Source organism: Cibotium barometz, chromosome 17 (assembly GCF_041138505.1).
Source record: "Cibotium barometz isolate CiBa-2024 chromosome 17, ASM4113850v1, whole genome shotgun sequence".
Taxonomy (NCBI): domain Eukaryota; kingdom Viridiplantae; phylum Streptophyta; class Polypodiopsida; order Cyatheales; family Cibotiaceae; genus Cibotium; species Cibotium barometz.
In genome coordinates, this window is record NC_141062.1 from 18519344 (window position 1) to 18591432 (window position 72089).

At 40.4% G+C, this 72089-nt stretch overlaps 4 protein-coding genes across 4 annotated transcripts; all 4 read left to right on the forward strand.

Annotated features, from left to right (window-relative positions):
* The first annotated feature begins 12668 nt into the window (after positions 1-12668).
* LOC147629732 (pentatricopeptide repeat-containing protein At3g09040, mitochondrial-like) lies at positions 12669-15371 on the forward strand. Its single transcript, XM_086810953.1, has one exon. The coding sequence runs from the start codon at positions 12669-12671 to the stop codon at positions 15369-15371; it is 2703 nt and encodes a 900-aa protein (XP_086667079.1).
* A 5483-nt stretch (positions 15372-20854) lies between these two features.
* On the forward strand, positions 20855-22649 carry LOC147629733 (uncharacterized). Its single transcript, XM_086810954.1, has 3 exons — positions 20855-20988; positions 21116-22367; positions 22500-22649. The coding sequence occupies exons 1-3, from the start codon at positions 20855-20857 to the stop codon at positions 22647-22649; spliced, it is 1536 nt and encodes a 511-aa protein (XP_086667080.1).
* A 4478-nt stretch (positions 22650-27127) lies between these two features.
* On the forward strand, positions 27128-27929 carry LOC147629734 (putative pentatricopeptide repeat-containing protein At5g52630). The gene is made up of 2 exons (XM_086810955.1): positions 27128-27356; positions 27523-27929. The coding sequence occupies exons 1-2, from the start codon at positions 27128-27130 to the stop codon at positions 27927-27929; spliced, it is 636 nt and encodes a 211-aa protein (XP_086667081.1).
* Positions 27930-63435: 35506 nt separating this feature from the next.
* Positions 63436-65758, forward strand: LOC147629735 (membrane protein PM19L-like). The gene is made up of 4 exons (XM_086811953.1): positions 63436-63724; positions 64365-64545; positions 64979-65027; positions 65143-65758. The coding sequence occupies exons 1-4, from the start codon at positions 63595-63597 to the stop codon at positions 65218-65220; spliced, it is 438 nt and encodes a 145-aa protein (XP_086668079.1). The 5' UTR covers positions 63436-63594; the 3' UTR covers positions 65221-65758.
* Positions 65759-72089: the final 6331 nt, after the last annotated feature.

The window sequence follows — 72089 nt, forward strand, 5'->3', positions numbered from 1 at the left end:
TCTGGATGCCCTTCCCATCACCCTTGACACACATGTGCTGCACAAGGCAACTCATATCACACATACAATGTGGAATGAGCTCTACCCACACAAAAAATCTACCTTGATCTCACCTAGATCAAGCATGATACCATTTATACTATGGATTGCTCACAAACCAAATTCAAATACAACCTGGAAGATGTAACCACAAGGTAGAATCTATCTATTATCACGTAAACTAGGGGATGATTATTGGAAGCTTATTATAGCCTTGCATCAATTGTTTAGAATTTAATTATATGAAATTCCCAATAAGACTTCAATTAGTGATATTTTTTACTAATTACAGGCCTTGATTGTTGGAATACTTATCATTGATGTAAGTGGATTGATCTCATTATTATTCAATTTTTGACTCTCCAAGATTAGCATATTGATCCTGTTACTTGTAGTCATGCCACAACTAGCAAGGTTAGTTCATTTATCCCATAATTATAGCTTTGGCGATATAAATGAAGTCAAGATTCTACCTAGATTATTGATATCTTAGCCATCGGAGTACAGACTCTATATAAGGTTATAGTTTGACATCTGTGTCATGGATTGTGCCACCTCCACCTTGATTGTTTGCGATAAATTATCATATATGAGTCGATGTAATGCATCTAGGGGATAAAGATAGCAGGTTTACAGGTCAAAAGGCACAGGAGATGCATGAAAGGCAGTGTACTTGTTGATGTTTCTTAATGTTTTCTTCTTCTCCCCCGTTTGCTTTGCCAGATTGGCAAAGATGTAGTCGAAAAACTGCCTCTGTTTCTTAGATGGAGGCATCCTTACACCCGACTTTGAAGGCAACATAAACAAACACTTAAATGTGGGAAAAGGCCCTACATGTGGTCTCATTTTGGTGTCTAGCAAAAGCCAAATTTGTGAGCTTTGCAACCGCGAAGAGTTGAATTCGGCCCACCGAAATTTCAAGAAATTGTCATGATTGTTGGAAGTTGTTTGGCATCAAAATTAGTCTTGGCCTTGTTCGTGGGCGAAGGCTCTAGTGATTGTCATTTGCAAGCATAGCCACCTATGCATTATATTGTACTTGTAGTGTACTTGCAATATCCGTGCACATATTGAGGTTGCACACGCATATGGTTGAGGTTGCACATGTTTGTATACGCGAATGGTAGAATGCGTATGAAATTCACAAAACAAATGTGCCCAAAACTTATTTTAGGTTTACAGTCCAAATTAATCGAGTCTTTATCAATTATCCACATAGTGCGGCGGGCTGCGCACCTAGTTCTTTATCCAAATTCCACCTCTTATCCACGTAATCTAAGGTGCATGAACTATCCATCAAGTTCTAAGTCTGACTTGATATTTTGTAGTGTCATATTTATTGTAAGTTCTGAGTCTTGACTTGTTATTGCGTGTGCCGTGCTCAGTGTTGTACGAGGGCAAGACTGAGAGGAGAGCATTTTCTTTTAATCATACTAGTAGAGTCTAGAAGGCATTGAGAAGCACAATGGAGAAGCTCACATCTACCCATATCCATATCACATCACATCACATCCATTCACATTGCATTTCATCCATTCATATCTATCCTGATTCACATCACATCCATTCACATTGCATTTCATCCATTCACATCTATCCTGATTCACATCACATTCATTTCACATCACATCTCATCCATTCACATCTATCTCGATTCACATCTCATTCATTCACATCTATCCCGATTCACATCACATCACACCACATCCATTTCACATCACTCACATCCATTCACATCACATCTCATCCATTCACATCTATCCATATCCATATCACATGACATCATATCACATCTTATTCATTCACATTTATCTTGATTCACATCACATCCATTCACATCACATCTCATCCATTCACATCTATTTACATCACATCCATTCACATCTATTTATATCACATGATATGTCATCCATTCACATCTATTTATATCACATCACATTTACATCTATTTACATCACATGACATGTCATCCATTCACATCTCATCGTATCCATTCACATCCATCTCATTCATTACATCCACATCACATCACATACATCCCAACTACATTACATCACGTCCACATCTCATTCTCATCCATTTACATCACATCACTTCCTTTCACATATCATCACATCTCAATCTCATCTCATCACATTCACATTTACATCCACATCCATTTACATCACATCACATCCCATCCACATCACATCCCATCCACATCTCTTCCCATCCATATCCATTTACATCACATCACATCCCATCCACATCACATCACATCCACATCCATTTACATCACATCACATCCCATCCACATCTCATCACATCCACATCCCATCCACATCTCTTCACATCCACATCCATTTACATCACATTCACATCTTATCACATCCACTCACATCTTATCACATCCTATCACATTGCATTCACATCTTATCACATCATATTCTCATCTTATCGTATTCACATCTATTCACATTTAGTAACATTTTCTACTTTCGATACCGATGGAACTTTTTCTAAATTTCTGCCAATTACTTGGCTTAGTTAAAGGTACTTTTTCTTGATGGATATTTTCATATTCTTTCTCAAATTTCTCAAGTGAAATATATTCAATATTTTTCTTTTGAGTAAAAGATTCATAGGATTTACAAAAATCAATTCTACCCATATTTCCCAATAATGCTCACAATTCCACTTTTGATAAATACTCATAATTTAAATTATGCTAAAAAATCCTCTTTTTCCATTTAATTTCTTGGATCTCAAATATCATGGGAATTCCTCTTTTTGCATTTAAATGATTGAATTCCAAATGTCATGGGAATTCCTCTTTTATCATAAAATAAATTTATCTAAAATTCCTCTTTTCTTTAATAAAATTATCCATTATTTCAAATATGCCGAGAATTTCACTTTTACCATTTAAATGATTGAATTCCAATTGTCATGGGAATTCCTCTTTTATCATTTAAATTTTCTCATGCATAAAATAAATTTATCTAAAATTTCTCTTTAAATTAAATATTTATTATTTTAATATACCAAAATTTCTCTTTTTTCATTTAATTACATGGATCTCCATTATCATGTCTTTTTGCATAAAAATAAAAATACCAAAAATTTCTCTTTTCTTTAATCAATTATTTATGCATAAACACTAAAAATTAGTTTTCCATGAATTTGATGAAAATCATTCTTTTAGCATAGGATGTCCAATCCTAGAATATGGTAGAAAGTCCTCTTTTCACATTATGCATCAAAATGAGCTATGCATTAATTTCTAAAAATTTTACCATAGCTTTGCTTTGCTATTACTAATAATTTTCAATATTTGTAGAAAGAATAAGACTTTGTAATAAAATTATGATAGAATACTATCCTTAGACTTAAATCCAATTTATGGAATTAAATCATAAGTTTACCATACTTTTATTAGCATAAAAGCATAAAAAAGCCATTTTCTTAACCTCTAGCTTAACAAGCTTAGAGATTGATTTTGAATTAAGAATTTATCAATGAGAAGCATTCATTTGCTAAAGAATTAGTTATAGGAATGACTATTCTTTTTGGGGAGAGAGAGATATACATAAAAAGCATCCTAATTAAGCATAAAAATTGACTTTTTTATGATTAATCATTAGAATTCTTATAGAAAGCTTGATTTGCATTGAAAACAATAAATTTGAAACTTCTTAAGCTTGAGAGGGGTTGAGAAGTGAAATCTTTTGAGAATATTAATGAAAACCATGAAATTACTTCTTACCTCTAGATTTGGCTTGCTTCTTTATCTCTTAGAAGGAAGCCCCCAACCAATCCATTGGTTTGAGAAGAAAACTCCAAGGATTGTTGAAGAGAGAGAGAAGCTCCAATCTCTCCAAAAGTAGAGGATTTTTAAAGGACAATAGAAAATATCATTATTTTAATGTAATACTGGCATGGTATAACTTGTAATTTTTTTTACAAAATACTAAGGATCTATTTATAGGTGAGGGAGGCCACTAACCAAGTCCAACTGGGTTCTAGAGTTTTTCAGGTTTAGTTTGACTCAATTTGGATAAGATTTGGACAAGTTTGGCTCCCTTTTTTATTTGGTTTGATCCAGGAGAAAGGAAAGATAAAAATATCACATTTTTTTTGAATTAAAAACTCATCCACATGTGTGAATTAGGCACCTACCTCAAGAGTCTTCCCCTCCTTACCAAGGTGTCGAAAATTCATCATTTCTCTAAAATATCTCATTTTTTAGTAATCTCTTAATTTTTAACTAATAAACCTTGTACTCAGTCAACTCTTCATCTTATGTGAGTATTTACTCATTTTTGGGTTATTTTCTTTTATTCTTTGGATTTATCTCATTCCAACACTTGGATTAATCCTATTGGCCCATAGGAACCTTAATTGGACCATAATCCAAAAAAGTCTGAAAATCTAGACCCTTAGACTAAGGTCCCCTATATCATTTTTAATTGATTCCTAATGCACATTGGAAAGTTCTTTTGGAACTTCTGTTTCAGGGAAAAAAACCATTTTAGACACTAGGAGGATTTTTATATCCAAAGATATCTCAATTTTGGATTATCTCTCTCTAGGCCAAAACAGGGTAAAACAAGATCTTTCTTTTATTTCAGGGGGGAATAATTACAAGAACAGAAGGGGAGGTTCTTACACCTTTACACCTCAAAAGCTGGAGGGAGGAACCTTACATCCTACCCCACTTAAAAAAATGCGAGATGTCCTCATCTCACACGTGGAGTATAATCTCTTTCATCTTCTTCTTCTTCAATCACTTCCAGTGTTACTGCCTTGGAAGTGGACAGCTGATTTGGAAGTGGACAGCTGATTTGGCAACATCTCGCTTTGACTTCCCCTATTCGGAGGTCTTGCATTTGGATTGAAAGTGAGGGCTGGTTAGAGGGTCTACCTTTAGGATTTCCCTGATTTTGGTGGAAAGGAACCTAATTACTCTGGAAGGAAGGAGCTGGAGTCTAGAATCTTGGTCCCTGATTTCCCTGTCCCAAAAACCTTGATCCAAAAGAAGTTAGGCAATCCATACTGCAATGTCCAAATCCTTGACAGTTATAGCATTTCATCTCCTTGTTCAAGGGTAGAACTTCTGAAGTTGAATTCGAGGGATTGAGATCCGGGAAAAGGACCTTTCTTCCATTCTGGAACTTTCCATATTCTGAGCTTGACCTTGTTGTCTCTTAGGTGGTGGAAGGTTGGAATCACCTTCTAGAGCTAGAAATCTTTTGAAAGATGATGGTGCTGGCTTCAGTGGGACCTTGACATCAAAGGCCTTGGCGAAATCCTTCGCCATCCGCACTGCTTCGGCCATGGAAACTGGCTTGGCATTCTTCACTAGGATATTCAAAGGTTCGTTCAGTCCCCGAATGAGCCTGGCCATTAGCTATTCTTCATCCAGAGATGGCGGAGGAGAGCGAACGCTTGGTGATACACTTCAATAGTTCTGCTCCCCTCCTGGGTTAACTCTAAGAATTCGTTCATCTTTGTTTCCAAAAAGCCGAGAGGACAGAATCTCTTCCTTATGTAAATCTTGAGATCACTCCATGTGTGGGTGTTCAGATCCAGACGGTTTGTCTCGCAATGGTTTCTCCATGCCACTCTAGCTATTTCTACTATCTTCAGTCTTGCAAGAGCCGTTTTACTCTTCTCATTGTACCCGGTGACATCGCAGTATTCTTCCATTACTTCGATCCACTTCTCCATAGCCTCGCCCAGGTTTTCCCCTTCACCCTTGAAAGGTTGAGGTTGCGATCTATGAAGAGTTTTACGAACGTCCGGGTCGAGCTCTTCCTCATCGAGTTGGGGATTAACATTCCTACCATGATGACCTCGATCCATGATCCTATCAATACGGAAAGTCTTGTTAAGTCCCTATTTTCCCAAATTAACCAATGACACTCAGGTGAAAAGATCACTTTATTTATAATTCAATTCCGACTTTAGATCCAACTGAATTCTGGGGTTCCTTATAGTCTGGTCAACCCACGCAGAATCCTGGGATAAAGATCCCTTCCACAAGAAGAACACACAGAACTCATTATTAGAGAACAATTCATTCAGAACATATCATTTATATCCTTAACACAATAATGGTCCATCATACCGAAAATTTCATCTGAACATTCCTCCACGAGAATTTTAGTTATGCAAGTTCTCAATTTGTCATCCCTTAATTAGATTCATTGGCTCAAAGGTTAATAGTAGCAATCTTGTCAGCACAATCCACTAATCTCATAGTGATTTGCTGAAGTCATAATCGTCATTCCAGTTACAAATATCATCACTGGGATTTGTCCCATTCATCCTCATTGTGGCTTTATTCAACTTATCTTCTTTCAACTAGAATTCAGGAATCATTCTCTTTCAATCAGAATCCAAATCAACTCATTAATTCTCAACCAGAATTCTAAAATCATATCAACCAGCATTCGAATTCATCATCTGGATAGCATTTTTGCTTATAATTTCAAGGTCTTAGATTTACTCGTATATACCCACGGTATATACGGGTAGTCACGGTCCTTGGAGTTATAAGGTAAATACCATCATATCTAGGCCTCAAGCAAGTCAGGGATTCAACATGGTTGCGATACTTCCATCTGAAGACCCAATTACCAATTTATGAATTTTTATTTTGAATATCAATTTGTATGAATTTCATCACACAATTACAATCTTTTACTGGTACTTCATAAATTCTCGACATTTCTTGCTTCTCGGTTGATCCACTTTAGCCAATTTGCTCTGATACAAGCTGAAAGATCCCTGACCCCTCCGCGCAATGAATTCTGGGTGCTAGCAGGCGGAAGTAGCACTTCTTGCGCAGGGCAGAGCCTCTCACTCGGGGCCTCACCCACCACAGATATCCAGACAAGAGACTAATCCCTCGGTTCTTCCAAAACCGAACCCGAAAAAACTTTCCTCGCCCAAAAAGCACGGGCGATTCCTCCAGTATATTTTTATTCTAACATAGTCAAGAGCCTTAACTAACCAAACTGATCCGACCAAACCGAGGTCTTAACCGCTTCCTTGGTCCCTTAGTCGAGATGTCCTCCGTCGACTCTCCGTCAGCTGTTGCAACTTTATCACTTAGATCTCCACGACCTCATTCACAAGATGGTCAAAATGCTTCCCCAGCATTCTTGACATAAAACAGTCATTTAAAAATAGGTCATAAATACAGTTTCTATGAACTCTCATCTTTCCACATTGTTCCACATCATTTCTTGTTATTCCACATTCTTTTACATCAATTCACATTGCTTAATCCACATCCAATCATATGTATTCCCATCATCCTTCATCCATTCTCATCTACTCACATCATATTACATATCACATCTATCCTCAACACATCTCATCCATTCACATCTACCCATATCCATATCACATCACATCACATCCATTCACATTGCATTTCATCCATTCACATCTATCCTGATTCATATCACATCCATTTCACATCACATCTCATCCATTCACATCTATCTCGATTCATGTCACATCACATCTCATTCATTCACATCTATTTCGATTCACATCACATCACATCACATTCATTTCACATCATATCACATCTCATCCATTCACATCTATCCATATCCATATCACATGACATCACATCACATCTCATTCATTCACATCTATCTCGATTCACATCACATCACATCATATCCATTTCACATCACAGCTCATCCATTCACATCACATCTCATCCATTCACATCTATTTACATCACATCCATTCACATCTATTTACATCACATGACATGTCATCCATTCACATCTCATCGCATCCATTCACATCCATCTCATTCATTACATCCACATCACATCACATACATCACGTCCACATCTCATTCTCATCCATTTACATCACATCACTTCCTTTCACATATCATCACATCTCAATCTCATCTCATCACATTCACATTCACATCCACATCCATTTACATCACATAACATCCCATCCACATCACATCACATCCACATCCATTTACATCACATCACATCCCATCCGCATCTCATCACATCCACATCCATTTACATCACATCCACATCCCATCCGCATCTCTTCACATCCACATCACATCCCATCCACATCTCTTCACATCCACATCCATTTACATCACATCATATCCCATCCACATCTCTTCACATCCACATCCATTTACATCACATTCACATCTTATCACATCCACTCACATCTTATCACATCGTATTCTCATCTTATCACATCTTATCACATCGTATTCACATCTATTCACATTTAGTAACATTTTCTACTTTCGATACCGATGGGACTTTTTCTAAATTTATGCCAATTGCTTGGCCTAGTTAAAGGTACTTTTTCTCGATGGATATTTTCATATTCTTTCTCAAATTTTTCAAGTGAAATATATTCAATATTTTTCTTTTGAGTAAAAGATTCATAGGATTTACAAAAATCAATTCTACCCATATTTCCCAATAATGCTCACAATTGCTAAAAATTCTTCTTTTTCCATTTAATTTCTTCGATCTCAAATATCATGGGAATTCCTCTTTTTGTATTTAAATGATTGAATTCCAAATGTCATGGGAATTCCTCTTTTATCATAAAATAAATTTATCTAAAATTCATCTTTTCTTTAATAAAATTATCCATTATTTTAAATATGCTGAGAATTTCACTTTTACCATTTAAATGATTGAATTCCAATTGTCATGGGAATTCCTCTTTTATCATTTAAATTTTCTCATGCATAAAATAAATTTATCTAAAATTTTTCTTTAAATTAAATATTCATTATTTTAATATACCAAAATTTCTCTTTTTCCATTTAATAACATGGATCTCCATTATCATGGGAATTTCTCTTTTTGCATAAAAATAAAAATACCAAAAATTTCTCTTTTCTTTAATTAATTATTTATGCATAAATACTAAAAATTATTTTTCCATGAATTTGATGAAAATCATTTTTTTAGCATAGGATGTCCAATCCTAGAATATGGTAGGAAGTCCTCTTTTCACATTATGCATAAAATTGAGCTATGTATTAATTTTTAAAAATTTTACCATAGCTTTGCTGCTATTACTGATAATTTTTAATATTTCTAGAAAGAATAAGACTTTGTAATACAATTATGATAGAATACTATCCTTAGACTTAAATCCAATTTATGGAATTAAATCATAAATTTACCATACTTTTATTAGCATAAAAGCATAAAAAAGTCATTTTCTTAACCTCTAGCTTAACAAGCTTAGAGATTGATTTTGAATTAAGAATTTATCAATGAGAAGCATTCATTTGCTAAAGAATTAGTCATAAGAATGACTATTCTTTTGAGGAGAGAGAGAGATACATAAAAAGCATCCTAATTAAGCAAAAAAACTAACTTTTTTTGTGATTAATCATTAGAATTCTTATAGAAAGCTTGATTTGCATTGAAAACAATAAATTTGAAACTTCTTAAGCTTGAGAGGGATTGAGAAGTGAAATCTTTTGAGAATATTAATGAAAACCATGAAATTACTTCTTACCTCTAGATTTGGCTTGCTTCTTTATCTCTAAGAAGGAAGCCCCCAACCAATCCATTGGTTTGAGAAGAAAACTCCAAGGATTGTTGAAGAGAGAGAGAAGCTCCAATCTCTCCAAAAGTAGAGGATTTTTAAAGGACAATAGAAAATATCATTATTTTAATGTAATATTGGCATGGTAGAACTTGTAATTTTTTTTACAAAATACTAAGGATCTATTTATAGGTGAGGGAGGCCACTAACCAAGTCCAACTGGGTTCTAGAATTTTCTAGGTTTAGTTTCACTCAATTTGGACAAGTTTGGCTTCCTTTTTTATTTGGTTTGATCCACCAGGAGAGAGGAGAGATAAAAATATCGTAATTTTTTTGAATTAAAAACTCATCCACATGTGTGAATTAGGCGCCTACCTCAAGAGTATCCCCCTCCGTACCAAGGTGTCAAAAATTCATCATTTCTCCAAAATATCTCATTTTTTAAGTAATATCTCTTGATTTTTAACTAATAAACCTTGTACTCAGTCAACTCTTCAATTGGACCATAATCCAAAAATTTCTGAAAATCTAGACCCTTAGGCTAAGGTCCCTTATATCATTTTTAATTGATTCCTAATGCACATTGGAAAGTTCATTTTGAACTTCTATTTTAAGGGAAACCATTTTAGACACTAGGAGGATTTTTATATCCGAAGATATCTCAATTTTGGAGAGGAATCTTACACCACACCTCCAAGAGGGAACTCAATGCATTCACCTAAGGGAAGAGCAATAGAACACAACTGTTGTAGGGCACTTACCAATGCTTCGAACTTGAGTCCCTTGAGGTCTCTAAGCTCACTTGTTAAGCTCCAATCCTCCAAGCTCCACCTCCACACTGTCACCATAGAGTCGCTCGCACCATAACGTAAGGCAATCACTCTCTCTCACTCTTCAACACAAGCATGCAACATACAAGCATAGAAGAGGCACAAGTGCTAGAATGCTCTCTCTCAATCTCTCTCAAGACACAAACAAGAGCTCTCAATAGCACAAAAGGGGATTGTGTCCTTTCATTATGAGAAAATGCCTTATATACAATTGGCCCTTATTCACACTTGGGCGTCCAAAACTTATAGGCCTTGGGTGGCCAATATCTCATAATGTACAACTTTTATAGTGCCTTTGCATGACATTTATTAATGTCATCAATTGGAGAAGCATACTTGTTAATGTACAACTTTTATAGTGCCTTTGCATGACATTTATTAATGTCCTCAATTGGAGAAGCATACTTGTTAATCCAAAATGGGATTAACAGATGACTTAGCATTACTTACTTTTCCCCCATGAGCAGTGATGTTGATGGTCATGTTACATGTAGTTCCACAGATGGTCCAGATTTCTTAGATTCTCTCACCCCATAGATCCGGATTTATCAGTCTTTCAGGATGATACAGATTATGAGGCTTTCCTTGAGCCTATGCATGATATTCTAGATGATCTAGATATCCCAATTTCATATATGGATTCTATATTTCAGCATGTTGATGCTCATGGTTGCATGGTTTCACATGGTAGGGATATATTTATTATTTTGGATATACAAACTCTCATTGAGTCTACACAGGTTACGGATATAGTGATCCAGTTCTAGATTTTGATTTGGGTTTTCTGGGTGTGCCATTGAGACTACATGGGTTACGGATATAGTGATCTGGATGGTCAGCATGTTCTAGATTTTAATTTGGGTTTTCTGGGTGTGCCATCTTTTGATTAGGATTCGGATTCTTCTTCTAATGGGTGTCATTGGTGATGATCTTCATGGTGGTGTTACCAAATGTGATCCGGATATTCATGTGGATGATCATTCCTTTGATGATGATGATGATGTGCCTGAGTTAGAGCATGATGATTCTCTAGATGATGTTCTACTAGAGGAGCTTGTTCTAGTACTTATGGTGGATCATTTTGATTTTTTGATGGTGTTCTCTTTGGAGAATGATCTGACCGTCCATGCTTTCTTGATGCAGTTTGCTTTGATCCTATTTGGCATGGTTTTATGGTGATGATTGTTTACCATGTGCTTCATCGACACATTTCCTTGGTGGCGTGCATTTTTGGTACATGATCATGATGTTGGAGGATCTACATCGACATATCTTTTTGGTGATAGGCTATTTTTAGACTATGATGTAAACACTAGTGCTTCATATAGATTCTTCTATTTCATTCCATGTTCTTAGAGTGTGGACATTATTATTCATGCATAGTTCTACATTTTCATATTGTATGGTATCGTATTTACATGTTATGTGAATAACATTGGAACGAGCCTATTATATTTGTGGGTTTTGAGTCATTGCATTTACTATCCAATCCATTGGGTGTGCCATGTCTAAAATGCAAAGGAAGGTCTAAAATGCAAAGGAAGAGGAAGATACTAAAACATATATATATATATATTTGGATTTCAAAGGTTTAGCGCGTTGCCAAAATTCAGCACCTTTGCCAAAAAACGATGCTTCTGGAAGCGTTTGCCCAAAAGGAATGGCTTGAAGATTGTACAACTCAAACTTTAACCCCATGACTTCAACAAATGGGGTGGCCGAGCCGGGCGGAATGCTGGATGTCGGCCTCCTGAAAGGCAGCTCGGATGGCGAGGAAGCCAAAGGCGACCTCGCCGAGGTCATTGCGTGGACTCAGAACGGCCAGCAGATAGGGTCGGGCCGGCCAGTAGAACCCCAGTCTCTCCACCTTACGGAAGCAGCCGCCGCCGTTCCGGCAGGAGATGCCGTACTCCCGCGTCTTCAGCCAGCTGCCGTAGAAATGGAAGAAACCTACCAGAAGAAACCCGAGGTTATTGATCGCCTCCAAATGTGCATTTGATTGTGGACGGGCGTCTAATCGGGATAGATTGCTAACTTGCGGCGGAAATTCTCTGAGGTGCGCATCACCGTTTCACTTTTACCTCCGGTTTGCAGCCGTCGCAGAATCGTGGGGCACACCACCTCCACGTAAGAGCTGAAGAGCTGCCGTGGACAAAGCGACAAGGCAAGGGGCTTGCAATCTATCCCTACCCTTGAAGGTGGAGATAACTGCGTATAGGCTCACTTTCAAGACAAATGGATGCATTACAACTTCAGAAGAGCATCAACTGGAAGATGCTGAACATTGAGGATGTACTGGTCTCTTTGGAAGGGATGGCAGAGCCGCCTTTAGTCGAAGATTTTATCTGCATCTTGCAGAAAGGTGGGAGGGCAGAGAGTTACATTAAGGCTCAACAGGTGCATGTGCACATATGCAATAATGGACTAGAAGCTCACAAAGCTCTCGGAAAATGCTTAATTCCAATGTTTGTGGAATGCGGCAGCATCCTGGATGCACGGCGGGCTTTCGATAGGTTGGTTCATACAGATGAGTATGCTTGGACTTCTCTGATGCAGGGCTATAACAAGTTTGGGAAATTTCAGCATGCCCTCCACCTGTTTGAGATAATGCGAGGGGATTGTGTGCGACCTAGTGCATACACATATGTGGCATTACTGAAGTCTTGTGCGATGTCAAAGTGGCTGGAAAGAGGCCAAGATTTATATGGTGAGGTTGTGAAGAGGGGTTATGAAGCAAATCTATTTGTTGGCAGCAGTTTGGTAGATATGTATGCCAAGTGCGGTTTGCTTGTAGATGCGCAGGAAGTGCATGATGAGATGCCAAGTAAGAATGTGGTGTCATGGACAGCCCTCATTGCCGGATATTCCGAACAAGGCCTTGATGAGGAAGTACTGAGCTGCTTTAAACAGTTGCAACTGGAGGATGTGTCCCTGGATGCTATCACGTCTGTTTACACCTTGAAATCTTGTGGATCCCTTGGAGCTTTACGAAAAGGTTGTGAAATACATGCGGAGATTGTGAAGGAGGGATTGGAAAAAGACCCCTTCGTTGGCAGCAGTTTAGTTTATATGTATGCCAAAACGGGTTCATTTATGGAAGCACGTGAAGTGCTCGATGAGCTGCAAGTTCGAGATGTAGTTTCATGGACTGCACTAATCACAGGGTATTCTGAAAATGGGCATGGTGAGGAAGCGCTGAATTGTTGGGAAAGAATGCAGTTAGAGGTCATGTCGCTGGATGCTGTGACATATGTTTGTGGTTTGAAAGCATGTGGCAGCATACGGGCCATTGATAAGGGCCAGGAAATTCATGGTATGCTTGCTAAAGAGGGGTTTGAAAAAGATCCCTTTGTTGGCAGCATTTTGGTGGATATGTATGCTAAATGTGGCTTACTGATGGAAGCATGTGATGTGCTCAATGAGTTAACAGTTAGAAATGTTGTCTCATGGAATGCGTTATTGGCCGGGTATGCTGAACATGGGCATGGTGATCTGGTACTCAACTGTCTAGAACAGATGCAACTGGATGGCGTGGTTTTAGATGCTGTCTCATTTGTTTGCGGCTTAAAGGCTTGTGGCATCATACAAGCCACAGAGAGGGGCCAAGAACTATACAGCAAGATCTCTAAAGAAGGGTTTGATTCGGATCCTTTCGTTGGTAGTGCGTTGGTTGATATGTATGCCAAATGTGGCTCACTTGCAGAAGCACAGGAGGTGTTTGATGCAATACCTGTTCAAGACGTGGTCGTGTGGACGGCATTGATCGCAGGGTATGCCGAACATGGATTTGATGAAAAAGTGCTCAAATATTGGGACCAGATGCAGCTGAAAGGTGTGATTCCGGATGCTCTCATGTTTGTTTGCAGCTTGAAAGCTTGTGGCAGCATAGGGGTTGTAGGAAGGGGGCAAGAAATATATAGTGAAGTTGTTAAAAAGGGATTTGAAAGAGATCTTTTCATTGGGAGCACTTTGGTAGACATGTATACCCAATGTGGTTCACTTTCAGAAGCACGGAAAGTGTTTGATGATCTTCAAGTTCGAGATTCAGCCTCATGGACTGCATTGATTGTGGGGTATGCCCAACATGGGCTTGTTGAGAAGTTACAAAACTGTTTGGAACAGATGCGATTTGAGGGGGTTTATCCAGATTTATCCTTGTGGAATGTTGTGATCAGTGGCTATGGCGACCAAGGAGAAAGTGAGAAAGCTTACCAAGTCTTCACACAAATGCAAGAGCAAGGCCTTTCTCCAAATCGGGTAACTTTCTTGAGCATTTTGAAAGCATGTGGCCATACAGCATCTATAGATATGGGAAATAAAATTCACTCCCAAATTTACAGAATTGATGAGGTTGTAGGTATTGAAGTAGTTCTAGCAACTGCTCTTATTGACATGTATGGTAAATGTGGGAGCATGGTGGATGCCCAGCAAGTGTTCAATGCCATGCCAAGTAGAGATGTTTTCTCATGGAATGCGTTGATATTGGGATACTGTCGCCAAGGAAAGACTTACACTATTTTTCATCTCTTTGAGAGGATGGTGCAGGAAGGCATTCAGCCGAACGATGTCACCATACTAAGTGTCCTCACTGTATGCAGCCATGTTGGTTTGGTGGATACCGGCCAGAAATGCTTTGAGGCTATGAGAGGAGAGTATGGCATTACTCCCACTGTTCAGCATCAGAACTGCATGGTTGATCTTCTTTGTCGAGCTGGACTTCTGGATGAGGCGGTGGTGGTGTTAGATAAAATGCCATATGAACCTGACGTTGTGACATTGAGTACTCTGCTAAGTGCCTGTCAAAAATGGGGTTCTGTAGAGCTTGGTAGACGTGCTTTTGAATGTGCCTTGAGTTTGGGTGAAAAACATTCTGCGGCTTTTACCTTGATGTCAAACATTTATATGGATAATCGTATGGGAGCAAACGAGGCAGATTGATGCACAAGCGCTTTTCTAGAATAGGGGATGCTTGAGCATCTTTTATGACAGACTGTACTTGCATTGTACTTTTTTTGGTCTGAGTTCTAGATAGATGCTTTTCTGCCAAGGCTGCAAGCTGATTATCATAGAACTGGTTTACAAAACTGGCAAAGGATGTCATCTTTTGAGGGCATAGGTGGTGAACCCCCCTTGTCTGCCTTGGCTGCAAGCTCATTCTCCCTCATAAAATTGGGTTACTAAGCTGGCAAAGAATCTCATCTTTTGAGGGTCTAGATGGTGAACCCTTCATGTGTCCATAAAACATATTGGTCAGGCTGGCTCCGTGATTGGTGCCTCCTCTGGAGTGTTAGTATACACTCAATAGCCGCCTCTCAGCACGTATCCCAATTTGATGTATATATATATGAGTAGTAGTCATGGTGCGATAGTCACAGGGGACGGAGGGGACGGACCCTTGGAACGGGGGGACGCCGTCCCGGGAACACTGTGGGATGGGGACGAACGGGGACGGACGGACGTCCCCAGCTGGGCGTCCCTCACAAGGGACGGCGTTCCGGGGATGGATCCAGGAGGGGACGGTTGTGGGGGACAGCTGCATGGGAACGCCTGCAGGTTACTGTTTGGGCAATGGTCACATTTTTGACCTTTTTTTTTGGCTGTTTGGGAGGGGCTTTTCATGGGCCTTTAGCCTTGGCCCATAGGCCTTGGCCTCTCTCTTGCCTCCCTCCCTATAAGAAGACACACACACACACTCCCTCTCACATTTCAAGCTTTAGCTTCACACACACACACACTCTCTCTCCCTCAAGCGGCAAGCCTCAAGGGCCAAGGTCTCAAGTTTCAAGCTCTCACACAAGCAAGCTGTAGCCTCTCAAGACACTCTCCCTCACACACTCTCTCTCTCAAGCTTCACACACACACACACACCCCCACCCATCCTCACACTCAAGTTCTCCCTCAACTTTCAAGGCTCAAGCCTCACTCACTCACTCTCTCTCTCTCTCTCTCAAGCTATCAAGTGACAAGGAGGCATCCATCATCCATGGCATCCTCCTTGTGGCAGTGGCTCTTCAAGTTCCAACTACCCGTAGAAGGACGACGGGATGGACATGGTGGGATGAGGTCAATCACACCCCATCCCCTCATGGAGGTGGTGCACAGCCATGGACATGCAAGCTTTGCCTGTGTAGGCGAGTGGGTGGTACTGACAAAGTAATTTTTAAGTGCCGTTCCTATCCCCGTCCCCATTCCCTACATATGGCCGTCCCCCATCCCGTCCCCGTCCCCGTCCCCCGTTACTGTCCCCCGTCCCTTGTGACTATGCATGATGGTGCATGTCTTTAGTGGGAACCCCGGCTTAGACGTCGATGGGGTCATTATTGTGACCATTGATGATGGTTAGGGGTACGAGCGATAGTTGGGGCTAGGGGAATGAGGTATATTCTCTAAAATATTTCTTCGGATACTAGGTCCATCGTTAGTGGGCGGTGGACCGCATTGTTGATATGCGGGCGGTGATCGTGTCTATGTAGTGTAACTGCCCTCGTTGTATACGCGTCTACCATACCATCTACAATACTATATATGGACATTGTTGCCAAGAGCTAAGGCATCCGATGCTTGTGAGTATCCACTCCCTTCTACGTTTAGTCTTTCTTTGCATAGAATCCTAGGAGTGATGGTTTCTATCTCTGCTGATGCTACTGCTGCACAAGTCTTGTGCATTCGTCCACCTGCCTTTACGGAAGGCAAGCTTGATGGGGCGAACTACACTCTTTGGAAATTCAAAATCAATGCCATTCTCTACTCTTATAAGCTCTTAGAAACTGTTCTGGGAATGGACGCATAACCAGTGGGAAGCTCGACCTCAACCACCCTGCAAGCATGCTTCCGTCAGATGTTACACTTCTTCGGACATGGAGAAGACGCAATGCCAACGCACTTTGTGCCATCGTCACTAGCGTAAGTGATTCTGTTTTCACTTTGATTCAACATACTACCAAGGTTGCAGAGGCTTGGATCATATTGAGAAATCAGTATGAGACTTGGAATCAAACTAGGATTTAGGACCTGGAGAATCAGCTTGTTGTTGAAAAGTTTACTGAAGGAGAAGCTACTGAAGCATTCATCTCGCGGATCAAAAATCTATGAGATCAAATGGCTGTTGTAGGGATTAAACACAATAGCGAGGAGTTGGCCCGGAGGTGCATCCGAATTCTTCCATAGAAGTATGATGGCTTGGCTACATTACTAAACACTCAGATTAGAGTACCACCTTTATCATTTGATGAATTTAGTGCTATGTTATCTGAGGAAGAGATACAGCTGAAGACCCGCGATGGTGGTGGTGATGTATTTTTGGCCAATGCTAAAGGCAAAGGCGCGACAACTTTCGATGAGAAGAAGAAGAAGCTAAAGAAGAAGAAGTTTGAAGGGAGCTGCTGTTACTGTGACAAGAAGGGTCACGTTGTCAAAGATTGTAGAAAGTAGCAAGCTGACGAGAAGAACGATACCTTGAAGTCTTCATGGAAGGGAAAGGAGTCAATCAACAATGTCGAGACCGAGCTTGAACTTTGGGTCGCCATTGAAGAGGTATGCTCATCTGCTCAGGCTCCGATTGTTGAAAATTCATAGATTTTGGATAGTGAGCGTAATTCAGTACCTGAGAAGCCAGAATCTTTAGTAGATAGACCACGCAGATCAAGGAGAATAGAGGAGCAGAGAAGAGCATCTGATCTCATTGTCAATATGGCCTTGATGGCTGAGATAATGGGAAGAGTGAAGGAGCCAGCCACCTTGGATGAAGCCTTAGCAAATCCAAAGTGGAAAGCCGCGATGCAGTCTGAGTATGACGGCATCATAAATAACAACACCTGGGAGCTAGTTGACCGACCATCAAATAGAAAGATAATTGGTACCAAATGGGTTTGGAAAGCTAAGTATAAGGCTAATGACTCACTTGAAAAATATAAAGCTAGGTTGGTTGCACAGGGATTTGCACAGGTAGAGGGTTTCGACTTTGATGAAACCTTCGCTCCCACAGCTTGCATGACAACTATCAGGGCGGTACTTGCCTTGGCTGCTCATAGAAAGTGGCTAGTCTTTCACATGGATGTCAAATCAGCATTTCTGAACGGCCATCTCAAGGAGGAGGTATATGTAGCTCAGCCACTAGGTTTTGAGATGTCCGGATTAGAAAACAAAGTTTGCAGGTTGAAGAAGGCATTGTATGGGCTGAAACAGGCTCCAATGGCATGGTATCCCAGGATAGATCAATTTTTCAAAAAGAGTAGGTTTATAAGAAGTGCTTTTGATGCTAACTTGTATATTCTAAAAAGGCATGGCAAGATTATTTTGGTTGTCTTGTATGTAGATGACTTAAACATTTCAAGTGACAATGAAGAGATGATCCAACAGACAATGGATATGCTGAGCCATGAGTTTGAGATGATAGACTTGGGTCTTATGCATTTATGTTTGGGGATTGAGATCTGCAAGAGTCGGGTAAAATCTTCATTTCGCAGCAAAAGTATGCTTGGGAGATTCTCAAAGTATTTGGGATGACAAATGTCTACACCAATGGAAATGAACGTGAAGCTTTCTGTTGAAGATTCTGCATCACTTGTTGACATCAGAAAGTACAGGAAGTTGGTGGGGAGTTTGATTTTTCTCACTAACACTAGACCTAATATCAGCTTCACAGTTGGTGTGTTGAGCAAGTTTTCCAACAAGCCACGAGAGAGTCATTGGAAGAAAGGGATGAGGGTACTTAGGTACATCAGAGGTACTCGAGTATGGCATCACTTACAGCATGGGTGACACTCTGACAGGTTATTGTGACTCAGATTAGGGAGGAGATTGTGATTCTAGGAAATCAGTTTCTGCATATTGTTTTTCGCTTGGTTCTGGTGCTTTCTCTTGGACGAGCAAAAAGCAACCTACAGTGGCACTTTCTTCCATAGAGGCTGAATATAAGACAGCTTGCTTTGTTACATGTGAGGTAGTATGGCTGAGGAGAATCTTGGTTGACATGGGAGTTTAGATCAGGAGGCTATAGTCTTGCGGTGCGACAATCAGAGTTGCGTGGCTATCTCCAAGAACCCTATGTTTCGTGCTTGCACGAAGCACATTGAGATTCAGTATCATTATGTGCGGGAGTTGATAGAGGATGAGATAGTGAAGCTGGAGTATTACTCTACAGCTCAAAACTAGGCTGACCATAGTCACAGGGGATGTGGGGGACGGACCCCTGGGACGGGGGAACGCCGTCCCATAACGTGCGGGAACGGAAACGGTCAGGGGACGGTCAGGGGACGTGTGAGCCCACGTTGTAACAAGGGGACGGCGATTTTGGGACGGCGGGACAGCGATTCGTGTGGGACGGAACGGGACGGGACGGTCAGCTGACCGTTGCGCAGCGTTGACCAGTCTGCCGTTGGGCGCCTAGCCGTTGAGCCCTCCCCGCTTGGCCCATGGCTATAAGAAGAGCCCCCATTGGCACATGCTATAGGAAACTTTCAAGTCTTCAAGACTCACCTCGGGCCTCCTTGGCACTTGAGTCTTGCTCTAGCCTCTTAGCTCTTGCCTCTTGGCACTTGCAACACTCCTCAAGGCTCAAGCAAGGTTCAAGCTCAAGCCTCAACGCTCCTCAACTTTCAAGGCTCAAGTGGAAAGCTCATTGGCTCAACACTCCTCAACTTTCAAGGCTCAAGACTCAAGTGGGCATTGGGCAACCCGGCAAGGCTCTAGCTCTCCTCAAGCCTCAAGGCTCAAGTGGCATTGGGACCTTGGGTAAGTTGTAATTTCAAGTTGTCACTTGTAGTCTTGTTGCTCTCCTACACTCACCTCTTGCTCTAGCCTCTCCATTGGCAAGCCTCTCCTACATCTCTCTCCTACTCTCACCTCCATTGCTCAAGCCTCTCCTACATCTCTCTCCTACACTCACGGTCTCACCTACGCTTGCTTTAGCCTCTCCTACACTCACCTCCATTGCTCAAGCCTCCTTGGCACTTACCTCCATGGCATCTTCATCGCGACCATCCCCCGCACCTCGTTCCGGCGGCGCCAATACGAATAGAGGAAGGAGGACCGAAGGTTGGTCTTGGTGGGAAGAGGTCAACTCCGATCATCCCGGAAGTGGAGGAGGCTCTCGCCCATGGTCCTGCAAACTATGTCCATATAGGCGAACGGGTGGGGCGGATAAAGTGAGAGCTCACCTCTTGCATGAGCCCGGTCATGAGGTCCGATTTTGTGATCAGGTCACACCGGAGACGAGAAGGAGGCTTCTTGAACGTGTTGCCGCACATGAGGCCTTGCTTTCAAGGAGGAGAGTGCCGCATGTGGCCGTGGATCCCGCAACACTAGTGAGGCCATCCCAAGGTTCGGCATCCACATCGGCATCCCCATGTGCATCCACTTCATCGGCACCCATGGGCGCATCACCCGCCCCACAAGAACGGGCCCCAACACCATTCTTCTCCATGCCGACCGCATCCACACACTCACGCCGGCAAAGTACTCTTGAGGGTAGTTGGGACCCCAAGAAGAAGGAAGAGGTGGATACGGCCATAGCCCGCTTCTTCTTTCATGACCACATTGCTTTCCATGCTGCCAGGTAATCAAGAATTAAGTCTAGCTTAAGATCTATCATTTTACAATGTTCCTCTTACAAGTTACTTGAACTTTTCAACTTTGAACTTTGAAGTTGATTGGTTATTAAATTATTCATTTTTTGTGTATAGATCGGACTACTTCAAGGTCATGGTGAAGAAGATAGGGGAGTATGGTCCAAACTATACGCCCCCATCATCGGAGTCCTTGCGCACCACATTGCTAGAGAAGGAGAAGAGGCTTGTGGAGCAAGCAACAGAAAACACGGAGCGACAATGGGCAAGGAATGGAGTGTCCTTGATAGCCGATGGATGGAGTGATACGCGGAAGAGGTCCATCCATGGCCTTGTCGCATATTCCCGCAGTGAGATGTACTTCATCGCCTCACATGATGCTTCTGGGACCGGGAAGAGTGCTGATGTGCTAGCAGCAGAGTGGGCTAGTGGCATAGAGATCATTGGCCTAGACCTAGTTGTGGGCTTTGTTGTTGATGGGGAGCCTTCAAACAGGGCCGCCGGAGCGATCATTGAGAACATGTACCCCAACATCACTGTGTCATTTTGCATGGCACATTGCTTAAATAATCTCTTGAAGGATATTGGGGACTTGCCATGGATCCGGCCTATCATCCAAGTGGGCAGCCAAATAGTGACATTTGTCACAAACCATCAGTTCCTACGCCATGAATTCTCCAAAAAATCTAGCCGTCAGCTCCTCAAATACTCATATACGAGGTTTGCCTACAACTTCTTGATGCTCCACCGATTGAAAGAGTGTAGTGGTGCATTGAGACAGTTGTTCATTAGTGACGAGTTCACTTCTTCACCATTGGCTTCCATTGAGACAGGAGCTCTATGCAAGGAAAAAGCAGAGAGTCCTGATTTTTTGGAAAAAGTGAAGTGCATTGATGCTATGGTTCAACCTATTGTCCACTTGATGAGGCTTGTGGATGGTATGAAGCCATGCATCGGCAAGGTATATGAGGCTATGGACAGCATGATAGAGAAGCCGAGGGATTTGGAGCCAGATGAGGACAGGTATAAGGAGATCCGTGCCCTATGTGTGTGTAGGTGGAACTCCTACTCCTCTCCTTTGCATGCAGCAGTCTATGTGGTGGACCCTGAGTTTCAGGGTAAAGGGCAAGAGAGTGACGCAGAGGTGAGCAAGCTATGGAGACTTGTCTTGACTCGACTTGTTCCTGACCCAAATGTTAGGTGGAAGATCCGTGACCAGTTGTCCAGGTATAGGAGCTTTCAGGGCTCTTATGGAGACATGGATGCACAAGACAATCGCTTCAAAGTTGGGGCTGCTTTGTGGTGGGAAGATTTTGGTTCGGATGGACCTGAGCTTCAGCATCTAGCCATCCGCATTCTCAGCCAAGCAGTGAGTTCCTCTTGCCTAGAGCAACTTTGGAGCTCATACAGTCACATTGCATCGAAGAAGAGGAACCGTCTTGGGGTGGAACGGGCAAATGATCTAGTCTTTGTGAGTGCAAACTTGTGAATGCTTTGCAAGAGTGCAACTGCAAAGGCTGATGCATTTACTGAGTGGGAGATGTCTCAAGATGATGAGGAGTTGGAGGAGCAAGTGGAGGACATCTGTATGGAGCCTGCACGCATTGCAGGGACCCATGATCGTGAGGCCAGCACTTCACATGCCCCTTGAGGCTTTTTGACATATGTACTACTCTAGTGATAGTCTCTTTTTTGTATGCCACTTACGTGGTTAGGGCCTAGGCCTTTGCCCTTGTCTTTTGCTTTAGCCTTTGGCGACTGGGGTCCTGGGTGCTCGATCTCCTTTTTGGTAACACCCATTTTTTTGCTAGTATGACTTAATATTGATGCTTTGGAAGTGTAAAGTGACTTTGTTTTAGTATTGTTAAGTTTCTTAAATGAGTGCTTACTTAAAATTGCATATTTTGTATGCCGTCCCATGCCGTCCCCCGTTCCCCGTCCCGGTTCCTAGGAATCCCCGTCCCCGTTTCCCGTCCCATGTTACTATGGCGCTGACATCTTCCCCAAGGCTCTTGGGAAGGACCAGCTCACTCGGCATTTTCATCGACTTGGCGTTGGGCCAAAAACCTAGTTCATCTTCGAGTGGACATTAAGAGGGGTGTTAGTATATACTCAATGTCCGCTTCTTAGCATGTATCTCACTTTGATGTATAATGCACACTTGTTAGGCTCCCATTATGAGGAGTAGCCATGGTTTCTATGTCTTTAGTGAGAACTCCGCCTGGACGCCGATGGGTCATTATTGTGACCATTGATGATGGTTAGGATATGGTCAGGGGTACGAGCGTTAGTTGGGGCCTAGGGAATGAGGAATACTCCCTAGAATATTCTCTCGGATACCAGGTCCATCATTAGTGGGCGGTGGTTGGTAGGCCGCGTTCTTGATATGCGGACAATGATTGTGTCTATGCACTATAACGGCCCTCATTGTATACGCATCTACCACACCGCCTACAGTACTATATATGGACATGGTTGCCATGAGCTAAGACATCCAATGCTTGTGAGTATCCATCCTCTTTTATACTTCATACATTCTCCATCCAGAGTCTGTCTAGATCGCCATCTAAGCTCTACTTGAGAGCGCACGGGTGAACAGCACCATCACTTGTACCTCTTTGGTATAATCAGAATTTTTTAATTCTCTCCATTGTGTATCTATTGCATTGTCTATTGTGCTTTGTCTTGCTATCTCTTTCCGCTGTGCTATATTCTTTTATGGACTCTCTCTAGGTGGTAGATGAGGTTTCACATATCCTGGGTCTGAGGGATTCTTGAATCTTCAAGGTGTCTCGAGATGAGCCTTTAGTGGGCCTCAAGCCAAGCTGTAACTGGATGACCTAGTGGGCTGGTGTTATTTGTCTCCTGCACTTTGCATTGGCCAAAGTCGGGAAAGGAAGGAGTGCTTTGGTGGTTTCTGCAAGTGTTCTTTTGCAAGAGTCGTTCTCTATGTCTATGAATTGCATGCGAGTAGTGAGCCATACATGTTGTGTCCACATTCTCTACATTTTGCAATCTGGCATTCATTTTATTTGGAATTGACAGATAATTATGGCTCTGGCAGCCAATATAACTTGCAGAAGGGGTTATGTTGTTATCCGTCAGCTGTCAGCTAAGAGCATGATGCATCCTGACAGATGGCATCTCCTCTCTCTCTCTCTCTCTCTCTCTCTTTGTCTCTCTCTCTCTCATGACACACACACAGAGTTTATCAAGATGCCAGGAGCCTTGGAGGTTTACTAATGACATGCATTGGGAATTTCTATAGTGCAGCTCCCATGTAGGGACAGGTTGAAAGGTGGATCTCACAATGGAGTCCAAGGGGCTCCAGATATGCACCGTATGTAACTCACACGAGGTGGAGACAAAGGAACATAAAGTGTATATGTGTGTTTTCAAAGTTATCTGTCGAGCGTTCTTACCTTCTCAAAAGCAGACTCTCTCTCTCTCTCTCTCTCTCTCAGTTCAAGGTAACTTGTGGAACGTTCTTATTTTCTCCAAAGAAGATTAAGAATGCTTACATTTCTTGTATACTTAAATAAATTCATGGGTTCCATATCTTTGATGTCGCGAACCCTCTGTTACAATCCCGTTAGCTCAATCTTTTTTTCGATAATTATAATCGTGTTCAGAAACCCAAAAAATCTTTCCAATTACATAAGACACTTTATAATAGTTTTATCAAGCCAAAAAATAAATATACATAAAAAAATTTATAAAAAAGGGATCAATATCTCGATAGGCTCAAGAATGTAAAAAATCTCTCTTTGAACACGATTATAATTATCGAAAAAAAGATTGAGCTAACGGGATTGTGAGAGAGGGTTTGCGACCTCAAAGCTATGGAGCCCGTGAATTTATTTAAGTACACAAGAAATGTAAACATTCTTGATGTTCTTTGGAGACGATAAGAACGCTCCACAGGTAATCTTGAACTGAGAGAGAGGGATATATATATTAAGCGTCTACTAAAGACCCAATGGGCCTATGAGACCAAAGTGATACAATAATGTCCATGGCATATCTCATCATGGAATGGAAAATAAAACAGAAAACATAAACATAGCTATCTCACTGGGGTGATACAAAACTGTCCATGGAAACTCATCATGGAATACTAAGAACATAAAAACATGGGAGCGACATCAACTCCGAGTAGATGGTAAGAACGCTCGATAGATTAACTTTGGAACACACACACACACACACACACACACACAATTTGTATACATTTTGTAATAGGAGATGTCTACAACATTCCTTCAGTGCTATTGCAACAAAGAAATGAAAATTTAAAACCTAGGAGACGGTAGGAAATCATTGTCAATTATAGCCTAGGATCAGATGCAAGAAAAGCATTGTCAACTGTGGTCATATTCTCGGCTGCAAGTCCACTGTCTCAAAGAAATATGGTTAAAAAGTCGGTGAAGAATTTCATGTTTTGAAGGACGCCTAACTGGTGAGCTCTCCATATATCCACGGAAGATAACCACGATCCTTATCTGCCCTGGCTGGCTACTTGTGGGTGCCTCCTCTCGACTCTTTGTGATTTCCTTTGGTTCAGGGATGTGGCTTCACAAATCCCAGGCCTGTAGGATCCGACGAGTTTTTCAGATATCTTGAGACAAGTTCGCCTCATTCCAAAATTCATTTTCGGGGGTCTTGTGGGTTGGTGTCATCTGTCTTCCTCAATCTACATTGAGCAATCTGTGGAAAGAATTAACATCGGTGTCTTCCTGCCTTTTTATTAAGAGTTTCACTCTATGCCTATGGACCTCTTGCAACTAAAGAGCCACACATTTATTGTACTGACAATCGATGACTCTGCAGAGGACCAAACCCCTCTTTGAATAGACAATGACAGCACCCTTGAATCTCATAATATGTTGATGAACAATGAAGTAAATTGTGTTTCTTTGTCTCCACCTCGTGTGAGTTACATACGTTGCATATCTGGAGCCCCTTGGACTCCATTGTGAGATCCACCTTTCAACCTGTCCCTGCATGGGAGCTGCACTATAGAAATTCTCAATGCATGTCATTAGTGAACCTCCAAGGCTCCTGGAATCTTGATAAACTCTTTGTGTGTGTGCACGCGTGCGTGCTTGTGTGTCATGAGAGAGAGAGAGAGAGAGAGAGAGGAGACGCCATTTGTCAGGATGCATCATGCTCTTAGCTGACAGATAACAACATAACCCCTTTTGTATGTTATATTGGCTTCCAGAGCCATAATTATCTATCAATTCCAAATAAAATGAATGCTAGATTGCAAAAACTAGAAAGGTGTCCTAATGTGCAGCAGCTCAGTGAGTTGGTCTTGGATCTAGGTGTATGGTGGCTGGCCATCACCATTCAGATTTAGGTGCTGAGTGCAAGGGGTGCTTTCAATCTTGAGACAGAAATTTGGTGATTGATAGTCCTTTTTGCATTGGTGTACGAGCAGCATACTTATACCTGATAACTGATGGTTGAAACCCATTGAAGACAATGGATTTTGTGACGCGGCTGAACAGTGCATGCAGTGGTGGCACTGTAGAATGGGCATGATACCGGTTGATCTCCTCAAACCCTACCTTGAAGGTGGAGATAACGGCGTATAGGCTCACTTTCAAGACAAATGGATGCATTACAATTTCAGAAGAGCATCAACTGGAAGATGCTGAACATTGAGGAAGTACTGGTCACTTTGATGGTAGAGCTGCCTTTAGTCGAAGATTTTATCTGCATCTTGCAGAAAGGTGGGAGAGCAAAGAGTTACATTAAGGCTCAACAGGTGCATGTGCACATATGCAATAATGGACTAGAAGCTCACAAAGCTCTTGGAAAATGCCTAATTCCAATGTTTGTGGAATGCGGCAGCATCCTGGATGCACGGCGGGCTTTCGATAGGTTGGTTCATACAGATGAGTATGCTTGGACTTCTCTGATGCAGGGCTATAACAAGTTTGGGAAATTTCAGCATGCCCTCCACCTGTTTGAGATAATGCAAGGGGATTGTGTGCGACCTAGTGCGTACACATCTGTGGCATTACTGAAGTCTTGTGCGATGTCAAAGTGGCTGGAAAGAGGCCGAGCTTTATATGGTGAGGTTGTGAAGCAAATGTATGTGTTGGAAGCAGTTTGGTAGATATGTATGCCAAGTGCAGCTTGCTTGTAGATGTGCAGGAAGTGCATGATGAGATGCCAAGTCAGAATGTGGTGTCATGGACAGCCCTCATTGCCAGATATTCCGAACAAGGCCTTGATGAGGAAGTACTGAGCTGCTTTAAACAGTTGCAACTGGAGGATGTGTCCCTGGATGCTATCATGTCTGTTTACACCTTGAAATCTTGTGGATCCCTTGGAGCTTTACGAGAAGGTTGTGAAATACATGCGGAGATTGTGAAGGAGGGATTGGGAAAAGACCCTTTGGTTGGCAGCAGTTTAGTTTATATGTATGCCAAATTGGGTTCATTTATGGAAGCATGTGAAGTGCTCGATGAGCCAAGTTCGAGATCTAGTTTCATGGACTGCACTAATCACAGGGTATTCTGAAAATGGGCATGGTGAGGAAGCGCTGAATTGTTGGGAAAGAATGCAGTTAGAGGTCATGTTGTTGGATGCTGTGACATATGTTTGTGGTTTAAAAGCATGTGGCAGAATACGAGCCATTGATAAGGGCCAGGAAATTTATGGTATGATTTCTAAAGAGGGGTTTAAAAAAGATCCCTTTGTTGGCAGCATTTTGGTGGATATGTATGCTAAATGTGGCTTACTGATGATGGAAGCATGTGATGTGCTCAATGAGGTAACAGTTAGAAATGTTGTCTCATGGAATGCGTTATTGGCCAGGTATGCTGAACATGGGCATGGTGATCTGGTACTCAACCGTCTAGAACAGATGCAACTGGATTGCGTGGTTTTAGATGCTGTCTCATTTTTTGTGGCTTAAAGGCTTGTGGCATCATAGAAGCCATAGAGAGGGGCCAAGAACTATACAGCAAGATTTCTAAAGAAGGGTTTGATTTGGATCCTTTCGTTGGTTGATATGTATGCCAAATGTGGCTCACTTGCAGAAGCACAGGAGGTGTTTGATGCAATACCTGTTCAAGACGTGATCTTGTGGACGGCATTGATCGCACGGTATGCCGAACATGGATTTGGTGAAAAAGTGCTCAAATATTGGGACCAGATGCAGCTGAAAGGTGTGATTCCAGATGCTATCATGATTGTTTGCAGCTTGAAAGCTTGTGGCAGCATAGGGGTTGTAGGAAGGGGGCAAGAAATATATAGTGAAGTTGTTAAAAGGGATTTGAAAGAGATCTTTTCATTGGGAGCACTTTGGTAGACATGTATACCCAATGTGGTTCACTTTCAGAAGCACGGAAAGTGTTTGATGATCTTCAAGTTCGAGATTCAGCCTCATGGACTGCATTGATTGTGGGGTATGCCCAACATGGGCTTGTTGAGAAGCTACAAAACTGTTTGGAACAGATGCGATTTGAGGGGGTTTATCCAGATTTATCCTTGTGGAATGTTGTGATCAGTGGCTATGGCGACCAAGGAGAAAGTGAGAAAGCTTACCAAGTCTTCACACAAATGCAAGAGCAAGGCCTTTCTCCAAATCGGGTAACTTTCTTGAGCATTTTGAAAGCATGTGGCCATACAGCATCTATAGATATGGGAAATAAAATTCACTCCCAAATTTACAGAATTGATGAGGTTGTAGGTATTGAAGTAGTTCTAGCAACTGCTCTCTTATTGACCTGTATGGTAAATGTGGGAGCATCGTGGATGCCCAGCAAGTGTTCGATGCCATGCCAAGTAGAGATGTTTTCTCATGGAATGCGTTGATATTGGGATACTCTCGCCAAGGAAAGACTTACACTATTTTTCATCTCTTTGAGAGGATGGTGCAGGAAGGCATTCAGCCAAACGATGTCACCATACTAAGTGTCCTCACTGTATGCAGCCATGTTGGTTTGGTGGATACAGGCCAGAAATGTTTTGAGGCTATGAGAGGAGAGTATGGCATTACTCCCACTGTTCGGCATCAGAACTGCATGGTTGATCTTCTTTGTTGAGCTGGACTTCTGGATTAGGCGGTGGTGGTGTTAGATAAAATGCCATATGAACCTGATGTTGTGACATTGAGTACTCTGCTAAGTGCCTGTCAAAAATGGGGTTCTGTAGAGCTTGGTAGACGTGCTTTTGAACGCGCCTTGAGTTTGGGTGAAAAACATTCTGCGGCTCTCACCTCAATGTCAAACATTTATATGGATAATCGTATGGGAGCAAACGAGGCAGATTGATGCACTAGTGCTTTTCTAGAATAGGGGATGCATGAGCCTCTTGTATGACAGACTGTATTTGCATTGTACTTTTTTGGTCTGAGTTCTAGATAGATGCTTTTCTGCCAAGGCTGCTAGGTGATTATCATAGAACTGGTTTACAAAACTGGCAAAGGATCTCATCTTTTGAGGGCGTAGGTGGTGAACACCCCTTCTCTGCCTTGGCTGCAAGCTCCTCCCTCATAAAATTGGGTTACTAAGCTGGCAAAGAATCTCATCTTTGGAGGGTCTAGATGGTGAACCCTTCATGTGTCCATAAAACATATTGGTCAGGCTGGCTCCGTGATTTGTGCCTCCTCTGGACTCCCCCTGGGTGGTAGATGAGGTTTCACATATCCTGGGTATGAGGGATTCTTGAATGTTCAAGGTGTCTCGAGATGAGCCTTTAGTGGGCCTCAAGCCAAGCTGTAACTGGATGGCCAAATTCTGGAAAGGAGTGCCTTGGTTGCTGCAAGTGTTCTTTTGCAAGCCTATGAATTGCATGCGAGTAGCATCTTCCGAATGTGATACTAACTGCGTGTCTAGACCTCTGTGAAGAATTCATTGGCTGATTCCTGGATGACTGATGGCAACTGTGCAGACTGAGCTGCTGGACTTGCTGTCCCCGGGGCAGATGGCGTGCTTCAACGCTAGCTTACTGCAGTTCAGGATAGCTCCTTGATGATCTCATGAAAGCTTGATTGCTGATTGACGATCTAAGCGAAAAACCCGGGTACAGTGTAGTTTGCAGTGGCTCGATAAAATGGTAACTTAGTGTATTTTTACGATAAAATGGTAACTTAGTGTATTTTTACAAGCTAGAATTATGAAAAAACGCCATTCTTTTTTTTAAACGATTTATTTATTATATATTTTCGTTATAAAACCGCATGTAGACAGTAGTAATACATTTTGGGAACCAAAACCGGGTAGATTGAGTTGTCTTTATTTTGATTGGTTGAAAAATATCCCCAAAAATGGGTAGATTGACTTGTTCCCTTAATTTGATTGGTTGAAAAAAGTTCCTAAAATAGGGTAGATTGAGTTATTGTCCTTATTTTGATTGATTGACGATGTACACGAAAAACCTAGGTATAGTGTAGTTTGCAGTGCACCAGTGCTCGATAAAATGGCAACTTAGTGTATTTTTACAAGCTAAAAATGCTTGGATTCATTTATTAAATATTTTAGTTATAAAACTGTATGTAGTAATATATTTTGGGAACCAAAACCGGGTAGATTGAGTTGTCCTTATTTTGATTGGTTGAAAAAAGTTCCCAAATTCGGGTAGATTGAATTGTCCTTATTTTGATTGGTTAAAAAAAAGTTCCCAAAATCGGGTAGATTGAGTTGAAGGTTTTTATTGAGAGTATTGTTAAGTTCAAAAATTCTTCTGAAATAAGGGTTTCTCACCAAAGTATAATAATTCACAAAAATTATCAACTGAAGTTATTTTACCTCTCCAAAATGACCAACATAACATATTTTACCTCTCAAAAACAAAACAAGAGGTTTTAAAACAAGACCTATATATATATATGTATATATATATATGTATATGTATATAAATAAATAAATATATATTTGTCAGCCCTTGTATCCAAGGAGTCCAAGTCCTCATCCAGATCCCTAGTGAAGACTAGGCATTCCCAGATTTATTTTTTTGGTCTCTTTTGTTTTTCCATTCTTAACTGACTTTTTTCTCCTTTGATCCTTCTTCTTCTTAGACTCTGCTATACTGAGACCACAAATCGTTGCTTGAGAACATGTTGGTTTTGGACTTATAGTCGGGTCATTCAAATTTGTGGAAACTAGATTCTTTAAGATTTGTTTTTGGGTTTGATTACTTATCCCAAATATGTTTAGGGGTGTGATGATGGGTCCCTTATGTGGACTTGTCACCACAGTCTTGTTGGGGTAGTTCTTAAACCAATGATCTATGCCACAAAACGGTTACAAGTAGCTAGTGGCATGTTTGAGGGAATAGCTTGGTTGTGTTGAGGAAACTTTTTAGAGCACTTCGAAACTTGATGGAGACCTTGACGGTGGTAACATTGAAGAGGCATTCTCCTTCCCATTGCATTGATATCTCGGCCTCGCGGCAAGTTGGTGAATTGGCTTGATTCCCCCTCTCCCATCCACTACATAATAGTCGGAATGAAGCTCCACAAGGTGTCCTCAAAGAGGTGTGGAATGGGTGTGACACCCACCTCATATTCTTGGTAGTCAGTAGGCTCCTCGAAGCTTACTTGATTATAAGAGGTGTCACCCTTGGTGGAGGTGATTACGATCCTAAGACTGGTGGAGATAATGGCACATTGGGTGCATTATGCATGCCCTTTGATAGGAGTTGTTGTGTGGGATGCTCAACCATTGCTTGATTTGTTTACGGGATCGAGGGTTAGTGTTTGTGGTGATGTCGGCAGCAAGGCTAGTTGTGGTCTCGTTGTGTTGATAATAGCCTGTAGGAATGTTCATTGGCAATCTTAGGCTTCGTGACCATAACACCCAAAAAGCTACAGCTACCATTGTAATAACAAGCTCTTAAAATTGGACATTCATTGGTGGTATGTCCTTGATGGCAAATGGAACACTAATGAAGCTCTCTTCTTGGGTATATGTGCACATTGTCTAGAGCTTTGCTAGTCTTCATTTCCTCTTGGAGAGCGTTTTGAGAAGTTGATCCAAATCATTTCCTCGTCATTTCCGCTAAGGTATTGCCTTTTGCTATAGGTTTCGTTGTGGTGGTGCTATGACTGCTGACTGTTAACGTAACAAACTGAGAATCTGAAGCTCTGACTCCCTTTATCATCAAGTTATCCTCAAGTTGGATGGTATTAGCTGTGATGTCCTCCAAGGTGGTGATACCTCTAATGACCAAACCATTATGGATATCTTCATGTTTAAGCCCGTGGTGGATAAATCGGTCAAGAAGTTGATTATTAGAGAAGCGCTTATGTAGAGCACAAATGAGAGTTCAAATGCTTGAGACGACTTATAAATTTTCTCATTGATTCATCTTCTTCTCTCTCAGCTTTATGTAACTGTGAAGCCACACTCCACAATTGCGCAAACTGCTTTAGGAATAACCGTCGAAGACCAATAAAGTTTAGACGTTCTTTAACTCTCAGGGTCCAATACCACACGATCATGGCCATCTAGTGTAAGGCTAAAGGTGTTGGTCTTTGTTGCAAGCTCATTCCTCTCACCTAAGGCCTCATAAACTTGATCGAAGACCTCGAGATGTCTTCTAGGATCGCCTTCTCCATTGAACTTGTGTGTGATCTTTGCGATTTGTGTAGCCTTTCTAGAGCTACTCCATCTGTCATCTCTCATGACTAGTCCTATAATTTCAGCCACTGCTCTCCCCAATGCTTGTGCAAAGGCTACCGGATCAGTTGGGAGGGTTGTTGTGCTATTGGAAGTATTGGTATAAGAGGGGGAACATGTGGTACGAAGGATGCTACCTACAGGCATAATGGCATGAATCCTGGAGGAGTAACACGAGCCTGATAGGTGGGGGGTCGTACAGAAATTCCCATAGGTGACACTAGGTGTGGCCTTGTAGCTAACCTCAACTCCCTTATCCCCAAATTGATATGCTGCTTGGTTAGGTGCAGAAGTTGCAGTCGAAGCCGAATCCCTGAAAAGCAATTGGTCATGCAGTCTATTAAGCTAGTGGCAGGTCTAGCATTTATTGTTTGAGTGGGATTCCATGGTCCGGTATCCCTTCCATTTGGGTCGACGCAGTTTTCCTAAATCTATCTCTAAATGTGCCCAGATCGTAACTACATATCATTGCAAGCTGTTTTAGGGCTAGGGAGATATTTCACAGTTTTGGTTTCTTTTTTTGGTGTTAGAGAAACTTGTCCAAAATGGGTTGCAGACAGTTTTGAACATTTTGGGAAGGGTTATGCATGCACTTTGAGATGGTTTCCTATAGTTAAGGGTTATGCATGCACTTTGAGATGGTTTGCTATAGTTAAGGTGGGTCCCTTAACAATGAAAAATTATATAAAGTACACCAAAATGACCACAACGACCTAAAATAGGCAAGTTTGTGCATACTCTTTTCAAAACTTTTTTTTTTGCCCACTTGCCTTCTACCTTTTCCCTTTTTCATTTTATCCTTTCTCTTTCTTTTTTGTTTCTTTTTTTAACTTTTTATTTTTATGGTTTACGGTTTATATTTTGCAATTTACGGTTTTTGGTTTCACCACCCACAACTACCTGAAAAGGGGGGGTGAGGTTTTTTGGACTTTACCAAGATTCTCTTTTTGACTTGGAGCCTAAAAGCCTCCAGACATTAAATGCAGCCAACCAAAAGACTTACAACTTGTGGCCTAAATTATAGGTAGATTAAGCTAGGTTAATTTGCATTATTAGGACTAATGCAAAAACACAAAAACCTACTAAACACATAAATTAATATGGTTCGCAAATTCTACCCTAAATCTTTATTTATAATCTAATTTCTCCATGTAAGGAGTCAAAATTGGGATAAACCCTACATTTGAAAATCAGTTTTAAGGTCCATTTCACCTAGTTTGTTAAATTTAAATCCCAATTTACAGTTTTTTATGCGTGAAATTAAAAAACAACAAAAAATAAAAAATGCAAAAATTGACTGAAAAACTTGAATTGTAGAAATCAAAGGATACAAAGTTTTAGGACAACATGAAAAACTGAACACAGAATTCCTACGATAACAAAATAATGCAATGAAAACAAGAATATGTAACAAAATCAAACTTGTTTTGAGATTTCCCATCTACTCTTTTCTTGCAAAAACTAGAAATATGATCAATTTAATCATTCACAAGCTCTCAAAATGCATTATGGCTATGCTGTGCGGCTATTCCTTGGCATGGTGCCATTATGGGAAGCCTTGGTGCCATGGAAAGAATGCAAGGAACAACCCAATGTCGTGGGCTTCGCCCAACCATGCTCAAGAGCATAAACAACTCAAGCAAGAAACTAGTTTACCGTGGCCTAGCACACAAATGCATGGTCGGGGTGTGTCACTCACCTCGTGAAAGATGATTTCTTGCGACTCTCATAGGAGGCGACATTTTCATGCAGCTGCACTAGAAAGCTCCATTCCACTATCGCTAGCATCGGCACCGCACTCCAATGGAGGTTCGACTCTCCTCTCTCACCACTCAATCTTACACACTCACTCTCTCAAACACATGGAAGCAATTACACATAAGAGTTCAAACAAGAAAAAGGTAAGCAAGTGATAGTATAGGAGAGTAGAGAAGAAGAGCACTCTATCATTATGCTTAAAAGAATGAGTGGTGAGAGTTATTTGTGGCTGCTAGGGTTTACACTCGGGCAGCCAAAGTTAAAAATTAGGTCCTAGGGTTGATTCGGCCACTCTAGATTATGCAAACACCTAATCCACAAATAGTACTCTCCCTCTAAGATCCCGTGTAAAACTTTAATTGACAAGAGGCAATCACACACAAAAAATAATACATCATATTCCAATGAAATCCGACATTTCCAGTGACTTCGGCTAAAATTGTTGAAGATGGTAAGGTGGCTGGCATCGATGACATAGAGGTCTCCGGCAAGGGTTAACAACATCATTTGCTGGAAACCTGAGGAGGTGATTAATTATGTTATAGCCATACGGGTTTTCATAATAAAAGACAACGTAAGGATATTGCAAAGTAAAATTAGTTATCAATGTCAAGGTTGCCAAGCATGCACATGGGGTTACAAGCATTTTGCCCTTAAATTTTGGGTATATCTCTTCTTCCACTAACTTGCCTCAATGTTTTCGAATGTGACATGCAGATATGGGAGGAGTGGAGACCTTGAGATGTTGAGGATCCTAGTTTTATAATACCATATGGATGATATAATGTTGATTTAAAGAGATTTAGTTGTTGATGAGTATTATAAAATTCAATCCACCCTTGGCTGATTACCCATTGGTAGCTATGTGCAACAACTTTGTAGTTGGTCAGTATCAATAGTATGTCATATGGTATGAATACGTCGAGTTTATCAACACTGTCATCCAAGATGGCCGATTGTTGCAGCACCCGCCAACTATGAAGGTTGAGCACTATTGGGTGTAATGGGAAGAAGAAAATGTTGGATGGGTTAGTAAGTACTAGATCCCCTCTGAGGATTCCCATTACTAAGGTGGGATCTGCATCTCTTTTTGTATTGTGATGTATAAGTGTTAGGTCTCCTAAACTGATGTCATCGGTTAGATTAATTTTATATTAAAGAAGAGAGAGGGTTAGTGTAGATAAAAACAAAGTGAGAGTTTCAGGAGGGGCATGAGGAGACGAACCTATCTCTGGAGCTTGCTCGATGAGTTGTCATAGTTCATCGGGTTGATCATCCCTTTTGAGGTCATTGTTGGAGTGCGAGCCTTTGATCCAGTTCCTGGATCCTAGAGTCTTTGTCATTAAGGAGTGTTGAGATGGCTACCTCACGGACCTCCCGAGCAGCTAGCTTCGTGTATCGTCTTTCTACTTCATCCTTGGCTATGCTATGGGCTGTGGTTTGAGCTTGAGCCTTGTTGACCTGCTACAAGCTCTCCTGTGCAAAGACTTGGGTGCTGTGGAGTTGTTGGTTCATATGTTCAAGCAATTTTTGGTGACTTACCAACAGTTGATCCATCTCTTGTGTCTTGGTGCTGATAACCTCACTGAGGTCTCTGAGCTTCTCTGCGTGTGCCTTGTTCAGTTGTTCTGTTTCTTTCTGTAGGCTAGTCACCTTTTGTTGCAAGAATATAAGTGCTTCCTTGAACTCGTGGATCTGCTGATGAGTGTACCCTTCTTCTGTAGCCTGGAACATGGCATGTGCTTCCCTTAAAAGTTGTGTGTTATGTACATCTTTCTCCTTGGTGTGCACCACTTCCTTTTGGAGTTGTTCCTTTGCTTGATTTACTTGTGCTTTAAGCTAATTATTTTCTTTGGTTGTTCTTACTATGGTCTGGCCCTTCCATGGTTTGAAGCCTTGCTTCCTATTCTTTGGTTGCCTTTAAACCCTTAATGATTACATCTTATGTGTGGAGTTAGTAGCCAGCTAATTGATCTTGTAGAGATTGCACATGTTCTATTTTTTCTCTGAGCTATTGCCACAATTCTTCGTGTCTGTCATGCAGTAGATGAGTTGTGAGAAGGTGACAACACCACACTCTTTGTTCTTGTAACTAAATAGAGGAGCTGGAAGAGGTCCTGCCATCTGCCTCATGAAATTGAAGTTGGAGAAAACTGTTAAGACCTTCGATGGTTTCTTTGAGAAAAGTGTCAGCATCCTTAGGTATATGTAAACAATTTAGGAAGGAGCATGTGCCTGGAGTGCCTTCAAAGTCCAGTATCCTTTTCTTGCTAGGGCTGGGGCATTCTTCTGTCCTCTTGCGTTTGTCCACTTCTTATTCCTCTTGAGCAGCCTTTGGATGTGCGGATGTGGTTTCTTCATTCTTGTTGCTTACATCTGTTTGTGGCAATGGTTGTTTCTCCTAAGCTTGTATGGCACCTATCTCATCTGAAGTGGGAAGATTTTGTAGTGGCAAGAGGTTTTTGAATACAAGGGTGGCAGGTTGGTAGGTGGCATTTGTAGTCTGGACTCAAGAATTGTGGTCACGGAGGGTAACTTCCCTATTAAGCTCATTGTTAATCCCATTTTGGATTAACAAATATGCTCCTCCTTTTGAGGACATTAATAAGTGTCATGTGCAAAGGTACTATAAAAGTTATACATTATGAGATTTTGGCCACCGAAAGCCTTAGTTAAGTAAGTTTTGGGTTCCCAAGTGTGATTAAGGGCCAATTGTATATAAGGCATTTTCTCATAATGAATGGATACAATTCCCTTTTGTGCTATGAGAGTTCTTACTTTTGTCTTGAGATTGTATGCTTATATGGAGGAGTGAGAGAGAGTGACTGCCTTGTGTGGTGGAGGTGGAGCTTCTCAACAAGTGAGCTTGGAGACCTCAAGCGACATGTGCTCGAAGCATTGATAAGTGCCCTACAATAGTTGTGTTCTATTGCTCTTTCCAAAGGTGAATGCATTGAGTTTCTTCTTGGAGTTGTGGTAGCCCATAACATTTTTAGCACCGCCTGCAGGGGAAACACCTTTGTTTCTTCCATCCTCTTTGAGTTTCAACTCCCATTACATAAGTATTATGATTGCCTTTGCATTGTGGTAGTACATTGTGTATGGAATGAATGGATAAGAGTGGAAGTGAAAAGTTGTGAGAAATTGGTTGTTTTTGTTGCGTGGTTGTGTATTGGAGTGACCTTGGAGGAAAGCTCCATTGTTTTTTCCTTTCAATTTTGATGTTTGTATCACCAGAATCGTGAATGTGAGCGAGCAGGGTGATACTCTATTTTTCTTTCCTTGAAAAAATCTACAAAAATCATAAAAATAAGGAGCCATTGGTTGTGTTTTGAACTTGTATTACATTCTTTATGCGCGTGGCACAATCATTTTGGAAGCATCTAGAGAGGTATTTTGCACCCAAACTCCTCTCTGTCGACGCGGTAATTCTCCACGTGAAACGCAGGAAAATAGTTCACGACGTGAACTACTCCCTACAATCTCACGGCATGAAACGCTCTCGAAATCATCGCCGCAATTAGCACCGCAATTCATGGTATTACCTTGCTAAAAATAGGTCATCGTATCCTGACACCTCTGACAAAATTGTAATCTGTGAACTAGAAGAAAATGCTTCACGACGTGAAACATTAAATAGTTCATGACGTGAATGATTTACATGTCACGGCATGAATTGTTTCAGCTCATCTCACGGCGTGAACCAATTTCAACTATTCACGACATGAACAATTTCCATTTCATGACGTGAACTATTTCTGTAGTTTTACGACTCAACCAGATCTAGCTCACGAACCTGGTATTGTTAGATTAAGGTTAAGGAAATGCTTGAGACTAGTAAAAATTATAACAAGGTATAGAAATTTGTTCGACATGAATGGTTCTCTGACTTTTCATGCCGTGAACTGTTTTCTACATTCTCACGGCCTCAAAAAACAAATCGACAGTATCTTACCAGAATTTAATTGGGGTATCGAATTAGCTTATCAAATCATATTCACATGCACTTGAGGTCTGGAAAGCTCACCGGAGATAACCTCACTCCCGAGGACGACGATAGTGCATCAAGTCACCCAAGATCTTCCAACGGCTCAGACCACTCAGTGAGCACTCACAATTGAGTGTCTTAAGGAATATAACCACCGTCGAGACTAGTAGTGAAGAATCCATGGAAGAAGGGCTGCTGCGATACTCTGGGTTTGGGGAAGAGGAGAAACCACCCTCCCCTACCAGATCCAATGATATCATTGATATAACTTTGGGATTTTTTGGTCTTCAAACCAACAACGATGAGGAGGCGCAATCCGGAGACATAGGTTCTTCAACCAGCATTGGACTTGGTCCAAGGCAAGAATTACCAATCTAACCTTCAAATTCTAGGCTGTCTAACACACTGGAACCCCTCGAATGTATTCTTCCCAACCTCAGAGGAAGTAGAATTAGATCTAAAAAGGATTGAACTAGAACGACAGCTACGAGAATTGAGCTTAATGAAACAAGAGCTCAATACTTGAAGGGCTAGGGCTGAACAAAATAGGTGGGGGAGGGGGGAGTAGCTCCTCAAAGACCAAGGGCGTATCCAAACATTGATCTTAATGCGGCCACAAGGATGGATTTGTTGAATATGGCTGTGGAAATGGGTCGAGGAATGGTCAAGGAACTAGGCACTGATCTAGAATCCAGACCATCCCAAATGAAGCCACACATCATTTCAAAGCTTATACAAAAATTCTCTGGGGATGGGGATCTGATTCAACATGTAGAGATCTTTAAGTCCACATGCGAAACCTGCAGGCCAGTAAGTGATGTAACCATGATTCATGCCTTCTCTCACTGACCCTAGAAGGAAAAGCTCATCAATGGTTTCGAACCCTCAAGCCAGAAGATAAGATTAATTTCACATAGCTCAAGAATGTGTTTGTGCCAAGCTTTGCAAGAAGTGGTGATAGATGGAGTCATGTGTGGCACAGTTACACATCAAACAAAAAGAAATTGAGTCGATGATGCGAGACTATGTGTCTCGGCTAAAGCACTTGAATTCAAGGTGAAAACTATGGGAGAGGCTAATTGATGATCAGTTATTGCCTTGCTTCCAGAGAGGAGTCCGAGACCACAAGATGCATGATTATCTAGTATTAGCTCGACCGGCTACTCTGGATATATGTTGTAAGCTGGCAATTGAATATGAATACAATATGCTAGAATTGCCACAACCAGAAGATGTCAAAATATCTTCGGCAGCATCAATGACTTCGCGAGTTTTGAGTTACCAAGAAGAGATTGGAACTCGGAGCAAGCAAGTTGGGAACATGACTGTGGATGAACTCAGTAATGCCATACTCGAAAAATTGAAGGTGAAGGATGGAAGAGAAACATTTGGGCATGGGCATACCCATCTTTACCCTCGTAGAGATTTGGTGTGGTGTTCTATGTGTAGATTAAATCACACTACCCCTGAACGTGCATAATTAAGAGCAAGGCCATTACTCTATTGTGCGCATTGTGTAAAATTAGGGAATCATGACACCTCCATGTGCAGATATCCAAGGTTCCAAACAGTAACACAGCTCTGCTAACACCTAGAGCCCCACTGGCCTTACCAGCACCACTCATGCAAATCACTGCAGCTCTACAGGATAACCAAATGCTTCCTATTTACCTAGGGGGATGTTTCAAGTACAGTTTCAAGTATAGGACACTTCACCTCTGCCACCACCTGTTCTACCACCACAATCACCACAGGCTAAAATCAACCAAGTATTGATTGAAGAGCCATAAAAAGATATGGATATGGTGCGTGAAGTAGAAATCAGTGGTGAGTACTTTGAGGAAGCTGTGAAGATTGCACCAAAATTTTACGTCTTACAGAATAACACGCCAGCACCTGTGTTTCAAACCACGATATAGTGGAAAGGTAAGGACATAAACGCAAATATGAGGAGAGGACCACTAAAATGTTTTGGTTTGCAGTGGATTGCATCGAATCGCTGAATGTCCTAACAAGAATGTGGTTCATATGCATCAACCTCAATGTTTTGGTTGCAGTGGACCAAATCACTGAATGTCCTAATAACAAGAATGTGGTTCATATGCATCAATCTCAACAATTGACCGCACCACCCAATGACATGCCAGTACTTACTTGTACTAAATGTGGGATTGATCATTTGATCAAATATTGTCCATACCGCGCAAGTGGTTCGACTTCCACCAGGCCACCGTCCGAACCATAAGTGTGCAACCTCGAAACATCATGCCACTCAATGTCTGACACAAGCCCAAGCCCAATTAGGGGAGAGAGGGAAGAACCTAGCAAATGCAACCACTTCTAGAACTGACAAGAGAAGGAGGGTGAAAAAAGTGGGTAAGGGTGACACCAGAGTCACAATTCAAGATGGATCTAAAGAAGATACGATTGACACTGGATCCAATCGATCAAGAGAAGAGAGGGATCAATCGCTCAAACCAAATGAGCTTGACCAAGAAATGCAAGGGGAATGACGATTAACTCCTAAAGGAGTCGGTGAATACCCAAATGCTGAAGAGGAGATAAGGAAGCTTGAAGAAGCCAGAGCCCTAGTAGAAGAGTGTCAACGACTTCATGAAGCCAAGTTACGGGTTAAATGGGTCAGGGATACAATGTATCCAAGAAACGAACCAACAAGGAAAAGGGAATTGGACGTACCTATCCAATTCCAGAAGAGCCAGAAGAGGGATCTCAAAGAAACATGATGTCAAGAATGTTTGAGGAGGTTGCATCGGATGAGTCCATCCATTCATTCCCTAGGGATGGTGGATAGAAGACGCATACATGGAAGGAACTCTCAATTTCCAGAGGACCTAGAGACATATACAATCTCACTGTTGTACTGTCCACTTCTATGCCATGCAATGGCTATCCTGGATGGTGGGGCGGGGGGGTTAGCATCATCACAAAACAATGTTGGAAAAATTGTGGAGAACCCGTTTTGAAAAGAGAAGATCTTATCGTTAAAATGGCAGATGGAACATCTTCAAGACCCATTGGGTGGGCTTTTAGAGAATGTACGACTCAAACTCTTTACGTTTCACTACTGTGACACAAAGTTGGGGTTTTCACTTCGGTCACTTCTTAGAATCAAAACACACTTGTATGAAACCTCACAGCCTCCTCACCTCCCTTTCTCTCCTTAGGTTAAGATAAAGATAAACACATCAAAGGTGAGATCATAATTCATGGAAGGAAAGAAGAAAGGCTCAGGAGAAGCAAGAATTTCTGCCAGTCTTGCAGCTCCAAACAAGAGGGAAATTCTTTGTTGGAAGAAAATCTTCCGACTCAGGATTATGTGAACCGAAACATACGAGGAATGTTGGTAAGGTTCATCCGTTCTTGAATCGGACGATTTGGACAAAACGTCTTAAAGTAAAAGAATATAGCAATCACTTACAAGAGGATAAGATACATGGGATTTACTTTTTGATAAAAGATTAAGAGAAATTAATCATTATTAAGAAGAATTAATGGCCAAAAGCTATAAAAATATAGATACGCAGAGAATTGTAGTTTTAAATCCATATAGAGTGTACAAAAGATTATTACATAGGTACGTAGAGCTTGAAGAGAGCTTCGCGCCTATATAAAAAATTTTGAAAACGGGCAACCGAGCGAAAAGTTATGACCATTTTACTACAAGACTATAAAATTGCCAAAATTCGCCTAAAAGTTAGCAACTTTGGTAGAAATTCTGATCATCAATGAAGTAAAGGATTAAGAAATTAGTTACATGAGTGGAAAGATTATATGAAGAGCTTCCTAGCCATATGATCAATTTTAGAAACCAATACCCGAGTGATGAGTAATTACCGCGGTTGAAATTTGGGTATTAGACCACAACAATTGTACTTCCCTCTCTTTGCATGAAACCTCAATTTTCACATAGCCTCTTGCCTTTCACATTCTTCATGATTCAAACTAGAGGGTAAGGGTTCACATTGCTCAACGATGAACAATCTTAAAGATTTACCTATGGTCCCCAAAGTCTTTCCACATGCTCATTACCGCTAAAAACCATTGGTACCTCCAAAGGAGGGCAGCAAGAAGGCAAGGGCTACCTCGAGAAGCCACAGGCCCACCAAGATAATAACTCCTTATCCTACTTATCATGAATCATCAAAGAGGTCCAAAATTGGATTAAGCATGAGGAGTTAATGCTAAATGAGACATTCACATGTAAAGAGAGTGTTTGAATAAGGGTTTGAAGATAAGAGAATGGCAATGACACAAAATGCTCAATTGAGGAGGCTTCATTCATTGATTTGAAAGGGAGAGGAGGGCTCCTTTTATAGGTGGAGAATCACCCTCTCTTCCATTGTTACAAATTACAACATAAAAATCTTCAACCCTTGAGTGAGATAAGGGTAGATGTCACCATCAATTGTCCTCTTAGGCTAAGTCTTCTATTGATTATTAAATTGAAGACTTTTGTGTGATGAGATAATAGCCCTTTTTGCCATCAATGGCATCAATGTTTCCTCTTCTTCTTCTGAGCATGTTTCCTCTAAAAGTGCTAAACTTTTATCCTCTCTTTTTCTCAATTTTGGACACTCAGTGCGACAGTGTCCCTTCTCTTGACATTCATAGCATGTGACACTACTTCTATCCCTAGGTTTATCCTTAACTTTTGGAACCCTACATGACCTTGCATTGACTAAGTGTAACTTCAAATCAACAAATTCTGCCATAAGTTGTGCAATGTTATGATCCAAGGATGGAGCTTGTACTTGAGATGTTGAGGCTATCTCTACTCGTGGTGGGGTCGGCACACTCCTCGGAGAATATTGGAATGTGGACTCAATATGAAGAGTGGCCTCCTTCTTCAAAGCAATACAAAGAGCCTCTTTAAAATTAGTGGGATCTTTGCTAAGAACTTTTCCATGCAAGCGGAAATCCAAAGCCATGATAAACTTGCTCATCTTAAGGTGTTCCATTGCTAAGGAACTCTTTGAATCTCCCATAGAAGGTGAAAAAGAAGAAGTAACAACATGTAAAGCAGCTTGTTGATATTTGATGAACAAGGCTTCATACCTCATTGAAAAGGCAGAAATTGACTCTCCTTCCTTTTGAAAAATCTGATCCAATTGCAATAGTAAAGTATTTGGTGACTCCACTGTCCCAAATCTCTCCTTCATTGCTTTGGTCAACCTTTCCCAATCATTCTTAGACTCCTCTGCTGGCAAAGCCTCATGCCAAGTTAAGGCCACACCCTCCAAGAAATCTGGAAGTATTTCTGTCCTCTCCTTCATAGACCAACCTAGCAAGCGGCATGCTTGGTTAAACTCTCGGAGATAACTCCCCGGGTCTTCTCTTTCCGATCCTTGGAACACCGGAATGTTGAACATCTTGCACCAAAAGATGAGTAGCAACAAGGGAAATTTACTTATTTCAAAATAACTTTTCTTTAATCATGTGGGACTTTGAGGTTAAAATAGAATAATTCTAAGTAAAACCTGCCCGTCAACTCCACCAAAAGATGTGACACAAAGTTGGGGTTTTGACTTCGGTCACTTCTTAGAATCAAAACACACTTGTATGAAATCTCACAGCCTCCTCACCTCCCTTTCTCTCCCTAGGTTAAGATAAAGATAAACACATCAAAGGTGAGATCATAATTCATGGAAGGAAAGAAGAAAGGCTCAAGAGAAGCAAGAATTTTTGCCAGTCTTGCAGCTCCAAACAAGAGGGCAATTCTTTGTTGGAAGAAAATCTTCCGACTCAGGATTATGTGAACGAAAACATACGGGGAATGTTGGTAATGTTGAAATATACAAGTGAATAGGGTGTGTGTGGGAACAAGCTCTTGGATAGAGGCTGTAAAAGAGGAGATGTAATTGTGAAAGAACCTGTGAAAAGGTTAGAAGAATCTACTGGGAGAGAATAATGGGTAGCATGAGGGAATTTAGGAGTGTGGAGTTATTCTGGGAGATAATCAGGGAAAAGAGAAGAGGTGGAGAGAATCAGGCAAGAGGTGGAGATATTCAGGGAGTGAATCATGGAGAAATCAATGGGATTAGATGCTTGATGTAAACTCTATAAATTGAGGCATAGCCCTAATGAGAATTTGCTGGTTTTTGAGTATCCATGCCTACATTAATCTATTTGTTAATTACCCACTAATTACGTCTTAATTATTTACTAATCACTTTGTTAATGATGTTGATTCTAGTGTTTGATCCACCATAGCTCATCATTATGCTCAAATTTCAACATGGTATCAGAGCCATGCCTAGAATCAACCAGATTTATGAGCCCATTAGTGAATTAATTAGGATTAGTAGAAGATTAGCAAAAAATCAAATTTTTAGTGAGTTTTCACTTCTCCCCTTCACCCCCAGCCAGTGGAGGATCTCTAGCATCTTGCACACATAAAATTAGGCCAAACCCTTCTAGCACATGATAGATATCTTAGTGCTCTTTAAGCTCATCAAAAAAGAAGCACAAACCGTACGGAGCTGGGAGAAATCGCTATTTTAGCAGGCTACGTTTTTCTGCAGAAAATCACTAATTCCCACTTCATCAAATCAAATTGCTCTAATTCCTCTTATCCCCGGGGGTTTTCAAGCATGCTCTACAAGCTGGTGAAGACAGAATTTAGTTTCATCAAGTCTACAGTGAGATCCAAGCTCTTCATCAAATCTGCAGGTGACTTTGGTAAAACAGAGATTAAGCTTTCAATATTTGGTCAAATCTTGTGTTTCTTGGCTTAATCCTCTACTAGACTTATTGCTATTGATGCCTTTGAAAGCATTTGAGCTCATTTGAAGTGGAAGGCACCAGATCTGGACTCCCTGCATACTCTGTTTTCTGCACACAAAACAGAGCATTAATTTGCTAATCAGTGATTAATCAGTGCTAATCACTGTACTTTGGTGCAATTGAGGGTTCAAATTAACCATTAGGTATCTGATACAGATCCCTATAACTTCAAATTTCAAATCGGAGTTGGTTTGATACTCCAACCATCCCGTACAAATTGGTTACCCTTGATTTAATGTAATTTCTGGGAAAATTGTGCTGATAAATTTGTGAAAATCATCATTTTGCATTTAACCCTTGGTTAATGCCTGTAAATCTCACTCAAATTCAAGATTATTCACAGCCAGAGTTGCATTTGGGAATGTGCATGAGAATGAATGCTATACGCATTATGTATTGGGCACATTTTATCAGTGTAAAAATGGGAACAGACACTGCCCTTGTCCAGATTAAGGCAAGAGGTAAGACCTCCCGCATAAATTTGGGTTTGCATTGCATAATGACAAAAGATAAACATAAAAAGCCCAAAGGAACTGTCAGCAAAACATTGAAACATGTTGCTCACATAGAGCAAAATGACCTGACGGACGAGCTCATGGCCCCAGCCATGAAAGAAGAAGAATATCTCTTCCCAAGAAGAGGATCCACACCGAGAAGAAGATCTGAAGGAAGACATGGACACGAGAAGAGAAGCTGCCCACAAGAAGAGAAGCTGCCCCAAGAAGACTGAAAGAAGAGACGGACGCGTGGAGAGAAGCTGCCACGACAAGAAGACTGAAGACAAGAGAAGATGTGAGGCTCCAAAGAGTGAGGAGCCATGTGAAAATCTCTGAGAGAGAGAGAGAGAGAGAGCCCACAACCCAATGTAACCTGCCCCAATAAAGTAAAACCACCTCTGAGCCACCGATGATGTAGGCCACGTGGTAGATGTATGTGTGAGCACTTTAGTCAAGGTCGCAGGCACTTATAGTAGCTTTGGACACATAGAGAGAGAGAGTGTCAAGGACTATGGAGTTTAGGGACTTGAGGCACTGGTCGCGGACTGTCAAGTAAGAGAGAAACTTGATACAGGGTCCAGGTGTGCTGAGATAACTTGAGGGGAGGAGTAGACACTGGTCGCGGACTACCAAGTAAGGGGAGGCAAACTTGGTATAGGGTCTAGGTGTACTAGGAGTATTCACTTGAGGGGAGGTGTTGAAATATACAAGTGAATAGGGTGTGTGTGGGAACAAGCTCTTGGATAGAGGCTGTAAAAGAGGAGATGTAATTGTGAAAGAACCTGTGAAAAGGTTAGAAGAATCTACTGGGAGAGAATAATGGGTAGCATGAGGGAATTTAGGAGTGTGGAGTTATTCTGGGAGATAATCAGGGAAAAGAGAAGAGGTGGAGAGAATCAGGCAAGAGGTGGAGATATTCAGGGAGTGAATCATGGAGAAATCAATGGGATTAGATGCTTGATGTAAACTCTATAAATTGAGGCATAGCCCTAATGAGAATTTGCTGGTTTTTGAGTATCCATGCCTACATTAATCTATTTGTTAATTATCCACTAATTACATCTTAATTATTTGCTAATCACTTTGTTAATGATGTTGATTCTAGTGTTTGATCCACCATAGCTCATCATTATGCTCAAATTTCAACAGGTAAGGTTCATCCGTTCTCGAATTGGGCGATTTAGATAGAACATCTTAAAGTAAAAGAATATAGCAATCACTTACAAGAGGATAAGATACATGGGATTTGCTTTTTGATAAGAGATTAAGAGGAATTAATCATTATTAAGAAGAAATAATGGCCAAAAGTCTATAAAAATATAGATACGTAGAGAATTATAGTTTTAAATCCATATAGAGTGTACAAAAGATTATTACATAGGTACGTAGAGCTTGAAGAGAGCTTCGTGCCTATATAAATTTTTTTGAAAACGGGCAATCGAGCGAAAAGTTATGACCATTTTACTACAAGACTATAAAATTGCCAAAATTCACCTAAAAGTTAGCAACTTTGGTAGAAATTCTGATCATCAATGAAGTAAAGGATTAGGAAATTAGTTACATGAGTGGAAAGATTATATGAAGAGCTTCCTAGCCATATGATCAATTTTAGAAACCAATACCCGAGTGATGAGTAATTACCGCGGTTGAAATTTGGATATTAGACCACAACAACTGCACTTACCTCTCTTTGCATGAAACCTCAATTTTCACATAGCCTCTTGCCTTTCACATTCTTCATGATTCAAGCTAGAGGGTAAGGGTTAACATTGCTCAGCGAGACGAACAATCTTAAAGATTTACCTATGGTCCCCAAAGTCTTTCCACATGCTCATTACCGCTAAAAACCATTGGTACCTCCAAAGGAGGGCAGCAATAAGGCAAGGGCTACCTTGAGAAGTCACAGACCCACCAAGATAATAACTCCTTATCCTACTTATCATGAATCATCAAAGAGGTCCAAAATTGGGTTAAGCATGAGGAGCTAATGCTAAATGAGACATTCACATGTAAAGAGAGTGTTTGAATAAGGGTTTGAAGATAAGAGAATGGCAATGACACAAAATGCTCAATTGAGGAGGCTTCATTCATTGATTTGAAAGGGAGAGGAGGGCTCCTTTTATAGGTGGAGAATCACCCTCTCTTCCATTGTTACAAATTACAACATAAAAATCTTTAACCCTTGAGTGAGATAAGGGTAGATGTCACCATCAATTGTCCTCTTAGGCTAAGTCTTCTATTGATTATTAAATTGAAGACTTTTGTGTGATGAGATAATAGCCAAGTCTAAGTGGCATGTAGGTGGAGATCCCACTTACACATGGCAGAATTCTCCTCTTCCATGTGGGCATTCTAGAAAAATCTTTCCCAATTATGCACCTACACACACTCCTCCACATGCCTTCCACACTCCCCAATTTGTAGCCTTATGGGGTGAATATTATATTAATAATACAATTAAAATCCATGTGAGCATGAAGGCCCACTTTTATTTTCCACATCACTAGGCTATCTACCATACCAAAGTATTTATCAAGCATACTTGTGGCATTTACAATGTGTGCACCCTAAATGAAGTAAAACCATTATATTTGAAGATAGAATGTTGTTATCAGGGTAGCCGCCAAGCTGCCGCATCACCACGCCGTTATTCCATTGTGGGTGCCGCAATCTTCTTGGACAAGCTTCCACATTATTACCATTGAAAAACCATCAAAATATGTACAAAATTGAAAATGAAAGATATCAATTTTTCATGTCACACTACCATTATACATTTGTAGTAATGGACTTTCTACGCCAACCAGACTCATATGACATAATATTAGGGAGACCCTTCAGGAGGGAGTCCAAATTGGTGCACGATTGAGCATTAGAACATGTGTATGTTCAAAGGGATTCATAAATTTTGAAGATAGATTTGAGAACATGGAAAGCACACCCATGGAAGGGCAACTGTTTGGTCACAATCAAGCGAACCACATTCGTACAAATATACCAGCCCACGGTGGAAATTTCCAAAGAGGAAGAGGAAGCGAAAATGTATACATCACTTCCTCCTCCTGATTTCAATGAAAACCGGATGCATGTGCTAACCACCATAGATGTGATGCAACCCTGAGGAATCCAATACGTGGAATCTAGGACTGTTTCCACTACCTCTGTCTGTATCATCAATTGGCAACCCATTGATGAGGAATCGGAGGAGGAAGCTTCTAGCATAGAAGGGACTGGGTCACAAGGCGGTACCGGTGCCCAACACCTTAGAAGATGGAAAAAGCAAAAACGATATATCGCTCGACGAAATACCCTCCTACTACGAAGAAAACCCACAGATGCCGACGAGTGGCTGAGATACCTCAGAGCTACTAAGGTACATGACACGTTTTCTAAGGATTGGGGTGAGGAATTCAGTAAGATATCCCTTGAAGGAAAACATAGGGAGAAAGTCACCCTCTTCGAGAACTAGAAACGCCTAAGCTTACGAAAGCTGGGCGCTGAAAATGAAACAAAGCTTTGGCGGAAGCTGAGCAAGAGGCTAGGAAAGTTATGGCTAAAACAAAAAGTGAGAATGAGGATAAACTAGACCTGCTTTTAGTACCAGACCATTTCAAAACATACACAATTGACAAACGAAAGGTGGTCCGATTGACAACAAAAAGAGTTAAGGAAGATGGGTTATTCACATCATACGATGGCCCAATTGAAGTCAAGGAAATTGATATTGTAGAACTAGGGGAGGAAACCAAACCTGTTTATATTGCTAAGGACTTGACTCCGACTGAAGAAAATGAGCTTGTTGCTCTCCTTAAAGAGTTTAAGGATTGTTTCGCTTGGAACTACAAAGAGATGAAGTGTGTACCACTTGAAGTGGTGCAACATACAATCCCAATCATGGATGGATCAAGACTAACCAAGAAAAATCCATACTAGATGAATCCTAAATATACAACAATTATAAAGGAGGAAATTGATAAACTCATTGCTGCGGATTTCATCTACAAGATAGAACATACGAATTGGTTGTCACCAATCGTAATAGTGCCAAAGAATAATGGGAAACTTAGGGTATGTGTCGATCTCAAAAAGGTCAACACAACTACTAGGAAGGAGCATTACCCATTGCCTTATACGGAACACGTTTTGGAGAGAGTAGCTGGTGAAGAAGCTTATAGCTTCTTAGATAGATTTTTAGGCTACAATCAGGTGTCTATAGCGCACGAAGACTAGCATAAGACAACCTTTAATACAATGTGGGGGACGTTTGCTTACAAAATCATGCCTTTCAGTCTCACCAACGCCCTAGCAACATTCCAATGATTAATGTGCATAGCCTTCAAGAACTACTTGCAAAAGTGGTTGGAGGTATTTATTGATGATGATCTGTGTGCACACTCTCGATGGACAGACCATTTAACTTACTCGAGGTAAGTGTTTTAGCAATGTCGATTGTATCATATATCCTTAAACCCTTTAAAATGCCAATTTTGGGTTAAATATGGTGTGATATTGGGACACACTGTCTCTAAGAATGGTATACCAAAATGCCAATTTTGGGTCAAATACGGTGTGATATTGGGACACACTGTCTCTAAGAATGGTATACCCATCCACTGATGAGACAGCAAGGTTAGGTTGATCTTGGAATTGCCCCCACCCACTAATTACAAAGGTGTGTAGAGATTTATGGGCCACATTGAGTATTATCGCCGCTTCATAATATTTTATGCTGAAATTGCTAGACCATTATTTAAGCTACTCATTGTCTTTGAATGGACTCAAGAATGCTAGAAAGCATATGATAGATTGAAGCAAGGGCTAGTGTGACAATTTTGAGACCACCTAATTGGGACCTTATATTTCATGTGCACATTGATGCATCAAACTTTGCTATTGGATGCGTATTGGCACAACCTGGTGAGTTCAAATTGGACTACCCAGTCTGCTTTGCTAGTCGCGCTAATTGAATGATGCAGAGGTGAATTATACCACAACAGAAGGAGAAGGGTATTGGCCATGGTTTATGCTGTCAAGAAGTATAGACATTACATATTGGCCAATAAATTTATATTCTTTATGGACCATTAGGCTTTATTATACTTGGTGAACAAGCCTTGCACCATGGGAAGAATCACACGATGGTTCTTATTACTATTGGAATTCGACTTCACCGGTTACGATAAGAAAGGGAACACAGCATGTGTTGGCCGATCATATGTTAAGGCTTCCAAATGGGAAACCAGCACAACAGGTGTTGATGATGACCTCCCTGATGCTTGTTTGTTCAAACTAGACATGGTGCCCGAATGGAGCGAAGAAATATTAGATTATCTAGCTTATGGTTTCCCGCACAAGAATGACCCTTAAACAAAGATAAAATGTGGCGGCTTGTTAAGTTGATTGCACCTTATCAATTAATTGCTCGAGAAATATACAAGCTAGGTAAGGACAACGTCTTAAGGAGATGCATGTGGCGACTTTCTCACAATATTCATTAGGAATTTTTTGGACCCAAAGAGGGCCTCTTGGATTAACTTTTGATTAGGAATGGACCAATAGGAAGAGGGCTGGGTGCACGTTTTTGACTTCTTTGACCCTAGGGGGCCTAGGCTTTGGTTTGCTAATAGGGCCTAAATACTACTTTTGTCCCCCTACCTCTTGGGCCCAAACTTAGAGGTCCCCCCACCTAGAATCGCTCAGATTAAAAACCCTAAAAATTGAGAATTTTTAATTTTTTCCCAAAAGTGTGTTTTCCCTCTCTCAAACTTCCCCCCAACATACTCTAGGTTTGGAAAGCTCATTTTGAACCTCTTTCTTCCTCTTCTAAGCTCTCCATTGCTGCAAAAACTCCATACCTCTCAAGCTCTCCCTCCTTATCAAGCTCCCTCAGTCTCAAGCTCCCTCTCCCTCTTTCTTCCTTTTCTAAGCTCTCCATTGCTATAGAAACTCCATCCCTCTCAAGCTCTCCCTCCTTCTCAAGCTCCCTCCCTCTCAATCTCCCTCTCTCTCTCTCTCTCTCTCTCTCAAGCTCCCTCCCTCTCCATTGCTATACAGAAACTCTATCCCTCTTTAGTCTACTCTAGGTTCAAGAAGCCTAGTCTACTCTAGGTTTTAAGCTTTCCATTGCTGCACTGAAAACCCTGAACTTTCGCTCCTCTCCACTCCTCTGTGTTGTAAAACAAGCTTTTCTTTTCCCTTCTTCTCTTTTCTTACCACCATGGCCTCTTCCAGTAATGTGAGAAGACCTAGGGAGAAGGTGGAAGAGCTTGTGCTGCATAACACAAGAGATGAGAATGGAGTTTGGGCTCCAACAAGATTTAGGATTGGGGCTTGGGTCTACATGCAGCCAAGCTCTAAGGGACCACATCGAGTGTGTGAACCGGGGAATATGCTACATCATTGGAAGGGGAGGCTACAAGGCTTCAGGCATACTAAGAAGGAAGGGCTGGTTGCCATAGTGCAACATGTGTATTGTAAGATTCCTCCCCAGCCTCTCAAGATGTCCAGTATCTTCCCCTGTAATCAAATCCCTCTTCAGATATATAAAAGATCTTGTTTCTACCTGGCTTAGAGAGAGAAAATATTCTAGAGAGAGGTTATTCAGATTTTAGATATTTTTGGATGGAAAAATATCTCTTCTTATTAAAATAAATTTCCCCAAAATAGAAGTTTAAAAATATTTTTAGAAGGTGCATTAGAAATCAATTATAATCTGTTCAAAAGGCCTTATCCTAGGGGTCGAGATTTTTGAAAAATTTTAAATTAAGGTTTTGAGGGGCCAATCAGATTCATCCAAATGTGTGGAGCAGATAAATAGAAGAAATAAAGAAAATCCCCCCAAAAATGAGTAAATACTTACATAAGATGAAGAGTAGACTAAGGACCAAAGGAAATACTAAAAAAATAAATTTTTGACACCTCAGATGTGGGGATTCCCCCTCATGAAGGAGGCGCCTCATGAAGGAGGCGCCTATTTCACATGTGTGGTGGAGTTTCAAATTCTCAAATATTGAGATATTTCATCTCTCCTCTCTCCTAATTCAAGTCTAGTTACGAAAAGTAAGCTAAACTGACCCAAAAATGGTCAAAAATTGACCAAACTGATCTGGAAAATTCTAGAATCAGTTTGCTTGGTTAGAAGCTCACTTTTTCCTATAAATAGAAGCTCCCCCTTTGTTGAAGCTTGATAGTGTTTTATGCATTGTTACTCTACTCCTCCCCCCAGAGCCAAAAACTATGAATTTCTTAATAATTCATTAGTTTTTGACCATTCTCTCTTCTAAAGAATTGGTGGCCACTCTTGTTGCAAACAAGAGTAGAACCCTCAAACCATCAAGCCACAGGAAAGCTCCCAGAAATTCATGTAAGTTAGAAATCCTACTTTTTCTGATTCTTTTAATGGTTTTCTAATTTTTGTTATCTTTAAAATGATAATCTGATGCTATGCCTTGCTGGAAAGGCTTTTCCCCTCTCTCATTCTTAAATTCAGCCCTTCTTTATCCTAGTTAAGTAATCAAATTGTTTGAGTTAAACTTTTCATATTGTTTCTCTTTTAAAAGTGGAATTTGATTGGTTTAGAATGCTTTAAACAAATTGGGGATAATTAAGAATAGGAAAAATTGAAAAATGGTCAGCCATACAAAGGAGGTTATGGTGAAAATTTTCTTAAATTTTGTGAAATAAGTATTACCTTTTATTCTTCAAAAAGAGTAATCCCCATCGTTTGTGTATTCTAAAAGTGTTATTTTCATTCTATGCATAGAAAAATGCATAGTAGAAATATTTTTATTGCAAAAGTGTTATTTCTATTAGATTTAAATTCTATGCATAGAAGGATGCATATTGGTTATTTTTTTATTATAAAAGAGTGATTTTCATTAGATTTAAATTCTATGCATAGAAAGATGCACATTGGATAATTTTTTTATTATAAAAGTGTTACTTTCATCATTATTGATTTTTATGCATAAAAGAATTTTTTTTATTATAAAAGTATTACTTTCATTAATATTGATTTTTATGCATAAAATGATGCATAAAAGATTTTTTTAATTATATAAAAGTGTTACTTTTCTTGGAATTAGGGTTGCAGGAAAGCACACAAAGCTTGGAGAAGAAGAAGCAAGAATGCACACAACACAAAGTGTATTAGATTGTGTCAATGTACAAAAGATAAGTTAGCCCTAGAAGGATGGGCGTATATACAAGCCGGGGGAAAAAACCTCCTAAAGAGGGAAAAAGTGCCCCGGCGGTCCTAAGTGTGTTCACACACATCATTGCCTATATATATGGAAACAAATCCCCCCTGGGAGTGATGGTGTGAACGAGAGCTGGCACTCATGTATAGGGGAGTGCCATGCCCGAAGTAGATCAATCCACAAAGGGGAGCAAGCCCAAAGCTTTGCGGAAAGCTTCGAACTTCTCACGAGGAAGCGCCTTTGTGAAAAGATCGGCGAGGTTGTCCTGTGTTGGCACATAGGCCAAGCTGATCTCTCCTGCTGAGAGTCTCTCCTTGACATAGTGATAATGCACCTCAATGTGCTTTGTGCGAGCATGAAAAACTGGGTTTCTCGCAACTGCCAATGCGCTCTGACTGTCAGTGAAGATAGAGGTGGCAGACTCCTGTCCAACACCCAAGTCAGCCATAAGCCGTCTGAGCCACACACACTCAACCATAGCTGTTAAAGCTGCCATGTACTCAGCTTCACAACTAGAAGTGGCCACAAAAGGTTGCTTCTTGCTCAACCAAGATATGCATGAGCTACCGAGCATGAAACAAAAACCACTTGTGGACACTCTTGTGTCATAGCAACCAGCCCAATCTGTGCATTGTTGCATAGGCACTAAAGCATAGGCCAAGCAACCAAAGACACGCAAGTGACCAATAGAAGGCTTCCTGCCATGCCAAGCTTCGTATGGAGTAATAGACTGCAAGGCCTTAGTGGGACACCTGTTGAGTATATATGCAGCACACATGACAGCCTCAAGCCAAAACGCATGTGGCAAAGCTTGGCTCTTGACCATACATCGTGCCATCTCCATAAGTGACCTGTTCTTCCTCTCAGCAACACCATTTTGCTGAGGGGTATACGGCACTGTACATTGGTGTTTTATCCCACGACTAGCCAGAAATGCATCAAACTCTTTAGACATGTACTCCCCCCCTCGATCAGAACGGAGGGTGCCCACAGTACAATTGGATACATTTTCAACCATAAGCATAAACTGTTTGAAGCACAAAAACACTTCGGACTTTGCCTTCAGTGGATATACCCATGCATGCCTTGAGTAATCATCAACGAAAGTCACGAAGTACAAGTGTTTACCAAATGACGGAGTTTGCATAGGCCCACATACATCACTATGTACAAGCTGCAATTTGCGAGTGGCCCGCACAGAACCATCCTTTGGAAACGCAGAACACTGCATTTTGCCCAAAATACAGCCTTCACAAACATGTTTCAATGGTGCCTCAAGAGGGGGCAATGAAGCAACCATATCAAATTTCTGCAAACGCAGCAAACTAGCAAAGTTCAGATGACCAAAACGAGCATGCCATAGTTTTGCATCTGAAACTGCCTTTTCATCAGAAACTGCATTTGCTGAATCTTCCACACACTTGTCATAAGAATTGAGCCTATACAGCCCACGAAACAAGGTGCCAGATACAATAATCGTATCACCAGAAGTCAAATCATGAACAGTACATCTGTCATCCACAAATTTGACTACAAGTCCAAGTCTAGCGAGCGCAGAGACAGACAATAGATTCTTCTTTATCCCTGGCACATACAAAGCATCTGAAAGTGTGAAAGCACTGCCATTTGCAGCAGTAAGCATAATTTTACCAATGCCCTTCACTGGGTAAGAAGCATTATTGGCACATGTGACAGTATTCCCTTTAGGGACAGCCTCAAGAGAAGTGAACATATCACGATGCGAGGTAATGTGCTTTGTAGCACCACTGTCAAAATACCATACATGAGAGTCAACAGAAACTGCCAAACATGCATCATGTACAGATGGGTCATACTGGCAATACACGCGAAACGCCCATTCTGTATCCTGCACAACATTTGCAGAATCTGCATTTGTAGAAGCATCCGCTATTGTGGCTGCATTTGACTCTTTCTTCTTTGCCTCTTTAGCCTTTAGCTTAGGGCAATTCTTAATGACATGATCATTTGCCTTACAATAATTGCACCTGGTCTTTTTCTTACCTTTATCAAGAGCCTTCTCAGACTTATTGTTGCTACCTGTGGAAGGAGAAGAAGTTGCAGACCTACTAATAGGAGAAGAAACAGTGGAAGGGGCTGCCTTACCACTTCTTCTCTGCTGCTGGGCAGCAATAAATGCTTGATCAACCGCACGCTGCCTGGCTCTGTTTTGCCTGGACTGCGCTTCTTGCAAGAGCTTGTTGACTAAAGTATCATACTTGACAGCATCAGGTCTGTCCTCATTAAGAAGTCTCCACGTGGAAGCAAAAGTCTGATATGTCTCAGGTAAAGCATCAAGAACAGTCTGCACAAGAGAATGATCAGGAATAATCTCACCTGCAGAAATCAACTGTTCTTTGAGATCTTTAATCTCAGCAAGAAAAACATTCATGTCATCATCTTCTTGCATAATCTTCAATTCTAACTCTTTACGCAGGTAAGCGATTTTTGCCTCGTTACGACCTGCATACAAACCAGCTAGAATATCCCAAGCCTGTTTTGCTGTTTTAGCTGAACGAATATGTGGGGTGATGTTACGTTTGACAGAAAGTGCAATCAAGGCATGAGCCTGCGCATCTTTACCATCCCAACGAGCTTGTTCAGCAGTGGGTAAAACAGCAGCAACAGTAGAGCTGCTAGAACCTGCAACATCCTCAATAGATCCTACATCCACAGAACCTGGACGTACATTCGTACCCTGCACAATGTTTCACACTCCTTTTGCAACCAAAACATGCTGCATCATGTATGCCCAAAGTGGGTAGTTGCTGTCTCCATCCACAGTTTGTCTTCAGCAGACAACATGCGAAATACATCATTGCTGTTATCAGCCATGGCCACTGACTGAAACTGATGCAAAAGCTACCTGTAATGAAGCAAAGACTGAACAGAAGACAACTTGTGCTATGTAGCACGGTCCACAATAGAACACGTATGCCTGTTTTGCAGAAAACTGCACTGTCGAAATTTCTGCAGAAAATGACGAAAACACCTGTGCAGAACTTGAAATGCAAAAATGGAGCCCGAAACGACCTCAGATGCAAATTCTGAGAACGTAAATCCCTACAAGCTTATTTGCAGAGTATAGGGACCTGCAAGCACTCGTGAAAACTCACCTCAATCGGAGAACGTGAGTCGGAGGGTGCTGGCGGCGTAGCCCTGGGAGCCGATACCTGCTCTGATACCAATTGTTGGAATTAGGGTTGCAGGAAAGCACACAAAGCTTGGAGAAGAAGAAGCAAGAATGCACACAACACAAAGTGTATTAGATTGTGTCAATGTATAAAAGATAAGTTAGCCCTAGAAGGATGGGCGTATATACAAGCCGGGGGAAAAAACCTCCTAAAGAGGGAAAAAGTGCCCCGGCGGTCCTAAGTGTGTTCACACACATCACTGCCTATATATATGGCAACAACTTTCATCAATATTGTTTTTTATGCATAAAATGATGCATAAAAGAATTTTTTAATTATAAAAGTGTTACTTTCATCATTATTGATTTTTATGCATAAAATGATACATAAAAGAATTTTTTTTAATTATAAAAGTGTTACTTTCATCAATATTGATTTTTATGCATAAAATGATGCATAAAAGAATTTTTTTAATTATAAAAGTGTTACTTTCATCAATATTGATTTTTATGCATAAATAGATGCATAAAAGAATTTTTATTATAAAAGTGTTACTTTCATCAAAATGAATTTTTATGCATAAATAGATGCATAAAAGGATTTTCTTTTATATAAAAGTGTTAATTCCATAGAAGTTGGATTTTATGCATAAATAGATGCATACAGAATTTTTTTATATCAAAATAAGAGTTCTCCTTAATCATTGTTTAAATCCCATGAATATTAGTAAATGAATAAGTAAATACTTTGTGAAGGAAAATTCTACTGTTTCATATTCTCTAGGATGGTAATGAGAAAATTCAGAAGATCTATCGAAGTCAAAATTTTAGATAAATGATTAATTTATTTCTCATAGGAATTCGTGACTAGTTTTGAATTCAGTTAAGCAAAATACTCAATGAATAAAATTTAGTAAAGTAGTAATTGAAATATTACTCTCCGAGAAAGATAGTTCAGGGAGAATCTTTCCAGACTTAAACCCTGAATCAGACTATGACCAAGACGTAATTCCTTCGTCAGTTTCAAGAAAAGACGATGTGACCAGTTCAATAATCTTCACTCAAATCACCCACCGAATCTGAAATTAAATTGAGACCTTTGATTTTGTTCCTGAGGATCTAGGTTACAGAATTCAGGAAATTCTATTGGAATCCAGACTTGTGATCAAAAGAAAATCAAAACTGAAAACTTGGGATACGGAATTAAGATATACTCATTGTATTTAAAAGAAAATCAAAACTGAAAACTTGCATAGAAACCGTGTTTTCTTAAAGGACTGTCTTACGCCAGAATGTTGGAGGGAGCATTTGGTATGTGTGTTTTTCTAAGGAAAGTTCGGTTGCAACAGCTGGCCGGGGAGTGTTCAAAGGATGGGCTCACGTGGCAAAAACCTGCCCAGGTCTTGACCAGCCTGGGTATGGTGTAAAATGGTGTGCTTCCAGTACGATGGGCAAGGGCCGACGAAGCGGTGTAGCTTCATGCTAGGCTTTGCACTTTCTTGGCTACTCATTCTCACTCCCTAAACAAATTCAAATTCTCAAAACCACTTTTGAGAAACTAAACGTGGTTTCTCTTCCACATTAGTGGTTTTGGAAGAAGGGTGGCATTAATTTCTAGCCTTTGATTCTAATCTCTATCCAAAGGGTCTAAACAAAAACCATAACTATTCAAATCTTTGGCCCAAAGGTCTTCTAAGCTTTCTCCCCTTTACCCTTTGGTTTCTTATGAGCTTGACCTTCTTCAAGAATGTACACCCATGCTCTCATACCACTCAGTGTCATGTATCAGGGGACCCTTTTTGTATTTCTTGAAGAATTAATTAAAAATCTCACAAATTACATCATAATTGATACAAAGACTTGAATTGAAATTGATAATTAAATAATTTAGCATAATACAAGACAAAAGAATTAGAATAACATCACCATCAAAAGTAAAGGATAGAGAATACCACACACTAAAACAGATTGGGTGCAATCTTCTCCCTTCAAGTGTGTAGCTCCACTTCCACGACTTGAGTATTTTGAGAATTTTATTCATAAAAATAGCCCAAGGAGCTAAGAATAGATGAGCGTACAAAATTGGGCTTGCTTTTTGCTTGTCCCACTTTTGGGGTATTGCTTTGCATATTTTTAGTCATATCAAAATCCCTAAGGTTTGTACATATAAAAACCTTTGCCCAAATATAATTGCTAGTGGGCCTTGTTACATAAAATAACTTTTTGCACATTTTCACATATAATAATCTTGTGCACATTTGCACATTCTATTAAGCCGATTCTTGTACACATTAAATCAAGCATATTTTTTTTTCAATTATTAATTTGCCAAAAATATGATAAAATATATACCTTTAGGCAATTGCATCTCCCTTCTTCTTCCAAGGAACACATACATGATTAATTACTGCTAATGCAATGATTAGATAACTAAATAAAAAATTACGAATGCACTTGGAGCTTTCCTCTTTTTGGGGCTGTATTTTGGAAGGAGGCATTTTGACGCAGGTTTCCTCTTTGGGATACCGGAGAATGCCAGTGCTGTCGGATGAAAAATGCCACGATAGGATGCTGTGGATTTGTGCCGTAGATCTGCCTGTGGTGTTGCAGAGAAGCCCACGAACATGTTTGGCGACAGGTCTAGAGGGACAAAAATGAGGGGTTGGGGAGGTTTTTCATTGCCATCTTTGACGAGACGAAAGTCAAGACAGGCTTGTCACTGTCGTTAGCTGATCCAAACGCAGACATGGGATTCGTCATGGAGGGAAGAGGCAACATTGGGTGGCTGTCGGACGGGAGATAAAGCTGCCATAGTTGGAACTCTTCGTTCTTGAATGTTCCAAATTGGACGGGGTCTGTACGTTACATTACAGGTGCCGTTCCTCATGCCCAGCTAGCCGCCATTCCGACTGACCCTCAGCTCCAAACTGTCATAGCTGATCCAAACGCAAGCATGGGATTCGTCATGGAGGGAAGAGGTGACATTGGCTATCTGATGGGAGATAATGCTGCCATAGTTGGAACTCTTCATTCTTGAACGTGTAAAATTTGACGGTGAATGGTCTGTACGTTACATTGCAGGTGTTGTTCATCATGCCTAGTCAGCCATTCCGACCGACCCTCAACTCCCTCATCTCGTGGGTACCAGCAGAAATGACAACCCACCACTATCGAATCCTCCATCATCTTCGTCAATGTCGTTCATCAGGCTCCCTGTTGTCCTTCGTCGACCGTCGAATACTCCCACCCACCCAGTCTTTCTATAGAGGTCCTTTAGAAAGAGCGCATAAATGAGAGAAAGATATATATATATATATATATAGAGAGAGAGAGAGAGAGAGAGAGAGAGAGAGAGAGAGAGAGAGAGAATTCCTCTATGCCTACGTGCACAGAGAAATAGCCAGCCAATCACGTTCCGACCGACGGCACCACCAGCCCACTGTCAGATCCTCTGCCATCGTTGTCAACGCCGTCCTTCAGACTCCCTGCTGTCTTTCGCCCGTTGTTGACTACTGCCACCCGCCCAACAAGATCGCACGCCATCCTTCAGGCTCCCTATTGTCCTTCGCTCGCGGGTCAATGCATGCTTGTGTGTAGCCATTTTTGGTGAGGTTCAGGGCATTTTTTGTACATAGGTAGCTTGCCCTACCCACAACTTATGCATTGTTCAATGGAATTTGACAAACTTGGTACCCAAGGAGTAGTACACATTCCAATCTTCAATATGAGACCACAAAAACACAGACGTAAATTTTATAATCTAATTATTAAATTATTACAAGTTTGATGTGGCATGTAAGACATGTGTTCTAAATAGCATATGTTATAACACTTTATGCAAAAACATTAAAAATTTATTCTGCACATACATACAACCAAGTAATCATTCTAAAGTATACTACGTGAGCTTCTCCTCAACCATAGGACACATCCAATTGAGAACTTTTGGTATGGTTTAAGGGACTTTCAATGTTGTACTAAAATTTTGCATACCCATTCGAGGGCACGCTCCATAACTTTTTTTTGGTTTGTTGAAAACCTAAACGGATTGAAAAAATGGAATCCACACTAGTGGGACTAGTGCATGGTGTCTTAAAACACTGATAGTTGGTGATATCGTTCACCCTGGAATGGAAGAAATTAAAAATGTTCAATTTTTGCATGTGCAAAGATCTTTTAATAATCCAACACTATTTACAATTTTTCATTACTTCTTTTTGTCTACAGTTCCTTGCTATATAACTCATAAGCATGTCAAGGGTCATTGCATTTCACATTGCACACCATCAAATCCAATAGCGTGCCCTTTGGCCTATTGGTGTTTTGAAGCATTTTAGGCCACATTCCACTTGCTTGGGGGCAAGATTTTGCTGTCGTGTATTGTCGGAGGGGGCAAACCACGGCGGGTGAAAATTTCAATACCTCGCAAACTTTTGAATTTTTAGGCCTCCCGCTCTGACAAATGTTTTGAATAAAGTACATAACCTACCACGCTATGTCAGAACCTGCCGCCTCCTACATTGAAGGTATTGTGTTCATTTTCTTTGTCTTCTTTTCTTTGCTCTGTAAGACATATTCTTTTCTTTACTCACCTCACCCCAGCTAGCTGGTCTTTGTCTAATCGTCTCCATGGAAACGGCAAGATGCAGCTCGTCCCCCGCCCTACAAGCTGCATGATTTGGTGTGGCATTGTCTTCTTTACCCTGGTAAGTTATCTTCTTTGCTTTGCTCACCTGACGAGCTCGGTGGTCTCTATCTGATCGCTTTGCTTTGCTAGCCTCACGAGCTCGGTGGTCTCTATCTTCTTTGCTTTGCTCGCCTCTTAAGTTAGATGATCTCTGTCTGATTGTCTCCAGGGCAATGACAATATGCAGCTTTTCATGGCTTGCAAGAGAACCAGACAAAGGCGGCAAGATAGGAACGCTGAAAAGCTTGGTCAAGGCACAAGGAGTAGATTGCAGGACGAGGAAAGAAATGACACGGACGAGGAAACAAGCTCAAGGTGGTAACGCAAGACACTTTTGCAACGTATGCAGAGGGAGAAACAATGAGAAGGCATTTCTATAGAAGTCCTTTAGAAAGAGAGCGAGGAAATGAGAGAGAGAGAGAGAGAGAGAGAGAGAGAGAGAGAGAGAGAGAGAGAGATGAGTCCTCTGTGCCTACACACAGAGAGAAGCAGCCAGTCAGCCGTTGTTCCGACCGATCGTCAGCTCATCCGGCACCACCAAAAATGTTAGCCCACTGTCGGATCCTTCGCCATCTTCGTTAATATCATCCTTTAGGCTCCCTATTGTCCTTTTCCCGCTATCGACTACTACCACCCGCCCAACAAAATTGCTTCTTTTTGTAAAGGTCCTTTAGTAGAAAGAGCGAGGAAATGAGAACACAGAGAGAGACCTATGCAGTCCTTTGTGCCTATGCACTTAGAGATAAACAGAGAGGAGAGAGCTCCATTTCTGTGCCACGAGAGAAAGAGAGAGTAGTAACATTGCTTAGAAGAGAGAGGGGATGATTCAAACGTCTAGTTGGGTCTCTCATTAAGGAAAGTGTTTCAACGTCTCTCTCTCCAATGCTTGTATTTTAAAATATAATAACGTTTGTTGAATTCCTCTCACTAGTGAGAGCCGCCATGTCTTTCAATGCTATAGCCGTTTGAGAAGGGCAATTTGAAAAAAGGAAAGGGTCCTCAAGTATTTTATTAATAACGAATTGGGCTCTGGCCCTCACAGAGGGACGACTCTGGCCTGCAGAAGAATTAAAACACCATTCAAATTTCAAACACTTGGAGAGTGAAGCCTAGGGCACATCTAAAAATCATGCCATTTGGCAAAAAGAAAAGTCCAACTTTCTTCATGCTTTATATTATAAATAGATGAGAGAGAGAAAGAGAGAGATACGTACATGTTGAAGTTTTCATCATGAAAAGCTCATCTTTTTAGGAAGGTCCCTATTTTTCTCTTAAGAAAATCATTGGGTAAGAAGGGCTAGTTGTCCTTTCAGAAATTGAAATGATATTAGATGAGAAAATTCAAATTTAAGAAAAGAGCAAGAAATTGAAATGATATTAGATGAGAAAATTCAAATTTAAGAAAAGAGCAACGTGAATATGTGCTCTTTCTCTTGGTAGGGGAGAAACTTGAGCTAAATAGAATAGATAGATATCGGTTCTAGTTGACTAGCATTTTGGTTGTATTTTGTGGTTACCGAGAAGAAAATTTGTCTTTATTGGGCTTGTTTTTTTTTAAAAGGCCAACTGGAAGTACCTCGGTATTGATGCCTTAGGCCGCCGGCCGTGAGCACAACGTTGTGTAGCAGGCTCCAAACACAAGAGCCTGCTGGCCTTTTCGTGGTGTGAAGTATTATTATTCACAGCGTCCGTCCTTCTCCGCGTTTACAAAGCGCCTTGTGTGACGAGGAAAAAAAAAAGCATCGTTTTTGTCAGCTGGACCCCTTCTCTGCCTTGCTTTTAGCTCTCTCTTCTTCTTTAGAGCAGCTGAGCAGCAGCAGTTCGTATCCACAATTTTATAGCTCGCTAATCAGCCATCGCTTAAACTCATTTCAATGGCTGCTAGGAGATCCGGGAGGAGTCATGCGCATCTGGCCGGCGCCCTTCTCTTTCTCAACTGCGCGCTTTACTTGGTGGTGCTGGGCCTTTCTTCGTGGGCTATTAATGGCTTGATCGATGGAACCTGTGAGTCTTCTTATTTTACAACACTTTGAGTGGCTATTTATAATCGATTATGCAAAAGCAGAACACGTGTGTGTGGGGGGGGGGGGGGGGGGGGGGGCGGGGGGGTTGTGTGTGTGTGTGTGTGAGAGAGCGAGAGAGAGAGAAGAGCAGCAGCGGGGGATCGGCCACCTTCAACTAGGTAAGGGCGGTTTCACATTAAGAGAAATTCAAACCCAAACCTTTATAGCTGTCTAATAGAGAGTGTACCACACTGTGTGTCACTACCTAGGGGTTATTTATTCAATGCCCGATCTTGACCCCCCCAAAAAATGCCTCTCATGGTTCGTGTGTGTGTGTGTGTGTTTTTTTTTTTGAAAATTTTGTGCTTTTTGTCTCTTGCTTAAATCACTAGCAAAAGTTACTATGGTCTCTTATTTAAGTGACAATTGTGCATTATGATATGAGCTAGAGAGCAGGCAACTTAATATGACCCATTCAAGCCATGATTCTACTTCAAAATAAAAAAGAGAAATTAAAGAAACAAAGCAGCTTGATGGGCACTACCTTGTATATCATTTAATCATGTACCGACTTAGAGAACGAGACTCTTCAATTGGTTGAAATGGAGGGTAGCTCAATATCCACCTCCTTTTTTTTGCAGATGATGTGGAAGGAAATGCGGCCACATTTGTGCTTATACCTTTTGCACTCATAGCTGGAGTGGTGGGTGTTGCTTCAGTACTAGCTGGAATCCTTCTTTTGAGACAATGGGGCCCAAAAACTGTGGCAGCAGCAGCCGCCGTTGGTTTTGTGGCCTTGCTACTCTCCTTCTTGGCCCTTGGGTAATTAGAAACTCTATTGATCCTCCATGTATATCTATATGTATGTATGCATGCATGTTTATATGTGAGTGTACCTGCATATATTTATACATATGTATGCATGTATGTATTCATACATACATGCATATATGTATGCATGTATGTATTCATGCATGTTTATATGTGGCTGTACTTGTATGCAAGAATGAAATATATATGCTTTATTGATGCTACAAAAGTCAAATTGAAAGTTGGGTTTTTTTGGTCAACCACCATAAGCTATATTAGCCTTAAAAAGTTAATCAACTTATATAGCTCATTTCCAAACCAAAATAAAGAGAGTGAAGTAGAATGTGCTCTAAACATGCTTTAGATTATGGTCACTCCATGTACAGTATGTTCAAGCATGAACAAACTCCTTGGTTATAAGCAAGCTTGTTTGATTTCATTATAGGTTTGCATCCAAGGACATCAAGCTACAAGGCTCAAAAAGTATTGAATTGGTATGTGGGTCTAGATCTCTACTCTTTTATATGGTTGCATTTTGTCAAAATCACATGTCTACCTCATCAATAACCATTTAATTCTCTTTTATTATGCAATACTATTTGCTTGCAGAAAATTTTGGATGGCTTTGTAATTGCAGTGTCCGCCACTCAACTGATTTATGTGGGATTCTTGACCTCACATATTTAGATACCATTGATGGTTGTTGACCAATTATTCCATCACGCTAATTTAATTCATTGCATTTATCACTCTAATTTAATTTATATCATTTGCATTGAAATAATTGAACCTTATAATAAAACAAAATCTAGTATTACACAAATATGACTAGCCATTTTATCCCCCTACCATAGCAAGTTTGATATCTTTATTTGGAAGAAGAAGTCAATAAAAACTTATATATAGTTTTAAAATATTTTTATCGTGATTATTTGTTGGGTCAGTAGTCATAGCACCAAGAAAAGTGCCCTAAAGATTAAAAAACATGTGAGACATGACACGTTTTACATTGAGTGTATGTGACCATCATGTGACCTCCAATCCATCAACCATAAGTGCCAATGCATCCCATACATGGTGGAAACAAGATAATCTAAACTTAAGATCCTGCTTGTTGGAGTGTCTTAATATGTATAAGATTATGAATTCAATTTGCCCCTTTTTGGCCCATTTAATTCTCTTGTTGGAATGGCTTAATATGTATAAGATCATGAATTCAATTTGTCCCTTTTTGGCCCATTTAATGTTCTTATTTTAAATTTTAATATTATCATTCATTCACTAACACATTCTGTTATTTAAGTTTTGTGTATGAAATTATAAAGTCTAATTAGTAATACGATTTTCCTTTTCTAATCAAGTTAATACTTCTTTAATTAATTCCCTCTTAGGTCTACCATTAGATTTGGAGGACCACCACACATTGTGGACTTGTCAAATTGTTAACGAGGAAGGAAGGTGCACACATAGTTGAATGTGCAAGGCCACACACTATTAATATATACATATTTTACTTACATATTATGTTATGTAAGTTTTCTATATTGAAATTATTAATACAATTTGCCATTTCTAATCAAGTTAAAACTTATTTAATTAATTCCATGTTAGTTCCACCATTAGATTTGGAGGACCTCACATGCACTTCTCAAATAGTTTATGAGGAAGGTACACACATGCGCACACATAGTTGCATGTGTGAGGCCATGTGCACTTGTCAAATTGTTGATGATGTGATGAGGAAGGTACACACATGTGAACACATAGTTGCATGTGCAAGGCAACTCATCACTGTTAATATACTTTTTTTTAACTTATAACTAACACAATTAATAACTTTGTGCCTTCAAAAATGCTAGTCTTAAGTGGGAAAGGTGATAAGGAGCTATAAGGTCCCCTTCAGAATGGGTGAGTCTCCCATAGGTAACATGAGGAGAAGGGCATTTCCTTGCAAAATATGCCCATAAATTGTTATACTTTCAAGCCTTCAACCTTATAATATATAAGTTTACTTAATTTTGAAATTGCATCTTTAATAACATTTTACATGGGTATGGACTATTATTTAAACTTCTCGTACGAAGTTGGTATGAATTATTGTTTAGAATTTTCATACAATACAAATTTGGAATTATTGTTTAGACATTTCATACAAAGTTGGAATTTTTATCATATAATACTAAGTATAAATTATTGCTTAGAATTTTCATACAAAACAAAGTTAGAATTATTGTTTAAGCCTTTCATACAAAGTTTGAAGTTTTATCATACAATATGAAGTACAAATTTTTGCTTAGACTTTTCATACAATACAAAGTTGGAATTATTTTTTAAACCTTTCATACTAAACCTTTCATACAAAGTTGGAAGTTTCATCATGATATATAGTAACAGTTTCACTTATATAGTTTAAATTTCCAAAAATTCTAATGTAGTTTCTTTGTTAATCATCCTTAATATACTACTCCTTAAGATGCCATTCTGAGTGATTTTACGAGGTCTTAAGATGCCATTTTACCAAGTCTTAAGATGCCATTTTACCAAGTCTTAAGATGCAATTGTGAGTGATTTTATTAGGTCTTAAGATGCTATTGTTAGTGATTTTACAAGGTCTTAAGATGCCATTATGAGTGAGCGATTACGTGTGATTTTACAAGATCTTAAGGTACCATTGTAAATATGATAAAGTGATTCTACCAAGTCTTAAGATACCATTGTAAATAGGAAAGATAAACTCTTTTCTTGTAAACCTATATTATCCACTCACTTTTCATGGTGCACAAATCTTGTGACATGCTTTGAGATTTTGATAAAGTTGACTATATAAAATATCATACCCTTACATAAAGGGAGTTGGGAGTGTCTAATGGGAGTGTGCAATTGCAAAGTCAAGTAGAAATGTCAAGTCTTAATTATTCAAAAAAGATAATGATTGGGTTCACTAGCCAAAGAGAATTATTGTTGTTATCTACAACCAAGAATATATATATATATATATAGATGTGCTAAACTAATGTATAGATGGAATCATAGTCTTCAAGGCCATAAAGTAGTGGAAACCGATAAAGGGATCCTATGTAAAGAATCTATCTTTGAAGTAAGTCATTGTGGCTAAAGTTAAGACAAGTATTACGAAGGAGATTCAACATAGTGAGAATAGGGCTAAAAAGCATAAAATTTTCTAGCATGGCTTAGCAACACTCCCAACATGCATTATGTATGTCTCTAGCAAATATTTATCTATTTGGTGGCAAAATTTTACTTAGTGACACTATGGGAATTTCAAAAAGCATCCATATCTAACACATTTGAGACTTAGTGTTATGCACACACGTGTGAGTGTGAATACATACATACATACATACATACATACATACATACATACATACATACATATATATATATATATATATATATATATATATATATATATATATATATATATATATATATATATATATATAGAGAGAGAGAGAGAGAGAGAGAGAGAGAGAGAGAGAGAGAGAGAGAGAGAGAGAGACCAGGATAATGTTTTAGCTATTAACGTTGTCAAAAGGGACACTTTGGCCTCTTTAAGAAAATGGAAAAGTGGGCATGGACCAATGAGAGACAAGCCACCATTACAATCACATTAGAGAATAGAGAGAGAGAGAGAGAGAGAGAGAGAGAGAGAGAGAGAGAGAGAGAGAGAGAGAGAGAGAGAGAGAGAGAGACCACGATAATGTTTTGGCTATTACGTTCTCAAAAGGGGCACTTCAACCTCTTGAAGAAAATGGAAAAGTGGGCATGGACCAATGACAGACAAGCCACCATTACAAACACATTATCAAAACTTAAATTGAAATTTGGAGGGAAAATGATATCTTTCTCACGTTACATGCACATTTTTTGTCTATTTGGTAGAAAGTGTTGTTTTTTAGTGGCACTTTGGGAATTTCAAAAACATCCATATCTGACACATTTGGGACATGCACACATGTGTGTTTATGCTTGTGCATGTGCATGAGAGAGAGAGAGAGAGAGAGAGAGAGAGAGAGAGAGAGAGAGAGAGAGAGAGAGAGAGAGAGAGAGAGAGAGTTTACCTTAACGCTTTAGCTAGGTCAAAATTAGGGAAAGTGATATCTTTCTTCTCTTACATCAAAACCCCCTCATGTGGGTTATCACTAGACTAGCTTTGATAAATTTGAAGTTATTATGCTCAAGGTATATATAGCCAACTATTTTTTAAAGTGAAGATGATATCACATTTCTTAGAAAGCCTTTTTGAGACCTCTTGAATCCTCTAATGGGGCTTAGAGGACAAGACTATCTAGTTAATGGGGGTAGGCACTTGAGATGACACAATAGAAAGGTTAAAGATAGTGATTCAAGGTGAACTAGGAGTCTTGTTAGGCACTTCCTAGGCTAGCATGGTTTCACCTACTAATTAGAACTAATAACATGATTTCACCACAGTTCAATTAACACACCTATTTGAAGCCATCTAGCAAGACCGATTCACCAAAGAGAAACACATTGAACCCTTTGATGTAAGCTCCTTCTAGACTAATTATTGGAAACCCACCCAACCTTTGGTCCTAGCAAATGACCTGCACCACCACTTATTGACAGAGTGGTTCCCGGTTAAAAAGGTAAGACTTTTTCATAGGATCTACCTCAAGTAAGGATATTTGAGTCAAAATGAGCCAATTAAACATAGATGTGAGCAAAGGAACAGTGGAACCCCTAACATGGGAGCCACCACGGTCTTGTAAACCCGAGACTCAATGAAAGGGCTATAAATTTTGTGAAAAGGGCATTAAACCACCCTATCTTTGGACAAAGCTCCAAGGAAGGAGTGCAAGGACTAATAACCTCAAGACCGTCAAGGTACCATCGGGCAATCCATAAACCCATTAAGTAAGCATGCATCATAGTGCAAGTAGGAGTCCCACCTTCTTAAGAAGCACATTATGGAAGCTTCTTCACCATCATGATGGAACCAAGTTCCAATCCCTCTCCATTTGGACAAGGCTCTGAATTTGGAAAAACATAGCTAATCCACATCTCAAGGATGATGACCACCTAGAAAAGTTTCATCAGGTTTGTGATGCTATAAAAGAAAGATTGACAATCCCACTGAGGCTTTCTCATTGGAATTTTCCTTGAAGCCAAAGCTAGAGAGTGGTTTTAGAACACTAAATCCCACTGAGGCTTTCTCATTGGAATTTTCCTTGAAGCCAAAGCCAGATAGTGGTTTTAGAACACTAAATCCACTTGGAAGGGCCACTTTTGAGGTCTTGAGACACACTTTCATTGTGAGATTCTCACTGTAATGAAGTAGATTTGGTTGTACATGCACATGGGGGATGGGCCCTAGGCACTTGGACTTAGGGTCATTTACATGTGTACTTTTGGGAGCCTTGGGCTACATTAGACACAGAGCTCATGGGCATTATACCTTTTTGATCATATTCACTCTATAGACATCTGTCTTCTTGGTGAGCACTTATGCCCAAGATTTCATTGGTGAGATTCTCCCATATGAGATCTAGGATGGTGACCTACACCCTTGTTGTCTACTCCATGTGATGAGTGGGCCTCTTTCATTGCAGTGGTATCAGAGCTCTTGTTTTGATCCATTTTTCTTGAATTTTTTGTATTTTTCTTTTGAATTTTATGCATGTTCATGATTTTTTTGATCAAGAATATGGACATGGTGGGGCCATGGGTTGGTGAGGACCAAATTTTGAGTGAGCTACTCCTAAATTCAAATCATAGGATGAAATTTGGGGGAAGAAAGTTATTAATTTTACTAATCATGATTACTTTTACTAGTCCAAAATGTTTTTGCTCTTTCCCTCTTCTTGTTTGATCTTTGTCCAAGTACATTTAGGCTTCAATATTTGCCTACAACCTTGCCATACTTTAGGGCTTTGATTTGTTAGGGAATAAGCTCCAGAAGGAGCTATCCAATGATGATTTCCATGGTGATTTTCATGGAGTGTTTCTATCCATGAGGCTGCATTTTCCTACGCCTATTTTCCTTCATTTGGTGGAGTTTGAGGCTCACATTGGAGCTTGCTTAATCTTTGGAATGGCTTAAGCAAGCATAAGGCCCTTAATCAGCTTTGTAATAAGAGGATTTTTGCATGATTTTTGCTTTGAGGCCCACAGTGCGCTATGCGCATCTGCACTCTTGTAGGAGAGCTATAAGCCATGATTAATGCTTGTCAAAGCATCTAATCAATGGAAACCAAACTCTTAAGAAAAACTTAACAAGCTGTGATGGCGATCGGTTACATGGTTGTGAGAACCCGTGGACTACACACGTTTTTTTTGGAAGAAATTGATTTCAATATCACATGCTTGGCTACCATTTCTTCACCAATTGCATATCCACGAGTTTCATCTCATGAGAAAATGGTGATGAAGATGATCAAAATATGCTTCTTCAACTTTGAAAAGTGCTTAGCAATCATGTAAGCAACCTTTTACACTTTTCTTTGCTTGATTTCATCATCAATTTTGGTGTTAGGGTTTCAATCAAGAAACTAGAGATAAGGCAAAAATTGGGAGCTCCATGAACCATTGCATAGCCTACTTGCTCCATAAGTGCTTGTGTGCTTATCATTGAGAAATAAAGGGCATTGCTTTGTGCTAAAAAGAGGATTTCCATTACATTGGAGATTTCTTGATGCATATGAGCATGAATTAAACCCTAATCAGGCTTTCCATAGCTATAAGAGAGGGAAATACATGGCTGTGTTGCTATTTGTGACCATTGGAATCATTTTGATTCTTCTTTAATCATTGGTGTGATATTCAAGCCATGTATATGCTTGGGAATGTCAAGATACATGCCAATCCACATACTACTTGCTTCACCTTGATTGTTGTAATTGGTGTCAATATTGTTTGGATGATAGAGCTTTGCAAGGGCAAGTATAGCATGAGTACATGCTAATGAAATGATGGATTATGCATGAGCTCGTGTAAAGCATTGTAAGCGATCCTACCTACATCTTTGAAGTTCAAGTCACATCTATCACATCACTTTGTACCCCACATTCCATCCAATTGAATCTAAATGTGTGAGGGTATCTCGGCATATGGTGGAGAGGTCGGGGTGAGAATGTCATGAATCTGGTGTGGCATGATTGCCTCGAGAAAGTAGTACATTGGAGGATTAGGTATTGGCGGTGAAGACTTGGCCCCAACCCTTGGCTTGAGAATACTCGGTAAGGGGGTGGGAAGGCTGGGCTAGAAGATTAGCAAGCAAAGCTCTCCATCAACACTCAAGCTTCATCGGCACAAAGATTACATTGCTTCATCGGCACAAAGGTTACATTGGTCAATGTATGATGCAATATACCATTGGTCGATGTATGATGCAATGAGGTTACATATTCCGTTTTTGTTTGATCATTGATAAGTAATGATACACTTGTTGCTGTTCTCTCACGTTTGATGATGTATTGGATGATGTTGAGTTCATTAAAATTATTTGATATTCCGTTTTTGTTTGAACATTGATAAGTAATGATACACTTGTTGCTGTTTTCTCACGTTTGCTT

Excerpts from the sequence above, each read along its gene's own strand:
- LOC147629732 (XM_086810953.1), top strand. The coding sequence starts at position 12,669 with ATGGATGCATTACAACTTCAGAAGAGCATCAACTGGAAGATGCTGAAC.
- LOC147629733 (XM_086810954.1), top strand. The coding sequence starts at position 20,855 with ATGCCGACCGCATCCACACACTCACGCCGGCAAAGTACTCTTGAGGGT. Across the intron at positions 20,989-21,115 it reads ATTGCTTTCCATGCTGCCAG|ATCGGACTACTTCAAGGTCA; the intron begins GTAATCAAGAAT and ends TTTTGTGTATAG. Across the intron at positions 22,368-22,499 it reads TCCGCATTCTCAGCCAAGCA|AGTGCAACTGCAAAGGCTGA; the intron begins GTGAGTTCCTCT and ends ATGCTTTGCAAG.
- LOC147629734 (XM_086810955.1), top strand. The coding sequence starts at position 27,128 with ATGTATGCCAAGTGCAGCTTGCTTGTAGATGTGCAGGAAGTGCATGAT. Across the intron at positions 27,357-27,522 it reads CCTTGGAGCTTTACGAGAAG|GGTATTCTGAAAATGGGCAT; the intron begins GTTGTGAAATAC and ends CACTAATCACAG.
- LOC147629735 (XM_086811953.1), top strand. The coding sequence starts at position 63,595 with ATGGCTGCTAGGAGATCCGGGAGGAGTCATGCGCATCTGGCCGGCGCC. Across the intron at positions 64,546-64,978 it reads CTCTCCTTCTTGGCCCTTGG|GTTTGCATCCAAGGACATCA; the intron begins GTAATTAGAAAC and ends ATTTCATTATAG. Across the intron at positions 65,028-65,142 it reads GCTCAAAAAGTATTGAATTG|AAAATTTTGGATGGCTTTGT; the intron begins GTATGTGGGTCT and ends ATTTGCTTGCAG.